The sequence below is a fragment of the Megascapheus bottae genome, chromosome 13, assembly GCF_031878675.1.
Source record: "Megascapheus bottae isolate mThoBot1 chromosome 13, mThoBot2.hap1, whole genome shotgun sequence".
NCBI lineage: Eukaryota > Metazoa > Chordata > Mammalia > Rodentia > Geomyidae > Megascapheus > Megascapheus bottae.
The window spans coordinates 30,703,972-30,776,060 of record NC_143521.1 but is presented as its reverse complement, the minus strand read 5'-3'; positions in this window follow the sequence as shown (position 1 = coordinate 30,776,060).

Sequence of the window (72,089 nt, the reverse complement as noted above, 5' to 3'; positions counted from 1 at the left end):
AAGTTCAAGAAGAAGGACATTAAGACCAATGGAAAAATGGCAACTTATAATGAGAAGCAAGTGGGAAAATGAGTTGTTTGAGAGTAGAATCTCTGGGACTAGAGAAGTTGACTTGTGGAGAGGAGTTTGATATTTATATTGCAAAGGGTATATCATGGGAAGAATAATCAAAACACGAGATCTACTTGGCAATCAATCCACCACAGGATATAATAATGTGTATATACACATAATATATTAAGTCATGTTATGTGTTTGGATTTCTCTGTTATGACAGTATAACACAAATGTTCATAAAACATTCCTGTTCTCGTCACAATTTAGAAGATAATACTTCAGCATCTTTTCTTTTCTCTATTTTGGTCACATTTCATATTCTTTCATTGGAGATAATTATCATCCTAAATTTTATATTTAAGGTATCTTTCTTGTGGATTTTGTGTGTGTGTGTGTGTGTGTGTGTGTGTTTGTGTGTGGTGCCTAAACTGGGGCTTGAACTCAGAGCCTCTCTCTCAGACTTGGCTTTTGTGCTCAAGACTGGTGTTTTACTTCAGTTTCTGGTGTTTTGCTGCTTAATTGGCAATAAGAGTCTCAGGAACTTTTTTGCCCAAGTTATTCAGTTATTATTATGTAAAAATATGTCTCTAAACAATCTTTTCAGTATTGCATGCTTTTCAATTTACATAAGTGAAATTAGACTGAATAAATAGCTCAGTGACTTCTTTTCATTGCAAAGTATGAACATTTTAATTATATGCTCATTTATGTTTCCTGTCTATAAAGTATCTTTTTATAGCGCCTATCTACTTTCTATTGGATTATCATTTTCTTATTAAATTTATGAGTACTATAGCCTGAATACCCGATAACTTGTTGGCTGTGTACTCTCCAAGTATTTTATCCTGGCTTCAAGCTTATCTTGAAGGCTTCTTTGTGGTCCTTTGAAAAACAGACTCTTAATTTGAGCTTAATGAATATCAAGATTTTTCTTTATAATTTGTGCTTATCACATCTTGTTTAATAAATCTTCCATTGCTAATCTAGCTAGAATCTACTTTTGTGTAAGATAAGATTCTAGCTTCATTTTGTTAGTATCATGATCAAATTCCAAAGCTTGAAAATAAGATTTGATGGAAGGAAACATCTTCTAATTAATATTCTTCAGAGAGGTCTTGGCTATTTATTTATCCATTTGTTAGTCTACATAATTTTATAATCAGCATGTTATGGTCTACAACAAAATTCCATTGGCTAGAATAGCATTTCATGTCTTTAATTTGGAAAAAATGTATATTTTGTAGTATCAGTTTTTATTATTCATAAAGATAGTATACTTCTCAATTTATTTTATTAGTTTTGGGAAGAGCTGTTGAGACAATGGCTTATTGTATAGGCCAAGGTGGCTTCAAACTAGAGAATCCTCCTGCCTCTATCTCCTGAGTGCTGGGGTTACAGGCATGAACCACTGTGCCCAACAAAGCTTTGGGCATTTTAATGAGATATATCGGTGGTACATTATAATTCTAAGGCTGTTAACAAAATTTGTATTGTTATTTGTATTACTATCTGCTGTTGATGAATAGAAATGCAATTTTTTGCATATTGTAGTATAAAACCACTGTACACAACCCTCCTAATGATGTAAATCTATTTTGTCTGCAACATGGAAAATGATACAAGTTTGCATTCTTTTCTTGTTCAATTTTACCATTGCCATTGTTTTATTGGATTGAATATGAACTTCAATAAATGTTTACTAGGTATTCTGTTCTTGTACCTGTTTGCTTCATTTCATGCTTTTAAGAGAATGCTTTCAATGTTTTGATTTGAAAGAGGATTTGTGTCAATTTGTGCACATGTGCATGTTTGTGTTAAACCTTTTATCACATTAAGAAGTTCCTTCTAGGGCCCGGGAGTTTGGCCTAGTGGTAGAGTGCTTGCCTAGTATGCACGAAGACCCGGGTTTGATTCCTCGGTACCACATACATAGAAAAAAGTTGGAAGTGGTGCTGAGGCTCAAGTGGTAGAGTGCTAGCCTTGAGAAAGTCCAAGGACAGTGCTCAGACCCTGAGCCCAAGCCCAGGACTGGCAAAAAAAAATATATTAAAAAAGAAGTTCCTTCTATTTCTAGCTTATTAAAGTTATTTTTGTAGCCATAATTCAGTAATAAATTTTATCGAGTGCATTTCTAACTTATACCAGTGTGATACTTATATAATTTCTACTCTAATTGGGTAAATGTTTTCAACCACACTAGTAGATTTTTCTAGTAGTCAACTCAGTTAGAATTATTGAAGCAAGTCTGACTTAGTTGCAATTTTTTTCCATTTCTGGACTTGCTTTGCTAATAGTTTTGCATTTGTAATCTTTAAAAGATTGATCTACATTTTTTCTTTCTGGTTCATCCTTAGCCTGCATGTATATGAAATAGTTAGAAAATCATTCATTATTTTCTATTCCTGGAATAGTGCATGTAGTTTAGAAATACTTGATTCATTGAATGTTTTGAAGAGTACATATATAAAAGCAGATTCTCAGACAAACAAAAGCTAGCTTTCTCCCTCCCTTTCTCCCTTCCTCCCATCTTTCCTCTCCTCTTCTTTTCTGCCTTCATTCTGCTCTTTTTAAGCATGAAACCTTTTTAAAAAAATTATGCCTTCTAGTGGGCTGGGATTGTGGCCTCGTGGTACAGTGCTTGCCTAGCATGCATAAAACCCTGAGTTTGATTCTTTAGTACTACACACACAGAGAAAAGGCTGAAGTGGTGCTGTGGCTCAAGTGGTAGAGCATTAGCCACGAGAAGGCTCAAAGACAGTGAACAAGCCCTGATTTCAAGCCCCGGGATTATCTGGCAAAAAAAAAAAGTTTTCCTTTTTTTGTGCTGGTCCTGTGGCTTGAACTCAGAACCGTGGTGCTCTCCCTGAGCTTTTGTGCTCTTCCACTTGAGTCCCAGCTCCACTTCCAGTGTTTTGTTGGTTAATTGGAGAAAAGGATCTCATGAACTTTTCTGGTTTCAAACTGTGACTCTCAGACCTGTCTTCTGAGTAGCTAAGATGATAGACGTGAACCTCTGGCACCTGGCTCTGTCTTCTTTTATTGACCCGTGAATTATTTAGAAATATGTTGTAAAAGTTGCACATTTTAAATTATATTTTATTATCATATACTAACTTATTTTGTGTTCAGTGATAAATTTTTCTTTAAATTCTATTTTGTGTCATTTTCATATGACCAACTAGATGTTTGAAATTTCTATTTAGGTTGACTATTTACTTCTGGTTTGCCATCATTTGAATGGGCTCTATTCGTAAGTGTGTGTTGAAGACTTAAACACAAATGGAACAGTGCTGGAAGGTAGAGGCAAGTAAGAAGCAATTAGGTCAGGTGGGATGTGCCTGCGTGAATGTAGACACGGTGAGTGTGGATTCATTATAAAAGTCCATTTCACCATCTATTGCTTTCATGCTCTTGCTGTCTCTTGCCTCTTCACCTTGTGCCATATGATGATGCAGCATTAAATGGACACAAAGGTAGGGAACTCTTGCCAGACATTGTTACCAGGCTCTCGGACTTCCCATCCTCCAGAGCTGTTCATCAAGATGTATTCACATTCTATTACAGCAGCAGAAAATAAATTAAGAAGGGGTTATTCTAAAACTTCTTTTCATTTTCTTTACAATAGCTAGAGTAAATCAATATGTTTGTAGGCTTCTTTAAAAGGAAAGAGCTTCGAATGGTTTAATCCACTTTGCCCAGTGACTTCATGTGGTGTATGTGGTAGAATTCTCCAGAGGAACAGAACTGTTAGGATGGATACAGATACAGAGATGAGAGGAGATGTTGTCCAAGGAGTTAGAGCTCAAGATTATGGAGGCTGAGCAATCCCACAATGTGCCATTTGCAAGCTGTGACTTAGAGAAGTCAGCAGCATGACCCAGTCCCAGAGAGTAACTCGGAGGTCCCGTGCTCCTCCAAGAATCTCAGACTCTGATACAGCCCATTACCTTTTGACTTGCTGCTGCATTCTTGGCAATTACTTCACATTTATCTTCCAGTTCACTCTTCCCACTATTAATTATATCTGTTAGGATATATAATTTGTCTCCTAAGCCTTTAATGTTTGTTTAGAATATTTAATATTTATTTAGAATGTCTAATTTTTTGGTAATTTCTATTTGGCTTCTCTTCACACTTTCATAATCATTAAAAATCTTTTTAAGGTAAAAATTTGTTAACATGTTATTAAATAAAAAGAATAGTATAGTAAAGCCTCTGTCTAGACCCAACACTTTAAAAAAAATCATGGCTAAGTTGTTTCCTCTGTCTTCTTTTGGTGGGGGGGCTTGAACTCTGGGCCTGGGCACTGTCCCTGAGCTCTTCAGCTCAAGGCTACCACCCTACCCTTGAACCACAGCCCCACTTCCTGTTTTCTAGTGATTAATTGGAGATAAGAGTCTCACCTCTTTGTAGCACCTTGGCTGGCTTTGAACCTTGATTCTCAGATATCAGCCTCCTGAGTAGCTAGGATTATAGGAATGAGCCACCACATCCGGCTTTTCCTCTGTATCTTTACTCACTTTCCTATCCTATACAAATTAAGTAAATACAAGACACCATCATTTTTATCCATAATAGTTCAGGATATATCTTTTTTTATTATTTTTATTGTAATTATTAGAAGGGTTACAGTTGTATTTGCCAGATAGTAGGTGCATTACTTCACACACACTGATACCCCTTCTCATGTTTTTGTCCCCATTTCCCTCCCCCAACCTCCTTCCTCATCTTGTTTTCCCCCTTCCCTATCCTATTTCAAATAAACAAATAATCGCATATACAATATACCAGATAACAGAGTAAGATACTGTAACAATATGAGAATAACCAAGGGACAACAAAAGAGATATCCTCATTTCTTTAGTACATAGCCCTTGTTTCTGGATGAGTGGGTAAATGCCAAGTGGAATTGCTGGGTCATAGGGGAGCTCTATGTTTAGTCTTTTGAGGAACTGCCATAGTTCAGTATATATGTTTAATAGATAAGAACACTCCTTTAAAACAATAACACTTAAATTTTTTATCCTCTAAAATAAGCACTGTAATTCCTTAATATCAAATCTTTAAATTTTATGTGCAGTTTAGATAGATAAATATACTTAATTTACAATCTATACCTAATTGCTACAAGGTATGTAAGTCCTTGTTGGTCTAATACTTCTATTTGTTATTTCTGCTAGCTCTTGTTCATGCTGGTTTGTATTCCCATGTGTTGATGGCTTTTAAATTGTAAACTCAGGGTCATATTCATGTTGAAACTTCAGCTATAGGGATTATTTGAGATTTAAGTGAATTTTGTTTAGATATTTGTAAGACCTCTCCTAGGTATCTTGAGTTTTGATTAATTGGTAATAATTTAAGCCCCATTCTTGGGTTGGGTTTTTGAAGTTCTCAATTTCAAACCAAGCCAATGTGACAGTCACCTTGTGATTGGTAAATATCCGAAGACTCCTTATTTCCTAAAGCTGGACAAGGCAAGTGTTTTTGTTATCTATCAGTGATATTAATTGATTTTTCCCCTAATTTTCCCTCAAAGAGGCAATTGCCTTTGGTAAGACTGGCTTTGTGAAGACTCACATAATCCTAGCTTGCAAATGTCCCAGGCCTCGCCTCCTGTGTCCTCCATGTGCTCTCACCTTGTTAACACAAACTCTCCACAAACACATATGGGCAGATTTCCTCAAGACAACATTTAGCTTCAATGTTCAGTGATTGTTGGAGTCACGTCTTTCTCCTACTTTTATGATATGAAGGATTTTTTCACTGCCTTCAACTCAGCTAAGCATAAAATAAATTATAAATATTCTAAATATAGAACATTTTAAATGTTCTATACAGAGATCCAGAAAATCTACTGCGCTGTCGTAGTCACAGAGGAAATTTGTCCAGATTATTTTTGCCTAAGCTCTGTTAACTCAGCTCTATCACCAGCTGTGCATGAAAGCTTCCCAAGCAGAAGGCTAAATGATGGAGTCTCAATCTATCAGACTGACAAAATGTCATACATGAGTGGTTTATAAATGCTAGAAATGGATTTCTCAGAAATCTGCAGGCTGAGGAGTCTGGGATCAGGGGCCAGTCCACTCAGTGTCTGCTGAGGGTCTCCTTTGTGGTGTCCTTCCTTGATAGAAGGGACGAGCAGCTCTCTGGGTCTTTCCTGGTAAGAGTTCTGCTTGCCCTTGTGAACGCTCCGTCTTCATGGTCTAATTACCACCTACTGGTGATCGGATCTACTTGTGCACTTGGAGGAGACAGAGATATTCAGATCATGGAAGACTGGTACCTAGGTTCGGATCCTCTATAGTCTGTTCTCACCTCCTCAGCCTATGAGTTTACTATTATTAGTGGGGAAAAACAACAACAACAACTGAGCACTACCATAGTTACTTTTTGGCCTTTGTAAGTGACACTTATTTTCTTTTTACTTCATGTTAAGCACTAGATAGGTCCTTGTCATCAGTTATCTAGAGAATAGAAGGTGTCAGAGCACTATTATGTAGAAGTGAGTTTACAAATACTTTGAAATATCAGACCAAGGACTTCTCTTTGCAGCTCTTCCAGAGTACTGCCAGTGCCAATGGCTAGTTTACTTTCAGCACCCAGGGGGCCAGGCCCTTCTATTTCAATAGATGGACTTTGGGGACGAAGGTCATTGACAGAATAAGCCCCATCTTGTAGACTTTCTGCTTCTAAGACACCACAGCCCATTGGTCTGACATTAGTTCATTTTCTTTTTCTTTTTGGTGGATCTTGGGGCTTGAGCTCTGGGCCTGGGCATTGTCCCTGAGCTTTTCAGCTCAAGGCTACTGCCCTACTCCTGGGCCTAGGTGCTGTCCCTGAGTAGCTTTAGCTGAAGGCTACTGCCCTACCCCTGAACCACAGCCCCACTTCTCATTTTTTAGTGATTAACTGGAGATAAGGGTCTCACTTTTTTTTAGTGCCCAGGCTGGTTTGAACCTTGATCCTCAGATCTCAGCCTCCTGAGTAGCTAGGATTACAGGTATGAGCCACCGTGCCCAGCTAGTTCATTTTCTTGACCTGGGCTTTTTGGTGTCATGTGGCCGATTTCCCAGTCTATTTCCCAAGCCTAATCCATTTGTTCTTCCGACATGCTGTGGATAGCAACCTAGACAACAAATATTTGCCATCTTCCCAGTAAACTCATAATGTTAAAGAGGCCCACAGCAGATTAAAGCTGTGTTTAGAAAAATAACTGTTCTCCAAGGAACAAGTAATCTAGATCTATGGCAGTCTTTAAAAACATCTACTGGATTCACCAGACTAAACAGATCATTAAACATCTCAGTTTAGGTTACTTCAATGCATTAGGCTTTTCCCCGGGAACAATGGAGGGTAATATGCCTTAGATTTGCATAATCAGGAGTCTTAAAGTGGTGATTCTTTCTAAAATAAGAATAATAACAACAACAACAGCAATGAAATTGAAGATCTGTTGCCTGAATAAATGCAAATCTCTACCTGGTCACTCTTTTCTCCATTTACAAGATTAAGAAGCAAAAGTTGAGGATTCTTTCCTCAGCTGCCACATTGTAACTTTACTAATGACAACCTTTTCTTTATCTAGGACCTCCCCTAGTATACCTTTCTGAATATGCCACAAAGCCCAGTCTTCCTCTTGGTGAATTCTTGTTAAATGTATGTTGATGTCACACAGTAGTATAAAGTATTCTTAGTGTGAACACTTTGAGCCATACTTCTCTTCCCATTTTGTAATGAAATGAGAGGGCATAGATGGAGGATGGGGTGTTATCATTAAAATATGTGGCACTGAGACCTTTAAATTTCTACTCTGCCAAATATTGTATAACCTTGAACAACTTAGCTTTCCTAAGCTAAAGACCTTAGGAAAATGATATTAATAAACTTAACTTACTATTGTCACAAGTCAATATCAAGCTAGCAAGAGGCCCCAACCCCTTGGCTCTGAGGACCAGAAAAAAGTGGGACCTAAGACACTCACATCCAGACTACTTTTGCTTTCTAGGAATTATTCCTTTGTGACTTTCTTATTTCAGATGTTCTAATATGCGTGTGCTACTCCCTAGAACAAGATCATGGAAGAATGAAAACCCATAAACTGGTGTTTTTCACATGGTTGATTTTTAACTCAGTGAATACTGATAGTAACTTAGGGGACAACTAAGTTTTGAAGTATCAAACAATTTAACAGAAAGAAATATTCATAGAGCAAGTAAAATTTTTTTTGCAGTTATAAAACAATTTATTAGTAATCCTTTGAGCAATAATAATCAAGCTTTAATAACAGTTCTGGTAAATAAAAGACCAATGAAAGATAATTCTCACTTTCCATATTTTTATAACCTTAAATGTCTTATACAGGCTGGTCTTTAAGAGAAATCTGGCTGAGATTATCCGAGTTCAGAAGGACCCCTCATCACTCAGCATGCTGTATTAGATGTTACTGGGGAATAGCTTTAGTAGGCAGAATAATAACCTTTAAACAAGTTTTGTATGAATCCCCAGAACCAAAGAATTGAGGTTAAAATGGATTCTTGTTGTAATCTGTTGATCTTAACATGAGAGAATTATCCAGCTAAGCTCAGAGTAATCACAAAGTTCCTTACAAAAGAAAAGAAAATAAGTTTTAAAAAAAGGAAATTGGGTGCCTGTGTCTCATGCCTGTCATTCCTTGGGAGGCTGAGATCTGAGGATTGTGGTTCAAAGCCATCACAGGTAGAAAAGGCTGTGAGACTCAATCACTAACAACAACAAAAGGCTACAAGTAGAGCTGTGGCTTAAGTGGAGTGGCAGTATGCCATCCTTGAGCTAAAGGGCTCAAGGTCAATATCCAAGCGAGAGAGAGAGAGAGAGAGAGAGAGAGAGAGAGAGAGAGAGAGAGAGAGAGAGAGAGAGAGAGAGAGAGAAAGTAAATTTTTTAATGAAACTTTTGTATAAATGAGTCACAATGCACATACAGTATAAATTTTTAAAGTTTGAGAAATACTGATTTTTAAAGGGGTTTGAAAAATCAATATCCATTTTAATTCTATAAAAGGAAATTTAACATAAATTTCCAAGCCAACAAAAATAGCATGTCCCATGTAGAAAGCTGACTGCTCTATGGATCCAAATCTTGTCTCTTCTGTATTCACTGCCCACCTTTCTCTTGAAATCTGTGGGACCTCTCAGTGGTCAAATGACCTTTCACTCAGTCATGTGACTTGGCTATCCTCAATGAGATGTTATCAGCAGAGTTGTGAAAAGAGCTGGTGAAATCTGGCTCACTCTTGTCCTTGTGGTTGCCATGGAAACAAGTTGAGATTAGGATACTGGAGGATGTGAATCTCATGGAAAAAGACCAATAGTCCCAGTCTCATAACCAAGTTACTCCTAAACCTGGGTAGACAGCCACCCACCACAACGGAGAAATCTCAAAGATAGGAAGAGTTGCCCAACCTACCTATTCATGAGTTAAATAAAGGTTGATTTTTGTGCGCAATGGAGTGCTTCTAGCTGTTGTTTGTTTTGGTACACTACTGGGACAATAGATAGTGGATGTATCAACTAGGAGATCTGCCTCATGAATAGAATTCATAATTATAATAATTACAATAAAATATGCAGCATTTTCCAAAGACTCATTTCTTAATCTCAAAAATCCCTTCCTATTTTGCATTGCACTGTGTTAGAGAAGGGGCGATGTTACTCAATGAGGTTTTGTTATAAAAAGGACTTGAATTCAGCCACTTACGAATTTCCCATATCAAAACTGTCTTCAGGTTGCTGGTCTCCAAAATGAAAACTCTGCTTCCTGCCCATTCTTCTGGACCTGCCTCCATTTTCATGAAAGTTCCTGTGGGATGTCAGTTTGAATAATTAGAATTGACATTTTGCTTGCAAGCCAAATACAGGCCCTTTCCTCAGGAAACCACATGACACTAATATCCTCGGAGTACACTCCGTCCTCTAAATAACCCGATTTGTTTTCCCTAAATTTGCATTTTCATTTGATCACTGAAGATGAGATTCTCTGTGTAACAGGAAACCTAAGGTTCTCTTGATTCCTTTGGCATGCTGGTTATCACTGCAAGTTCCTGGAGAGATTTATTCACTGGGCATTCAGTGTCCTGGGGCAACCACACATTTAAGGAGAACCTAAGCATGAGTACTGAGCATCAGTAAATGCAAAGGGAATGGCAGAGTGTGGGTTGAGGGAGCTCGGACGTAAGGACAGACTGTGAAAATACTCGCTGTACGCAATGAGGAAAAAAAGGAACACAGGGCAAAGACTTCGAAAGCCTCTGTTGACAGCAGTAAGCCTCCATCCAACACATGATAATTTTCTGAGTCCTCTAGATAATGGTGCTGGTAAATACCAACGTCAAATATGTCTCAGATACATTTCAATGTCTACGTTTATGTCCTGAAAGAAGGAAAATTTCTAGGGCAACTTGAATATGCTGGTCATTATTTTAAGTATTGGAGAGACAGATAATCAACACACAGTTCTTTCCATGAAGGGAGACTTAGCCTGAAATTTTTTGACGTGTTTGTCTCTGTGATTCCAATGAAGGGGTCAATACTTTAACTCTGATTTCATTACCTCATTGGTACTTGTTCCACATCTTAAGATTCCTCTGGTTCCTTGATGGTCTTTCTGATGCTTTTACTTTAGGTTGTTTGGGGATATGCCTTTGATATAGATTGACATTCAATTAAAAATATTCACTAAATGAATGTAGAAACAAGACCATTTAAAAAATACCTTGCAATGAGTGATTCATTGTTTTGACGAAGTTTGCAGAAAAGGTATATAGGTTTATATTGTATATATCAACATACTAACAAGAGTCTGAACTAATGTGTATATTTAAGAATATAAGTACTTTTATTGTTCAGGATATTAGATTGGCTTGGATCAAAATTTGACTTCTATTTCCTCTCAAGCTAAAAGCTTGGCCTGAAGCTTAAATGCTTGGGTTCAAAGTACATCAGGTTAGAATGAAATCCTTTGGATTCCATCAAAATAGTAGATTAAGTATGCTTAGTTTTGAGCCTCATAAAATGGGGCTCAAAAATCTATTTTAATAAATGTCTCACGTAAGTCTTTTCTTGAGAACTGATTAGTAGAAAAGTGTAAGATAATCTGTATAGATAAATGAAACATTCCCAGATGCATTTAAAATAGCACTTTGTTTTGTTTTGGCAGTTGTGGGGCTTGAACCCTGGGTCTGGGCACTGTCCCTGAGCTCTTCAGCTCAAGGCTACCACCCTACCCCTTGAGCCATAGAGCCACTTCAGGTTTTCTGGTGGGTGATTGGAGATAAGAGTCTCATGGACTTTTGTGCCTGGGATGGCTTTGAACTGTAATCCTCAGATCTCAGCCTCCTGAGTAGCTAGGATTATAGGTGAGAGCACTGCGCCCAGCTTTAGCACTTGCTTTATTAACACTATTTAAATGGTTGGAAATAAAATTGTTAAAAAAATACTCTTGTCCTCGGTACATTTAAGCATTTAAAATATGCATGTATATATTACATAAATATATATTAATTGTTATAAATGTCTTCATGTGTTATGAATTTATTTTGAATACCAGAACAATCACTCATGATGAGTTTCTTAGTGACATATCATTACCTTGTCATTGAGATTTGTAATCACTGTAATATACACACATCCTCATCATATTTTTGTTTAGAGTTAGATGCTTTCTGTTCTAAGTGACTGTGATCTATTCTAATAGAATCTATAAGAGATTTATAAAAATCAACATAACATTTTCTAATGATAGATAATTCACTATTTTGTATTCTAAGATTGTTTTCTACTTGCTTTAGACCAATAAATTAGGTAATCATGCAGAATAAAATAATATAGTAAAGCAGAAAAGAACACATTATAATCCAGGCCCTTTATTTTATATAGGGTATAACCTGAGACTCATAAAGGTTGAGTGATCTTTTCATCATTCTGATTTGATACATCAAGACAATTTCAGAAATGGAAATGATGGGTGTAGTGACTTACTGAGAATTGTCTCACTTGAGTCTTTTAGTAATCACCCACATTCTTCCCAGAGCACATTATTAGGGAAGTTGGCCCATAAGAACCAAGGGTAATAGCACAGTTGTTGAATAACTTTGAAGTGTTCTCCATCAATCAGGCAATTCTCATGGCACCAAGAATTTACTTAGACACCAAATAAGCAGGGAAGGAGAGGACCATAAAGGAACAGCAAACAGCTGTCTCTGTCTCTGTCTCTCTGTCTCTGTCTCTCTGTCTCTGTCTCTCTCTCTGTCTCTCTCTCTCTGTCTCTCTCTCTCTCTCTCTCTCTCTCTCTCTCTCTCTCTCTCACACACACACACACACACACACACACACACACACACACACACACAGTCTCCGTATTTGTAAACTCTATGCTTAAAACTACTCCTAAAAATTGTGTCTGTGCCAAACATTTATAGATTTTTTCTTGGCCTTTCCCCCCAAACAAAACAACTATCATATTCATAGCATTTCAGTATATTAGTTATTCGCAAACACTATGCCACTTAGTATCATTAAAATATGATAGATCTGGAAAGAGCCCAACACAATCCAAATCCTTCATTGTACAGAGAACATAACTTGACCCCTAAAAGCTAAAAGATTTGTTTGTCCTTTTAAATATTCGTAGGCCTCCAAGGTTGTGGCATTGTGAAGTGGAGGGCTTGGGGGACTCCTGGAACTAATCCCTTGTGGATTGAGCACACTGACCTGGAAATCAAACTTTTTGCTAGACTGGATAGGTAACCATTTCAGAGACAGAATTTCCAAGTCACATGACACCAGAGACTAGCTGTAGAGAATGATTCTGACAAGTGGAGAGCTTATAGGCATCATTATTAAGATGCAGAGTTAGGATCGTTTGCTCATCACCAGTTACCTTGTCCAAGATACCTTTCACGAGAATGGCAACTAAAACACAAACTTCTCCAAGAAGTAGCCAACATTCCTGAGCCTTGTTGAATCTCTTTCTTGGGTGTGAGAAAACAGCATGCAGGCTGGGGAGTTTGGCCTAGTGATAGAGAGCTTGCCTAGCATGCACCACCCAGGTTCGATTCCTCGGTACCACATACATAGACAAAAGCCAGACGTGGTGCTGTGGCTCAAGTGGTAGAGTTCCAGCCTTGAGAAAGTCCAAGGACAGTGCTCAGGCCCTGAGCTCAAGCCTAGGACTGGCCAAAAAACAAAACAAAACAAAACAAAAAACAAACAAACAAACAGTATGCCAAGCTTAAAAGGGAAACAAACCTAAACTTGAACTTCAGTTCTACTATGTGGTATGTGGTAGCTAAGTGGCTTCATCTATGCAGTAAGGATACTACTACTGCTCTGAAAGCCTGAACTGAGGAATTATGTACAAGTATACATAAATAAGAGGTATAAAATCAGGTGCTCAGTGAGTGGTGATTGCATATCCTCTATTTGAAGGAGAAAAATAATAATACACTGGTTTTTACTTCTGAGCCTTTATTAATACCAGACAAAAAATTAATACACCATCTTTTGAATTCTCCCAACAGCCCTGTACATCAGATATTATTGCATCATTTTTCATTAACAGGAAACGGACTCGGGAAGATTAAGTAACACATCAAGGCCAAGGTCATGTGGAAAGAACACTAAGGCAGGGCTCTAGTGAGCTTGGTGTGACTTTTCCCCCTTTACACACTCTCTCTCCACATCCTCCGGGATCAAGAGGCTGATTCCACTCCATAGATGGTCTTTCTTTTCACATCTGTTTAGATTGAACAGGAAGCTGTGATTAACTAGTAAAGATGATTAAAAATCTCAAAACTAACCTTATAATGTGTGTGTGAAAGGAATAGCTCCAATTTTCTGTGCTTTTTTGTTGAGACCCTCGGGAACCAAGGTGAAACTAGAAGGCAGGGAGACAGATGTTTGACTTTTAGCTTAAACAGTGGAATTTTTAGTGCACTGTGTTTGTTTTAGAACATATTTTATGGCACTGTTGTTAAAATGATGGGAAAACTCTTTTAGTATTTGGAAGCCCAGTTTTTTTTTTTCATTTTCGTTTGAGTCGCAATGTTATAGTTGGCTGCAGAAGATGAAGTTTTTAAGACATTTATGATAACTTCCGATGTTAGCTGATCTCTTTGAGCTCTGCTGTAGTAAAATTCAGGTAAACATAATTTTATTCCATGTCTTCCGTTAACAAGGCCAACAGATTAAAACACACAAGACTGTGGTTCCTTTCAGTCAGGCAAAACATTAGCTGGGATTATTGCTTTGGCGCTCTTTTGCTTTTGAAAGACTTCTGATTTTATGTGTAGGGGGGTGTTAAACTATCCAGCTACTCTTTTTTATCTAGAACTGAGGTGGTGGGTCTGTCCTCTCTGTACCAGGTCCTGCATGGTCTAGGTGTTAAGACTGAAAATGGCAAGCTAGCTGAAATGCTTGTAGACTGATTTCTACAGTTGAATACTAGTTTCTAACATTTCTTATTTGTCTTTTCCTATTATAAGTATATCTGGAAAGACAAATTACAATCAATTAACCCCAATGGGTCTGAGAAACATTTAAAGTGTCTTTACAGCGCTGAGGATCTTGGCCATTATAAGAAAGTAGAGCATTCTGTTCCTGGAGAAGAAAGCTCCTGTCTGATGAGGTTGATAACAATAGTGATGATGTTGATGTTGGTATTGATGATGATGATGATGATGATGTTGATGTTGATGATGAAGATGACAGTAATGACCATGATATTGGTTATAACCACCAGTCGTTGGGCAACGTCCCTGTGTCAGGATTAGGGATATGTTTCTGTTTAATTTTTGTGTATATTTGGTAGTACTGGGGCTTAAACTTAACTCTTGCTTGGCTTTTTTTTTTATTCAAGGCTGGTAATCTACCATTCGAACTATACCTCCATTTCCAGCATTTTGTTAGAGATAAGAGACTCATGGACTCTTCTGTCAAATACGGCTTTGAAGTGTGATCCTTAGATCTCAGCCTCTTGAGTAGCTAGGATTATAAGCATGATCCAGCAGTATCTAGCTTAAACTCATATTCTTCCTAACATGCCACCTACTACCCTTTTAATCGGTACAGTGTCTGCAGTGGGACACATATTCTGTAAGTAGCTTCTTTTAATGTTATTTTTAATGTTCTTTTAATGTTACTCTTCTCTCTTTATCTGGGGATGACCATACCTATGAGAGATGAAAGGGTGGATGTAGGGAAGGTCTATACAATGTACAAAGTACATCAAAGGTACTTTGTAATTAGTAGTATCATTCATTTTATTGGAATAGCACCTAAGAGGTCCCCATGATATGGATGCAAATCTTAAGAAGAATATGACTTACAATGGCAAGTGTCAGAAAAAAAAACAAAAGTTAAAGAGACTAGGACAAGTGGTATTGCTTTGCTAGCATGGAATCCCTGAGAAATAACTCAGGTAGATTTTTAGCCTGGGTACCAGAAACTGCTTGGGGATTCATAGACCTTGTTACTCTGTATACAATGCATTAGACAAGGTCTCTGAGCAGGCACTCATTTATACTAGTTTCACAGGACAGTGTTAAATTGAATTCCTGGGCCTCATTTCTCTGGTCTATGGGTGGCTGCATTTATTCTCTTAGGGCTGTGCTAATTCTGCTGATTCTAGCTACAGCAGTTTCTGCAGAAGGGAGCCTGATCATGATCCTAGAGATATGATCCCCCATTTTAGCCTGGAGACTTGGGAATGGAAGTTACAGTCTGTACCAACAGATTTAACTGGTGAAAATCCTCCCCTCCATCACTTGCTCAGCTGTAATTGTCATTAGCTTAGCTTGTTAACGGCAGATAGAAAGGCAATAAAATGCTGCTCCAGTTTGCAGAGATAATTATTTTGTCAAATCTGAGTACTTGCCTTGGTCATTGTTGGTTTGGGATAAAATTTAAGTCACAGGAACAAAATCTGCTTTCTCCTATTGCAGCTTGTTTCCTGCTCAGTCCTGCCCTGTCCTTAGATACCTCTGAACAAACCATCTTAGTCCACTCTGCTTTAACACATTTCATGTGGCATTTATTTCGTTGTCATAGAGGGGGTTAAAAATAGAAAACGCATCAATTATGGTACATTTTCAAAGGGGATTTTTAGGTGCTGGTGGCTCATGCCTATAATCTTAGCTATACAAGAGGCTGAGATCTAGAGAATTGTAGGATAGCTTGGAAGAAAAGTCTATGAAATCCCACATTCAAAATAATCAACCAGAAGCAGATTTGGAGACATAGCTCAAATGGCATTGTACTATCTGAACAAGGAAGCTAAGAGACAGCTAGAGCATGAAGCCCTGCATTTAAACTCCAGTACCACACACACACACACACACACACACACACACACACACACGGGTTAAAAAGTTTCTTGTTTCATTTCCTTCCTTATATTTTTTCTTATTGTTAGTATTTTTTGTTTTTGTTTTTATTTTTGCTTTTGTTTTTGTTTTGCCAGTCCAAGGTCTTAATCTCTGGAACTGAGTATTGTCCCTGAGCCTCTTTGCTCAAGCCTAGCACTCTACACTTGAGCCACAGTATCACTTCTGGCTTTTTCTGTGTAGTTTATTAGAGACAAGAGTCTCACAGACTTTCTTGCCTAATTGGCTTTGACCATGATGCTCAAATCCCAGCCTCCTGAGTAGCTAGGATTATAGGCATGAGCCACCAGTGCTTATTGTTAGTTTTGAAACAAGATCCTTGTATTTCTATATAACCCAAATTGGCCTTAGCTTCCTGCTTTGGCCTCTCAAATACTCCAACTCCTGAGGCAACAGACATGTGCCACCATTCTTGGCCTTGCTTATCCATCCATCCGTCTGTGCCTATTAATAGCATGATACAATCCAATCTGGGCAGTGATGAGATGGAAAGTGTCATGGTATAAAAAATGAATTCTTTTATTTTAATATTGTAAATTTATTGCTATGAGTATATTGAGTTACACAGCAAGGATTGACACCCTCCCTAAATATGGTCACAGTACAAAAAGAATCACAAAAATTTAATTTGAAGGTCTTAATTGGCTTCCTTTTAATTTCTATGAAACTATTCAATTTATTCCAATAGTCTGAGTAGAGAAAGTTGATCTTATAGACTGAAGAACAACTTGAGGAAGGCAGAAACAAAACTCCAAAAGAGGATGGGTCGTATCAAAGTTATTTTCCTCATCAAGTAGGGGCAGGAAAACAGAGTAACAGGAAAACGACTAGTTAGCTGACATCCCATTACTTCAGGTTTGCCCCTGGTGTAAGGATTAAGGCAGTGGTGACTTCATTGTTATGCCAACTGAAACTGGCCTGTTTGGGAAAGTTGTCTCTTATCACTCTAATTCTGGTTCCTCCAAAGATCACATAAACAGCTTAGTCTCAGCTTGGTGATCCAGAACATTAGCATGAGTGACTTCATCTTGACATTTAGCTTCCACTACTGGGGTCTAGTGCAGGAGTCTAGTCAAAAGGATGGCTTTCTGTGATTTTTAACAAGGAAAGAACAAAGGGGAAAAAGGGAGACTAGGAGGGAGCAAGGGAAGGAGGGAGGGAGGGAGGGAAAATAAAGACAGAGCATTAAAAGGGAAGTGGAACATGGAGCCCAATTCTTGGCCATGCATGACTCCTCTTCCACCATTTCTCAGGTTCGGATGCCCCACTCAGAAGAGGCCCCCTTAGGGAGCCTGTGGTGAAATACACCAGGAAAGTCACACTATGCCTCCATGGATGCCTTCAGGAAAACCTCCTCCTGTGACTGGCACATCAGGAAAAACTTCGTGTCTTCTATTCCAGCTTCCCCAAATAGTCTCAAAAAATATTTAAAGGAAAACATAAAGTCTACATGGTTATCAGCAGTTTGAAGAAAATGGCTTACATTTTCCTACCAATTCTGACATTCATTACTTCATAAAACCAAAAGACTGCTTACACCCTTAGGCATTGCATTTAAATGTTTATTTTCATTAACAAATAAAAAGCAGAAAAAAATGAATAAAGACTCCATAAGTTCAAGAAAAGCCTGGGGAGTGATTCCATGTGTTTGGGATGCTCTCAGTTTCACTAGTAAACCTGACTTGTTCAGGCTCTACCTTTACACCCTGAAAGACTTATTGTTATTGTTGTTATCATTACTTTTTTGGCAGTCCTGGGGCTTGAACTAAGGGACTCAGGGACTGAGCACTGTCCTTGGGCTTCCTCAAGGCTAGAACTCTACCACTTGAGCCATAGCATCACTTCTGGCTTTTTCTGTGTATGTGGTACCGAAGAATCGAACCCGGGTCTTCATGCATGCTAGGCAAGCACTCTATCACTAGGCCAAACTCCCGGCCCCTCATTATTTTTATTTTTAATCATTACTATTTCTCAGTGTGCTGGGGACTAACCCCAGGCCTTTACGCTTACTAGATAAGGGTTGTACCACTGAGCTATCCCTTTAATTCCATGTTATTACTTTTCATTTATCTGCTGAATCGTATTTGGATCAACATGGCACTGGACATGTATTTAAGACCCTTTCCATGGTAAGAGGAATCATTTCCCAGTTAAAATGTGACACACAGAGGGGCTGGGAATCTGGCTTAGTGGTAGAATGCTTGCCTAGCATGCATGAAGCCCCAAGTTCAATTCCTCAGTACCACATACACAAAAAAGGCCACTGGAAATGGCACTGTGGCTCAAATGGTAGAACACAAGCCTCGAGCAAAAGAAGTTAGGGGTCAGTGCCCAGGCCCCGAGTTCAGGCCCCAGGACTGGCAAAAAAAAAGAAAAATGGTTCACATGGTTGCAAACAATTCATTATGCTCCTGTTACTTAGCCCCATAATCTTTGTTCTGCCTGATTTCTTCTCCAGCAGAATTTACAAACCTCCACATAAGGAGTGGATTTAATCTTAGGCTAGTGAAAACCAGGGTTTCACCAATATTCACTAGTTCATTATTTACTAATACGACAACCATTTCCTTTTCAACAACCTTTCCACAATGATAAACAAGTAGTGTTGTATTTGTCAATTCAGCTTCCCCTAACCTTCTGCTCTCTCCATCACCTGCTTCTTGTTTTCCTATATAATTTCTAAATTTACTTGAAATGATATACCTCTCAGTTTATACATAGTGAATGGACTGTCTTGGGAGGATCTTTCTGTCCAGCAATATGTCATTTCTGGCAGGTTTGTTTCTTTTAAGAATTGATTCTAAGTTTCTTGACGCTAGATTCTCACATATTTGCAGCCCCTAAAGTACCATGTCTAAATGTTGCCTAAGCTAGTGGGTAGAAAGATGGATGGCTAGAGGGATGAGAAAAATGCCATGAAATTTGAACTTGACATACAAAATAACAGGTTTAAAAAGTAGGAAGGTCAAAGAAGCAGAACAAACCCCAGAGGTAACCACCAAAAATTATTAAAGCAGCAACTGAGAGATAATCTAAGTAATATTCTTCGGAAAATGAAGATCATTAAGAATCATTCAAAGTTTTCAATATTTCCTTTTAAAAATTAAGACTAAATACCAGAAGTAATTTTCCCTGAAAACTTCAGGGAAAGTTAGTCCTGCCTTCCAAGCATGGTTGGAATAAATGAGTTATCCATGTGCCTCTTTTGTTACTTATTGAAAAAGGGTTATGCTCAGGGTCATTAAAAAAGTAATTCTTTCTTGATTTTAGAAGAAAATTTCAGGTGTGAACTGCACAATTGATATTGGAGAATTTAGGCTGCCTGCCAGAGCTGAATTGGATTTTGGTTGTATATTTTAAATGGAGTTGTTATTCCCCCGCCCCCGCTTTTTTTTCTTTTTCAAGGACACATTCAAATACCTTCTTTCCGTTTGGCTATGACAGTTACACTGATTGGAAGACTCCACTTGAATAGAAATATTTTGAGGTGATGAGAATTGTAATCAACAAATACTTTTTAAGATTCTACTTGTGAGATAAAAGATCCAATTCAACACTAAAACCTTGTACTTGGGGTTAGGGGTTGCATCCCCAATTACTGCTCCAGAATGCCAAGGTGGAGCTGAGATCACAGATCATATGCTATCAAGTAATTTAGTACAGAGTCCAATTCTTGACTAGAACTTAATTCCTTGAATCTTGGCATTATTAAAACACCAGATGGCATGATCCAATGGCACCAACTGTCTAGCATGTACCAAACTGCCTCTATTAATGTCACCTGAATGACACTTTGTTCTGAAGTAATGAAATTAACTTCAACATTGAAAATACTCATGATGAGCCTTGCGTATTGAAGTGATTCAGAGGTAAAAGACAGAAATTATTATGGATGATATGTTATTACTTAAATTTGGATTTTGACCAAACACTGACCTTATGTGGGATAACAGGACAATATTAACACAATGTCGTTAACTCAAGTACAACTGTTAAAGCAAGGAGATAAAGCTTTGAATTAGTTCCCAAAGAAAATACATTCACCTGGAAACAAGAACATGATGAAATCTCAACTTCAGTTCTTTCCCTCTGGAATGTTTGGTGTTATGCAAAGAAAATGACAACAGGTTAGAGTCTTAAGAAAGAATGACAAGCCAGAGTGATGGCTCATGCCTGTAATCCTAGCTACTCAGGAGACTGAGATCTGAGGATCAAGTTTCAAAGCCAGCTCAGGCACAAAAGGATCTGAGACACTTATCTCCATTTAACCTCTAGAAAACAGGAAGTGGGGCTTGGCACAAAGGAAGGGTGGTAGTCTCGAGCTGAAGAGCTTAGGGACAATGTCCAGGCCTAGAGGTAGGGCAGTCGTCTTGAGCTGAAGAGCTCAGGGACGGTGCCCAGGCTGAGTTCAAGCCCTATGACCCACAAAAAAAAAAAAAAAAAGATGACAGCCAGGTACCAGAGGCTCATGCCTATAATCCTAGCTACTAAGGAGGCTGAGATCTGAGGATCACGGTTCAAAGTCAGTCTGTGAGTCTCTTATCTCCAAATAACCACCCCAAAACAAATGGCACTATGACTCAAAGTGGTAGAGTGTTAGCTTTGAACTGAAGAGCTCTGGGACATTGCCCAGGATCAGAGATCAAGTCCTACAAGAAGAAAGAAAGAGAGAGAGAGAGACAGAGAGAGACAGAGAGAGAGAGAGAGAGAGAGAGAGAGAGAGAGAGAGAGAGAGAGAGAGAGAGAGAGAGAGAGAGAGAGAGAGAGAGAGAGAGACAGAGACAGAGAGAGACAGAGAGAGAGAGAGAGAGAGAGAGAGGAAGAAAGGAAAGAAAGAAAGAGAGAGAGGGAGAGAAGAGAGAGAGAGAGGGAGGGAGAAAGGGAGGGAGGGAGGAAGGAAGGAAGGAAGGAAGGAAGGAAAGAAAGAAAGAAAGAAAGAAAGAAAGAAAGAAAGAAAGAAAGGAAGAAAGGAAGGAAGACAGAAAGGAAGACAGACAGAAAGGAAGGAAGAAAGTCACATCGGGAAAACTGGTAGGGAACTAGCAGAAAAAGAAGTTGCTGTATTGGGCTGGTTTGGAGTTCAGATGAGGTTTTTTTCCTCTCCGTTTTATGAATCGTTGTAATAAAAAGAAAATAGCTCAATTGTGGTTTTGGTCTACAGTTTGATTGATTGGGTTGGGAGTGCTCTGGGCATTTATTTTTCCCCCTTTCAAATGGTCTGCTATTTGCAGAAGCTGTTTTGAGTTTTTATTAAGACCTGGAGGAAAAGAAGAGATATAAGAGCAAGCCTGTGCAGTTATTTCTTATAAAGCTGCCCTCTTTGCTGCACGAAAGGGGGTATTTTCTTGGTACACATTGTCATTCTCTCCTTAGCCCACTTTCTAGTCAACACCCTGGAAAAAAAATCTCAAGTCAATAAAGATTCTCTGGTTACAAGTAAATATCTTTTCCTGTTTAATGACATTGCCTCTACACTCATAAAAACAATGTCATCTGTAGAAATACACGTTTGCTTACTACACCCTTCAGCAAACTTTCTAATGCATATTAGTAGGTTAAGGTAATTTTTCAAGTCATTTGCAAAATTCAATAAAAACACAGTACTTAGCATTTGTGCCAACAGTCTTCTACAAATAGGCACTCTAGGATTATAAATGATGGCTTTATGTTTAATAATAATATTGGGAGATAATGGCATTGAGTGGTATATGAATCAGGGAACGTGTGGGTAACTCTGATTTTGTTCCTCATAGTCTCTCGGCAAGTCTCAGCTTCCAAATTCCTTTTTAAGCAAGTGCTTACATTTGGTTTTCATCGGTCCCAGATTGACATGAAAATGGCTTTTAAAGACGAGTTGGGTTTGATAGTTTTGCACAGGTCATGAATTGGGTTTTATTGTCCTTAATTTTGCAAACCACAAAGCAAACCTTCAGCTCTCCTCTCTGAGAGCAGGCCCTCCTCACAGAGCCGGGCCCTGTTTCTAGTTAAGAAAGGAAAGCTTTCACACTCTCTGGTCTGATGTCTTCCACAGACACGCTTCTACAAGCAATCAGAGAACCTTAAGAGAACCCAGCTAGGTATTCTCAGTGATTCAGGATGCTCGTTGAAGACAGATGTGCCATCCCATGCTGCTGTGTCAGGCACAAAGTCTTTCCAACAAGAGCTCCTCACTGGTATTGGGCACAACTGCTCTTTTACTATCATATTCCACCCACCAAGCATCTCAGGAGCATCTTTTAGTTTCATGTCATTGCAAGAAGCAGGGACGCCTGCATGAAGTATTCTAAATTCTTAATACTTTTGACAGGATCCTGAAATAAGTCATAAAGGGCAAAAAATAGCAGAACATGAACCCCGGGGCTGACAGAAAAAGGTGAACTTGTCATTGTCTTGACATCAAGCTTCTTTATGGTCTGTCTTTCTAATTTACCAAGATTTCCCCATAAGCATTTTGATTGCATTGTACGTGATAGAAGTTTAAGAATTTCAGGGTGGGCCTCTTCCCTTTGAGCATGTAGCTTCAGACAGGTAAAATCATAGTGACCCCTGAAACAGTGAGGAGGTAGAAGACAGGCTCTTGGTGAAGATGGTGATGAATGAGGGAAGCGGGATATCAGAGAGCTGTGGAGTCTGGCTGGTTAGGACAACTTCAGGAAAGCCTGCTGGCATGGGCCAAGGAGGAACTGTTTAGAAATGAAACAAAGAGAAGCCAAATAGTTGACTGGATATTTGGTTGAGAGCTGAGACTGAGTTTCTAGCTTGGGTAGAATTTAATCCACGATAGTATCTGTTTGGCTCGGGGAGAGGAACTAACATTCTGTATTATCTCCAGCAAATGTGGGCAAACATATCTACTGAAGCATATGATAGCAATCATACAAGGAGTAGTTGATCATAATTAGAAAATATGAGGAGTGCCATACATAGCAGAATAAATACCTATGTCTTTTCTACTGAGGGGCCAATGAGAGAATTCTGATGAACATGGTGGTGCATGCCTGTAACCCCAGCGCTCGGAGGTGGAAGCAGGAAGATTGCTATTTCAAGGCCATCTTGGGCTATGTAGTGATATTCTGTCCCCAAAATAAGAAAGATTCCCTCCACCCCTTAAAGCAGAGACATTTGGACTGAGACCTGAGGTTTGGGAGAAGGCCAAACCTTTCTGAAGTCTCTAGAAAGCTAGAGTCCCGAGGATGTGACTAGAAGAAACTCCTGTGGCTGAGAAAATAATGGGAAGGATTCTGTAGGGGATGATGGGTTCCTGGGGGAGAGGACAGAGCATAGCACAGCAGGAGGCTGGGTGACGGTCTCCTGCATCACCCCTGGTCACTGCCCCTCAGCAAGGACCTGTTTTGTCATCTAGTCTCTGCATTTGCTTTGTGTTCAGCGTTCATCAGTGTGGTTTTTTTGTCAGGAAAGTTGGAAATGCTCAAAAGCAGCTATAGATGCCCAGAGAGTTTCTAGGGAACAAACATTAGAAATAGGAAGGACACCGGTAGCTGAGTCCTATACTCTTGGCTATTCAGGAGGCTGAGATCTAAGGATTGTGGTTCAAAGGCAGCCCTCGCAGGAAAGTCCATGAGATACTAATCTGCAATTAACCCCCAGAAAACTAGAAACGGGACTGTGGCGCAAAGTGGTAGAGTGCTATCCTTGAGCCAAAGAGCTCTGTGCCTAGAAGATTTAATATAAAACATTAAAAGATATTTGAATAATTCAAAATATTGGTTACAGGGGCCATGTTATCTCGGTAATATTGAAATTAATTCCTCCCCTCCTCTCTCCCCCCCCCCTCTCTCCCTTTTCTTTTAATGGGGTTACTATGAAATCTTATTTGTGCCTCCCAATGTGTTTCTACTGGGCAGAGTTGGCTTAATCAGATGATCCCCTTCTGTAAGGAGTCGTACCCCAGAAACGCAGCTCAGAATATCAGTCAGGAAGGAAAGCAGACCCAACTCCTCTGTGTTTCACATGCAGCCTTTTCCTCCTTTCAACAATCTAAGAGAGAGAGAGAGAAAAGGACATTCTGTGGCCTGTGCAAATCTTCGAGTCTGTGGCAGCTTCCTTGAAGTTCCTGTTGACAAAAGGATTTGCTGCTCTGCTCTTGGCTTCCCTGAACTCTTCATCAGCTTGGCTTCCCAGGCTCTTGTGCATTGAGAATTGTTCCTGCCAACTCTGCTTTTCCCAGATGTAGCTTGGGGAAAAGACCTGCGACCGTTCTCAGGGCACCAGGGAAAATGGCAGCATAAAGCCAGGACTTTTTTTCTCTCTCTTGTGTGCGCGCTCTTCCAAATAGAGTACTTGCAAAGACAGCTGCAAAGCCCCCCTTTCCCCAAGTACAGTGCCACACACATGCCATCTCTGTTCTCCGTGGAACTGGCAGAGAGCTCTCCAGGGGAATCTGCATTTCTAGATAGATTTCTTCAAAGCCTCCAATGCCTGCAGTCTGCGAAAATATAGACCATGAATGAGGTCATTTCCAACCTGAAAGCAGGCAGCGTGGACAATGTTACTCCTATGCCCCTCTTCTTGCCAAGGCAGCCCCAGGAAATGGCTAGAGTGCAGCTCAAAGGGAGCTGGTTGAGGTACATTAGAGCTGAATTCTAAAGACATAAGGGGGCTCGGGCTGAGGAAGAAGAGAGGTGAAAGGAGGCATTAAAGAAGTTTCAGATAACGTGAGTTAATGAAACCCTTCTTAGCCTTCTCTTACACCTTCACTGACTCACCTTCCCTGACAGTTCTATGAGTTATGGTGGTTGTTTCCTCTACTTACAGCAATGGAAACTGAGGCAAGGGATTATGACATCAGGTTCTCAAAGCGAGAAGCTATGAAACAAAAAGCGCTGACATAAGGGGCTATGAATGCCAATTCTGTAAGCTTCCAGGTTTTGCTGGCTTCCTGGGCAAGGGTTGAAAAAATAATGAGCATGCTTGACTTCCTGGGTGTGTTCAAATCAGCAAATTTAATCTTCCCTCATAAGTTCCAGAAGTTTATGAGCCTGTAGACATTTTTGTAGCCTCTGAAATATTCATGATCTTACCTACACTTAACGCAGGGCTTTGCAGCGCCTTGTCTGCCCTCAGTGTTGATAGTGTATTAGGTAGCTGGTAATTTCCTGTGGGTGGTGGCACATTCAAATGTAGCCTTTTGAGAGAGAAGTGTTTTTTATTTGTCCCGTGATAGTGTCTAGTAGGTAGCTGGTGGTTATTAACCATGACTGCTTCGTTCTCCCAGTCACGCATAAGTAGAATGAATTAAAAACACAGACTGGAAAAGTTGCATTAGTCCTTTCTCAAAGACAAGGGGGACAGCTACTCACTAAAAGATAATATTATTTATTACCTATTATATAATCTTTTAATTCTTTTCACTCTGAAATTTTAATTACCAATGGGCAAATGCTTTTCCAATTATTTGGACATAATTCTATGTCACAGTCAAATAATTGGACTTGTGAATTTTTAACAAAAATAACTACAAGCAAGTAAACAAACTAAATAAAGCAAACATTCCTATTTAACAGGCCTTCTTGGATTAAAAGGAAATATTTTTGGTAACTGATAATTACAGAGAACTTACATTCTATTCCTTGCATTTTTCCCCTCCTCAAAAAACTATAAAACAAATGTTCATCTTTTATGAGTCAAAATTGCAGCATGTATAAATAATTGGTTTTCAGTGATGCATGCAAATAATATCAGAATTCACTTTAAATGTAAAAGCGACCATGGATTTAATTACAGGATATGCAATTCAATTCCCTCTTGCCCATTAATACATAAAGGTCCCAGTAATAGATACTCATGGTTCCTTTGGAATCAAATCTGGCAGGTCAGAGACAAAAGATATTGCTTCTACAGGTTGTGGAATAGATAATAGCTTCCAAATCAACTTCAGTATTTAACATAGCAAAGGCCACTCTGAACTCAACCCTCATCTTCTCTACTTCCAGAAGAAATATTAATTATAGAGATAAAAGTATTGTACACAAAGCTCATCTCTTCTTTTTTTCATATATTTTTATTATAATTAATAGAAGGGTTACATGATATTTGCCAGATAGAAGGTGCAATAATTCACATACATTGATTCCCTTCCACCTGTCTTGGTCCCCATTTCCCTCCCCTCACCCCCACCCCTCATCTTGTTTTCCCCCCTTCCCTATCCAATTTCAAATAACCAAATACAAATATATCTGATATATCAGGTAACAAAGTGAGATATTGTAACAATATGAGATAACCAAGGGAGAACAAAAGAGATGAGAGCTAACATAGTACCTTAAGGACAACAATCACTCATTATATGGCTTTTGTTTCTATATCCTAGAGATCCTTTCATTTAGCTTCATACTATATGGCCTTTTGTATCAAGGTTTTGCTCTATTGCAAATCTCTGCTAGTAGAGCCCAAGGTTTCTACTGATTATGACAAATGAGGGGAAACCATTGAGCCTAAGTTCCTTTGAGTCTGGCTTACTTCACTTAATATGATTTTTTCTAAGTCTTTCCATTTCCTAACAAATGGGACGATGTCGTTCTTTCTGACAGCAGCATAGAATTCCATTGTGTACAAATACCACATCTTGTTGATCCACTCATCAACTGAGGGACATCTAGGTTGGTTCCATATCTTTGCTATGGTGAATAATGCTGCAGTGAACATTGTTGTGCTAGTGGATTTAGTATGCCCTAGTTTCTGGATGGTTGGGTAAATGCCAAGTAGTGGAATTGCTGGGTCATAGGGGAGCTCTATGTTTAGCCTTTTGAGGCACTGCCATACTGTTTTCCATAGTGGTTGAATGAGTTTGCACTCCCACCAACAGTGTAGTAGTGATCCCTCCTGGCCACATCCCCTCCAGCATCTGTTGTTATTCGTTTTCTTGATCCTGGCCATTCTAACTGGAGTGAGGTGGAATCTTAGAGTTGTTTTGATTTGCATTTCTTTTATGACCAGAGATGTGGAGCATTTCTTCATGTGTCTATAGGCCATTTTTGTTTCTTCTTCAGAGAAGACTCTCTTTAAGTCTTTGACCCATCTTTTAATGGGATGGTTGTTTCTTTGGAGATTAATTTTGAAGTGATTCAATTTTTGGAGCTGTTGATATATTTTAGATATGAGGCCTTTGTCTGTTGTATGGTTGGTGAAGATCTTCTCCCACTCTGTAGGCTTCCTAATTAGTTTACTAGCTATGTCCTTTGCCATACAAAAGCTCTGCAGTTTAATGCAGTCCCACTTATCCAGCCTTTCTCTGATTTGTTATGATTCTTGGTCCTTATTAAGAAAGTTTTGACCTTTACCAAGGAGACTTAGTGTTATCTCCTATTCCTTCTTGTAAAGTTTTCAGTGGGACCTTCCTTCCACTTGCTGTTTTCACCAACAGTTGGAGAAAGGAGAGGCCCTTGGGTTTTAGTGGTTGGGGATGGCGAGAAAATTGGCTACTTGTATTGATAGAACTTGTGCATGTTTGTGGAGTCACACAACCATTCCTGGCATCGTTACAAAATTCACAGTGAGTTCTCATTTTTGCAAATTTTGCCAACTTTGGCTTACATTTGTAATTCTACGTTGCAATTAAAATTTTATGGCTTAGTGCCATTTCCTCTACCTCATTCTTTTTTGGGTGATCTGCTAGCTGGCCTTCCTCCACAAAGTCAGTTTTGCAGCTGAGCATACATAGGTTGAAAAGCCCTTGGCACCACCTGGAATCTGTGCTGTACACCTACTGCTGTGGTGTCTAGACCCCACTCCTAAGCTAATGGTGACACTAGAACAGTCAGCATTGCTAGGAGGATACAGCAGAGTGGTCCATGCCATACAAAGACATCTTCAACTCACTGTCCGGCCTAGTCAAAACAAAGCAAAATAAAACAAAAACTACTGTGTGATTCCTACTCAGAACTGCTAAGTATAGGGACACAGAATGTACTATGTGATATCTACCTCTATTCTTTTTATCCTCCCTCCTATTTCAGGAGGTAAAAGAGATGTGAAGGTTTTATTTAAAGTTTATTCTGAAAGGTTATTTGTTAAAAGAATGTCAGAGATGACCCAAGCACCTCCGTGTACCGCTGTAATCCCCACATCTTGGAGGCAGAGGCAGTGAGATCCAAAATTTGTACTCAATTCTGATCTATTCAGCAAGGTCCAGGTCTCTACAGAGTGAGAACCTGTCTCAAAACCAAAACCCAAAAAAAGTTTTAAGGAAAAAACAAAACCATCCTAAATGGGGAATACTGGAGAAAAACAGAGGAGGAGTGGATAGGTAGATATGTTTATTGACCTGGCGTAGGTATGAGTTCAGGATGGATTCCTTCACCTCTAGAACAAGTAACTCGAAAGTTCATGGTACTATTGGGCACAATAGCTATATTATTACAAAATTTAATAGATAAGACATGACACATATATAATATAATCTATATTTCTTCTTCTTTTATTATTAGAGAGAAAATGTGGCAGGGAAATGGAAAATTTTCAATAGACTTCGTGGTTCATTGAGACTGTCCTGTCACAAATAACTTCAATGTGCACAACAAAATGAGGAAAACACTATCACAAGTCTGTAAATGATGTCTAGCTAATTCCCTGAGAGTCAGATTTAATTATTAAGTAGGGCTAGAAATTAGGTGCTTTTGATTCTGATTGTAGTAACAAAATTCATATAAATGACATCTACCTTCTTGACATGCTAAATTTATAGTACCATATTGTTAACAATTTTGCACATTGTTTTACTTGCAGAAAATATTATTTTTTTGTCAGTCATGGGGCTTGAACTCAGGACCTGGGCACTGTCTTTGGACACATTTTGCTCAAGGCTAGCTCTCTGCCACTTGAGCCACAGCCTTTTCTATGTAGGTGGAACTGAAGAATCGAACCCAAAGCTTTGTGCATGCGAGGCAAGCACTGTACCACTAATTCTACCCTCCCGGCCCCAGAAATTATTTTTAAAATTTTAATTTTATTGTAAAGATGAATCCAGTTACATAATTAAGGTAATGAGTACATTTTCTCCCATTCCACCTGCATCCTCTAAGATGTAAAGTTCATTTCCAATAGAGATTAGTGAGTATTATTGTTTCATTGGTTCCTTTTTTGTCCCATCATTTCTATGATTCTTTTTCCTTCCCCAAATCAAATAAAGTTATATAGAAACTAAAGGGCACAGAAATCAAAAACAGTGACAGAAGGGAATAAAATGGGAGAAAAAGAAAAGAAAAAAGAAATGCTTGCAGAGAGCACACTAAAAAAAATCTCCTCTTGTTTCAATTTCTTGGAGTTAATTTCAATAACCACCATTTTATATAGCCATCAGCAAATAACTATTGAACTATTGTGATCCTAGCTATAAAAATCCTAGACATATTCTAGTTATTACTAATGAAGGAAAACCATGCCACCTATGTTTCTTTGGGTCTGGCTTGCTTCACTTAATATATATATATATATATATTTTTTCCCAAGTCTTTCCATTTCCTTGTGAATGTGGTAATGTCATTCTTTCTAATGGAAGTGTAAATTCCACTGTGCCTATATGCCATGTATTTTTTGATCCATTAATTTACTGAGGAGGATCTGGGTTGATTCCAAATCTTAGCTATCATAACTAAGGCTGCAGTGAACATTGTTGTGTTGGCAGCTCTAGTGTGACCTTGTTTGTGGTCTTTATTTTATTTTACATGACTAGAGCTCTATACCCACTAGCTTGCAGCTCCTCATTTTCCCTTCCACTTGCCTATGGCAGCCCACATTCTATTTCATGCATCTATGAACTTGAGTACTGCACAAACCCCATGTATGTAGAATCATGTATATATGTAGACTCAGGTGTTTGGCTGTGACTGACCTGTTTCCTTACCATCGTGTCTTTAAGGTTCATCCACATTGCAACAAATGTCATGAGTTCCTTTATTTATTTTTTTAAACTCTATTCATTCATTTGTGAGCATTTTGGTTGGTTTTGTCTCTTAGTTATTGTGAATAATGCTGCAAGAAATATGGGGTTGCAAATGAAAATAAATACCCAGTATTCACAGGGTAGCTTATTTTTAAGTTTTTTGAGGAATCTGTAAGTTGCTTTCATTACATATTTCTTCTCCATGTTTTGCTCTCCCCATTATGTACAAGATTTCTGCATTCTCCGCATTCTCATCAACACTTTGTTATATTCTATATTGTTTTGATAAAGTTTGTCCTTAGAGGTGTGAGGTCCTATCTAATTGTGGCTTTGATTTGCATTTCCCTAATGATCCTTGATGCTGGTGCCTTCTCGTTATACCTGTTGGTTATTTGTATGTATGCTTTGGAGAAATGTGTATTTAAGTCCACTTTTCAAATTGAGTTATCTTGAATTTCTGTGCCATTAAATTGTATGAGATTTTATGTATTTTTAACTTAACTCCTTGTCAGATACAGGATTTGCAAACATTCTTGCCATTTCATAAGTTGTATTTTTAATTAAAAATATGTTATTATTTTTAAGTAGTTACACAAAGAAGTTGCCCTTCAACAAAGCAGTTTCTAAGTACAATGTGTTGTGATCAATATTACCCCTTTCAACATTCTCATTCATTCCTCCCAACACAACCATTCTTTCATTGTTTGCAATTTCTTTAAATATGTATTGATTTTTTGCCATTTAACAAAGCAGTTTGTGTATGCAAGGAATATTCATCTGTGTCCTCCTTCAACATTTTCATCTACATTCAAATCACTGTTCCCTTATTTTTCTTAATTTTCTACTCTACAGTAAAGCCACCAGCACAACCATGTTCATTGCAGCACTATTTCATCCTAACCAAGATATAGAATCAGCCCAGATGTTCCTCAGGATAAATGGATCAATAAAATGTGGCATATATATGCACAATGGAATTCTACTGATCCATCAGAAAGAATCATAGTGTATTATTGTGAGGAAATGGAAAGACTTCTAAAAAAAATTAAGTGAAGTAAGCTAGACCCAGAGAAAAAAAGATTGCATGATTGCTTTCACTTATGGTCACAAGAATGTGCCTATAAATCTATAAGTAAACACACTAGGAGATATACAAGCAATTACAAATGAATTAACTTTAGTATAATAGATTCTTATGGAGCACTCAAATACTATAATTCTTTCAAAAGATTAAGTCAAAGTCCAACAAAATAACTACTAGGAAATGGATTCTTAGAAGAGGGTGAAGAGGGCCAAAGAGAGTGGAAGACAAATTAAGAGGGCAGAAGGAGGGAGAATACAGTTAAGAATTCATTGTAGATACACAAGACTGTGTGTTTTCTTCCATTGTTCCCTTTACTGGGAGGAAGCTTTTTGGTTACATGTATTTCTAGTCATCGGTTTTTGGGTTTTGGTGTCTTCCATAAGAAATTACAGGCAAGGTGTGGTTATAAAGTTTTCCAATGACTCTAAGCCAGACCTGAGTGCTCCTGATTAAATGACAGTTTGCTATAACATAAAGCCAGAGGTTCTGTTTGCACAAGAAGATTTTCTTGTCTTCTTGTTAATCACATTTATTATCAATTTGGCATGATGATTCCTAGCACACGCGTGTGTGTGTGTGTGTGTGTGTGTGTGTGTGTGTGTGTGTGTGTGTGTAGAGGGGGATGTATTGTGATTTCTGGGTGGGTTAGGGTCAAGAGGGGAGAACAGTTTGAAAGGCATTATTTTTGTTATATAACCTTATTCTTGAATAATGTTTTTTTATAATTTAAATGATCAAAAATAAAAAAGAACAAAACCTTGCCTCATGAGGAAATCAATGAGCATAAATTAAGAGAGCCTGCCCAAAGTGTGTGTTCATATGCACATGTTCAAATATCAGGAAACAGTATCTACAATTTGTTCTTATCAAATGGGCTACAGAGTTGAGGAAATCAAATTGAGGGAGGTGGTCCCTGATTGAATAGATACAGTCATTTATTCCTGAAATATTTATGAGTGCCTCCTCTGTGTTGATGCTTTTTCTGGGCACTCAAGCTATCTCACTTCCAAGTTCCTAGCTTGGCCTTGTCTCCTAGATTAAAGTACACTGAATACAGGTGCGGTGGGTCACAGAGTTCAGAAGTATCCAGAATGTCAGCTTTGTGACAGCAGGACCCTTCCTCTGCTCCGACTGTCCCAGGACACTGTCCCAGCACCCATTGTTAGTTCCCAAAATATAGCTATGGATGGGATAGAGCTAAAGACAGTTCTGTCCAGCATGTCTGGAGCTGCTGTTTTCCCCATAGCTAAAAGACTCTCGGTTCTTCTTCCTTGTCCTTTCAGTCTGGTCTTGCTCTTCATTCGGAGGAAATGGTGTCCTGCGGGCAGCTTTGCACAGTGGAATCTGCTTTCTGGAGACTGTCAGGGCTGCCCTCAACTGGTCCCAAGGGCATTGTGTCTGTGGTGAGGCTCATTCATCCAGGAAATGCCCATTCACAGTAAAAGCTCTGCAAGAGGAGATGAGCACAATCGCCACACTGTCCACAGGCCAAGGAGCTGATCATAAGTTAAACCCAGAAGTACTTAACAAAGTAGTATGGCACAGCGCTGACCTCAGTCATCATAAGTGTTGACGTAAAAATACAGTCTGTGCTAACATCATCTTTCAACTTAAGTTATCTTTGCTTGCATTTGAACAATCTGTCCTGTGTTTGATGACACAGTTTCTAAAATATACTGGATGAAAGCAACAGCAACAACATTGATGTGTTTTTACCATTTGAATGGGAATGGGGGGTGGGGTGGGGAGGAAGAAGAGAAGAAATGGACTCTTACTGCTTTTCATAATTTTAATTTTTATCATTTCAGAGCACTCAGATGAGGGTTTGGGAAATCTTCATGTCACTCTTTAATGAAGCCACAGCAAGCACTTAATGCTGCTTCCACTTCCCCCACACAAACTTTCTAATTATAAAAGGACCTTTTCAGACTTATTCAGGGCATATAATCTTATTTGCAGCTCCTAATTGGAGGGCTGTGTTTGTTGAAAAGAACAGAAGTCTTCAGTCGTTTAGAATAAAGCTGGCTCATCAACCCCTGTGGGAAGAAAAGAACTATTTATTTTATCCGTTAATCCCAAATACAAACACAGTAAAGCTGTCTTTTCTAATAGTGACCTATTTCATGTTAAATTGTGAAAAAAGCCCGCTTTGCTCAATAAGACCATTGTGGTCATCAGAAAAAAAGTCAATCTTATTAGGATTCCCAATGAGTAACTTCCAATAACTTATCTTCTTAAGCACTGAACACAAACCCCAGCTGAATTCTCTTGTGTTGTCTAAGACAAAATGCAAATCTGGAAGGAAAGGAACCTCAACTCGAGAGCCCCATCTAGTGACAGGGAAGTAAATTGCTGGTCAAAACCTATTCTATAATCAACCCATAGCCCCTTCCTTAATTTCATGTAAAGCATTCTTCTGTTTATATTCAAACCCCTATGAATTAATTTGTCTCTGATTTTGTCTCTAATTTTCAAAAATAAATAGCTTTTTACACAACACAAATATCCTTGGATAATTTAAATCCAAGTTTTTTAAAGAGTGCTTGAAAATGAGCGCTAGTTCCTCATTTACAATTGAATTAAAAATTTATGTTACCCTCAAGCAGCGATACAAAGGGGTTTCAATCCAACAGAATAGCTTATAAGTGTATTACATCTTTTAAAGTTATTATGAAGGTGTTGTAAAAAGGGGTTATCATTTTCCAGCCAAAGTCTTGATCAGTATCACCCCTTTTATCATCCTCACCCATCTTTCCCAACTCCACCCATGCCCTAAATTATATAACTGAATTTTAAACTGTGAGTCACTATATACCTTGAGTAGCATCACCTAACACTTGTAGATTAAATGTGGTTGATGTATAGAATATTGAGATTTACAGGAGTAAGACTGGGTCATAGAAAAACCCAATGACAAGCCTAAGGCCATTAAGGAAATCAAAATTGGCACTTTGAGGCCACGTCTCCTTTTGCTGATTATGCTGGTTGGGTGATAGGATTCTTTTACGTGAAGTTAAGTATGGCAGGCATGTTTTCTGAGCTCCTGTCGTTTTTGACTTTTGCTTTTCCAGTAACAAACATTTTCAAAAACTGCATAAGGCAACATCAGGGATTGACTCTAGTCCACTATGGGAAATGCTTTTGTTCATAAACTTTCATTGTTCCCACAAACGAAACCAACTTGAAAACAATCATCTAATCATTTTTTAAAAGTAGGGTTTTCCCCTCCATTTATGCATGTTTGAATTACTTTCAAAATAGCTTTCCCATTGACCTATGTTTCAAATCCCCAAAGCAGAAGGCTATGCAGTGGTATCTGGGTTATGCAGGAAAGAACAAAAAGCTTAAGTTCAAACTCCAAAGCTGCCCTGTTCTGGCTGCCTGGCTTTGGGAAGTCAGCTCTCCTTACAAGGGACCTTGAACTTAGACGACCAAGGAGATAGTCCCTGCTTTTCCAACTCCCAGCTGTTAGACTCGAGACAAATCACTTTTCTCAACCTGACTTCTTCAGTGTGTATCATGGTAGTTTATGTGTAGAGTTCTAATGAAGTTTGATTGAATAAATTATGTGTACTGCTTAGCTCAGGGTCTGGCATGTATAAGTTACCTCAATATATACTATTATCACTTGCAAAATGAAAGGCCTCTCAAGATCCTTGAGAAGACTGATAGGATGGCATATGGGAAAATGTTGGCATTGTCAGTGCTATGGCTTACAGGACTGTTAATGAGGACCTGAAAGGGAAGGCTGTAGAAATCAGAAGACATGGGGTGTAGGTTAGCCTAAGCTTTATCCTTTGAACAGACTTATTTTTTTTTTTGATAGGTCTGACTTGTACTGTTAGCTCGCACTTGAATTGGGATTGTAAATTTCTGGGAAGATGAGAATGATAGAGCTGGAAGGGAGACTGCATAATTTGGTGTTTATATTATGTGGAAAAAAATATCCTCTCTTTTCTACTTCAGAACATTTTGTACAATTAGGATTAGTTGATAATTTGAAATTATTTGTTCAATATCTGCCTTTTTCTTCTGGACCATAAGTCCAATGAAGACTGTGTGACGATATGGCATGCACAGATGTAGCTCAGGGAGCAGACATACTTGGTAGAGTGTGTAGCACATTGCCTATACAGGTAATTGCTGTCAAATTAAAAAAAATGCTTCATGGCTAAGTAGATGAAAACGTGAACCCTGCAGGAAAGACAGGTAGGGTTCAAATCACCCATTTTATTTCCTGAATGAGTTTGAGTAAATTCTTTAGTATCCCTGAGCTTCAGCATCCCAATCTGTATAAAAGAAGATGAATAAGGACAGAATCTATTTTACAGAGATGCTGTGAAGATTAATGAGCTCATTCATGAAGAGCATCTAGAAGAGTGTAATTCCATAAATTTACCTAAATGACCACACTAACAAATGTTCTGGACTAGAACTCTGTGTAAGTTTCTGCTCTTGATTGTTTTCCTCCATGTTCCTCAGCCTTAAATCTAGTCTGGTAAAAAATAGCAACACAAAATACATAGAGAGTGATTCATTTGGTAGTGATTCAATTCTTCAAACTCTAGCAGCGAGTTCCAGGAGCTCATTGTGATAGTGGTGAGAATCTTATTATTGCTAATAACCTCCTCATGTCTAAAGCCCAGTGCTGAACAGAGTATTTCATAGCTTGCTCTAGCAGCTGATCTTTAAGGGTTTTACTATGAGATGCAGGCACAATGGATTAAAAAATAGCATATGTAAAAATATCTCTGCAGCTCACTCCTGGGTGACTTTTAGCAGTTGAACTGCTAGCCTTTTAGAAAACTAGATGTCAGAATAATTAGCTCCTTGCCACTTGGACTCTATTTTTCAAATCTCATTTTTTGTATTCCCTGTATCTCTTCGTTGACACAATTCATTATGATTATATGCCCACATTCTTCAATTTCATTTCAACATCCTCATAAACTGTCTCCTTTTTATGGCTTATCACACCTAACACTCAACTGGTGCTATTAACTTTGATGTTTTATTTTACAACTCACTTTGTTTCCAAATATCAGAGGAAACAGAGAGCTAGTTAGACAGGTAAACCAGATATGAGTGTATTTAAGTGTGTTTATCTATAATAGCCTCCCCTCCTCTCTTTCTTCTACGCCACAGGGGTAACAAAATGCACAGTCTCCATCTCATTCCATGACCTCAGGTATATGAATTTCTCCTTTCGTTGTCTAACTTGTCTGTGAGCTTTCCCATCTCATTATTCTGCTTGGCTTTGTACAACTGAGGAAGAACTTTTTTCTGTTCTACCATAAATGGAAGGAGTGAAAAGCTAGACTAGAAAGAGTAAGATAGAATGAGAAATTAACCAAAGGAGCTACAGGGTTAAAGGAATTTCTTTCTGGAAGACTTTTGAATGGCTGTCTGTCCATTGCCCTGCACTCTGGCTTTACCTGGGACCAACTCAATATGTATCAGTGGCTCCCTTTTCAAAGGTAAACACAAGATAACTTTGCTCTTCGTGAAGAAAGTTCTGCATTAATTCAGCCTGCTACATGTCTCCACTTTAGCTCTGACTCCATTCTTTTCACAGAAGTGATGAGTTAGTTCCATGTCACCTGGAAATGTACATGTCTGACAGGCAGAAGGGTGAGATGCCAACCTCTCTGGCCTTCTTTCCTGCCTGTGACCCACAGTGTGTGGTTTGCAGCTCCTCTGAGTATTGCTACTGCTTGATTAATTGTGTGATTAATCGATGAATTCATTCCAGGATTTCCTTTAGATAGTCTTGTATGGAGCTAGAAAAGAGGATGAGGAGTGCATTCTTGTGCTTCCTCTTTCCCAGCATCACTTTCTCAGGAACGCTCCATCTCACCTTCTTCACAGCTCATCAAACATGGGACAGAATGAAAGGCATCGAACTTCCATTGACTTTGTACTGGGCTCCAGGCCAGATCCTGCTCTTTTCAAACTTTGAGGAAGTGCTGAGGTCTTAAGAGCCAGGAGTTTTCTCTTACTTGGATCTAGGAATTGATACCTAGAGATCTACAAATGGTAGGGCATTCCCTCTATCTCATTCCCACCAACAATCTCTCAAGTTTCAAAAACTTCATCAGCTTTTCAATGCTAAGCATAACCTGACAGTGACTTGATATGCTAATTTTCTATGCATACCTGTCTTAGTGTCTGTATCCCTGTGAGCAAGTTATTGAAGTCCATGTGAGCGGAGTCAAGCTGGCCCTGGTCTGATGCTCCATTCTTTCACTTACTATTCAACACATAAAATGATCTTTCTTTTCCTTTTTGTCAGTCCTGGGAGTTGAACTCAAGGCCTGGGCTTTCTCAAGGCTAGCACTCTATCACTCAAGCCACAGAGCCACTTCCAGCTTTTTCTGTGTATGTGTACTGAGGAATTGAATCCAGAGCTTTGTGCCTGCTGGGCAAGCACTCTACCACTAGGCCACCACACTACCAGCCCCACATTAAATGACCTTTGTCAAAGTTGTTTAACATGTACTCTTCAGGCCCTTCCTTGTCCCTTCCTCCCTTCCCTTCCTTCCTTCCTTCCTTCCTTCCTTCCTTCCTTCCTTCCTTCCTTCCTTCCTTCCTTCCCTCCCTCCCTCCCTCCCTCCCTCCTTCCTTCCTTCCTTCCTTCCTTCCTTCCTTCCTTCTTTCCTTCCTTCCTTCTTTCCTCCCCTCCCCCCACATTCTGTCTCAATGTCTTTCTTTCCATACTGTGGCTTGAAATCAGGGTATGGACATTGTCTCTTAGCTTTTCTTGCTCAATACTTGTGCTCTACTACTTAAACCACAACTCCACTTCCAGTTTTTGCTGGTTAATTGGATATGAGTCTTTTAGATTTGTCTTCCATGGCTGGCTTTGAACAACACTCAGCCTCAGTCTCCTGAGTAGGTCAAATTATCGACATGAGCCACTGGAATCTGGTAAGTTTTCAGATTCTTCATATGTTAAATGGAGCTCCTATAGACTTTAAGGTCTATAAGAGGAAGAAAAGGAGACTTGACTTCCATGACACACCCAGCTCAGGGCCTCGCATACCCTGATTGCTTTTGGCACAGTTATGTTGCTCCCCATGGGTGGGAAGGCAAGAGTTCAGCATGTTGATTATCCATTGACTTTGTTGATTATACCAAACTGTCTCTGTAGCAGCTCCCTGGAAGAGTTAATAACAGAAATTACTGTACAGAGTTCTTTGTGGTGTGATGCTGTGTGCCAACATGGTGGCAGGTACTGGGACAGTTGGCACAGAGTCCCTGTGCTCCTGGGGTTTAGAACACAGATGCCACAATACCAGCTATGCATATGGGGGTCCTCTCATGAGTATCTAAGCCCAGTTTCAAATCTCAGTTACATTAAGATTTTTAAGGACCTCAGCACTAAGACGATTATGGCGCTTTATCTTCCCATATAATTAAAATTAAAAACAGCACTAAGCCATAATTAAGTGTACAGGCAGAACAATGTTCCCACGTTTTTCCCACTGTGATGACAGTCTCAGTATTTCATTGGATTTTTTTTCCAAACATTTTTGGGGTGTCCTCATTTTGTAAGTAGCCAGTCTAGTTCTAGAGTCATCCATCCCAAGCCTTTAGACAAACACATTCAGTCAATTAATCTGAAGCTAGATCAAGAATTAAGAAGGCCAAGTCTTGACAATCCAGAAAGGACTTGCCAAGTTCCATGAAGAATCGAAAAGTAGTTGTGTACTTTGAGGCAAGACTACATCCCCTTTACAAAATTGAAATGGGTGCTAAAGACTCACAACTGTAACTGTAGCTACTCAGGAGCTGAGATCTGAGAAATACAATTCAAAGCTGGCCCAGTATGGCAGTCTGTGTGACTCTTATCTCCACTTAACCACCAAAAAAATGGACATGGAGTTGTGACTTAAGTGGTAGAATCCTAGTTTTGAGCAAAAAAGAAAAAAAAAACTCAGGGACAGCTGCAAGGCTCTAAGTTCAAACCTTAGGACCAGCATGTGTATGCGTTCACACGCGCATGCACACACACACACATACATACACATACACACACACACACACACACACACACACATACACACACAGATTATTAGGAATTATCTGGGTTTTTTGGTTTTTGTTTTTTAGCTAAAGAGAAGCCATAGTTAGATGAGCGAATTGTAGTAGAAGCCCAGCTATACTTGAATTCACAATCCTTCTGATTCAGCCAGCCTCCTGAGTGCTGGGCTTGTAGCTATTGGTCCACATCTGGCCTGTAGGACTGCACTGTTGTTTAGTTGTACATCGAGGCTCCGTCCTTGCACAAAGACAGATTGCCAAGAGCAGCAGTGGCAAGAGATACTCACCAGAATGCAAAGGCACTTTTTATCTCTTGAGTCTTCCCTTTCCTTTAGTGGAGAATGTTCTCTTTGACGGACTCTATCCAGCTCCAACGCAAGGTGAGCAGGGCCTGGAGAAGCGTATTGGGGAATCTACTGACAACTGCTCACATTTGTAGTCAGTCACTCCTAAACTGCAAATCAAAAAGATAAGCACTGGAAAAGACCAGAAACCCTGACAGGGAACTTTCTCAAGCAGAGATGAAAACAATTTACACAGCCACTGTAAATAGTTAATAAAATCCATTTTACAGTCCATCTACTTAGATTTCCATTACATCCTGTTCTCTTTCAAACATGCATTTTTCTTGGAGGATTGTGAGGCAATAAAGAATCCAGCCATTTATCAAGCAGTGTCCTCGTATTCTTTTAAAATGTTTTTACCATTTTCAGGAAACACTGTGGCTTCTATAATTAATCTCCCAGTAGAAGATGTTTTAGAAAGACTGCAGCATAGTAGAGAGAAAAGTCTTTTCTTCATGGGTGTTTTCTGGTTCTCATGAGTAGAGACGTCGTTCAAAAGCAGATGCTAGTGGTATTATCACATCTTGCAAACTGTTCATTTCAGATAACGAGGGGAAAACAATGCAGTGCAAAACTGTCCAGTGACAAAGCTGTTGTTAAAGGAGGCCTCCCAGCAGTGCGATTTTGTGCTATAATTAGGGTAACTTCCATTGAGGCTGTGTTTCCACAGTTCTCAAATGCTGGATAAAAACAAAAATATCCGACTAAAGTCACACAAACAGGCCCCACTCCCAAACTCTGGCCCTTCCCTGACATCAGAAGTACTAGTTACCCTTACTACTCGTCAAGCATTCAACTAGCAGGCATTCCTGCATATGTTCTACATGTTCAACTCATTTAATTTTCACTGCAAGTCTGAGGAAAGTATTCGTTTCCCCCTAATCTTTACAGATTAGGAAGCTGATACAGAATGTTACTGAAGGACTCACCAAGGTCCAAATTGGAAATAAAACCCAGGCAGCTTAGCTACTCAATGCAGCTTCCTCAGTGCTTTGCTCTGAGACCCTGCATGACACAGGATGCTCAGTTCTTATGTCCTCATGTGTGGTGGCGTGTGGCCAGGTAATTCAGGCGTCTCTTTGATTCGGAGAGATAACAATGGCAGAGAGATGCTGCATGGTTTGCAAAAACATGCAAAATGGTTAGGAGGTTGAGTCAGTAGATGTTTAGGCTGGCTTTCCATAACTTAGAGAATTCTGTTCTTATTTGCATAGATACACAATATTATTTACATACATTGTTTCTTGGATTTGCCCTTCTGGCCCCAGAGGAAGGCAGAAGGCTTGGTGGCCTCTCATCTTGAGCAGACTGAGCATTGCCAGTTGGGCTTGGTTTTGACCTGGCTTTGCTTCTTGAAGGCCAATAGTGATGTAACTGGCCTCCTGCCCAAATGGATTGGTTTTGAAATGGTTTGATTTGGTCCTCAAACACATTAAAAACTACCAAGAAGTGTTCACATCTTTAAGGTGTATGTATGCATGAACTTAAGAAGAGAATTGGAAAACACAAAACAAAACAGAATTTGGAGCATCTCCAAAAGAATGTCGTTCTTGTTTCCACAAGGGAATCTTGAGAAGATGATGTTTACCTCTTCAAATCAGGGTTACTACACTTTCATGCCTTCCTTCCTTCCTCTCCTTTCTTATGCTACAATATTGGTGATCAAATCCTGGATCTTCAGCAAGGGCTCTACCACTGAGCTACACTGCTAGCCTCCTTATTGTTTTTTTAACAGGATTGTCTTCAGGCAGCGGCGTTGTGGGTAATCTGGTTCCCAGAGTAAAGCCGTTCCGAATGAAGCCAGTGAGGGCCCCTTTCATCGGCACCACAACCTGCTGCACACTCGTCTGAAGATTTCCTTCCCAAATAAGGGGAAGGTGGCTGTGATAAAAAGCCCGGGTGATGAGGTGTGCAGGTAGGACTTAATCTTTCACAATGTCACTTGATTAAGCAGGCAATCATTTTCACTGCAGTGCCTTCGGGAAAGACTGAAGTCATGCGGATGCCCATTTATATGCATCAGAGTGCAAAAAGCAGGAACTGATGGTACGTGCAAAATGAGAATGTAGGAGGATTTAGTAAGGGGACCAATTAAAGAGCTAGAGGGAGGGCTCAGGGACACATACACAGGTGACGGTAGAGTAATCCAGGACTGGTCACAGCAGGAAGCTAGCGCTTGAAGACTTACAGAGAAAGGTTATGGGAATTGAAAAGGCAGCTGTATGGAGATGGAGACCTGGCTTTCTAGAGGGCCAAAGACCCCCACAGTGAACCAGATAAATCCAGGGAAGAGATCAAGGCAAGGCAGCCTATGCACATCAGCCACTAGTGCAGAGGGAAGACCTTCAGCACACTGCGGTAGAATCACATCAGCATCCCCTCCTGCTGGGACAGGAGTAGTTTAATAAAGAAGTAATTAGTGTGTGGGGGGGAAGGAGATCAACATAGAATTAGGCAGCTAATTTTATGCTTGTGGCAGAAATCAGAGCTGTGAATCCCTCCTTGTGTTTTATGAGTCAGAACTGGATACACTCCAAGGATGTCAGGAACACCCCAGCCTCAAATGGGCCTTCCAATAATGGAGAAATCAACACGAACTGCTCCTACTAGACAATAGGCACAGATACAATCAAGAACAGGGAGGATCACAGGTGTCAGCATGACATCTGTGGAAAAAATCCTTGCATTGAATGGTTCTAGCGGTTATACAGAGTGCAGACTTACAGTATTTTTTTTTTGGCTTTGTTTAGTATTTTAGGCAAAAGACCAATCAGGAAGAGAGAGGTGGAGGAATCTGAAGAGGTAGCTTGTAGACAATTTAGACATGGCAAGAATGCAGGTAGAGCTAGACGTAAAGAGATCATGGTATGGAGAAGGATTAGAACTTAGTGGTACAACACTTGCTAAGCACGTGGAAGAGTCTGAATTTTCCAATGCTGGGGAAAAAATGAGGAAAGAGAAGCAAATCACAGCAGGCTGAATGATAGTGAATAAAGTCTTTTAAAAAGGCATTTGGGCCTGGCCCGGGTGACTCATGCCTATAATCCTAGCTACCCAGGAGGCTGAGATCTGAGGATTGTGGTTCAAAGCCAGCCGAGGCATGCAAGTCCATAAGACTCTAATCTCCAATTAGCCTTGAGCTGAAGAGCTCAGGGACAATGCCCAGACACAGAATGAGTTCAAGCCCTACTACAACTGATCAAAAAACAAACCAAAAAGCATTTGGTATTTGAGTAAGAGTGTGGAGTGTGGCATGATGTCCAAAACAAAAGGTTTACCTAGAGGGGCTGGGGATTGTTGGGAGAGATTGGGGGTGTGGGAGAATGATGGAAGAGATGACATTGATCAAGATACAGCACACTCACAAAATGACGTGTTGAATTGAAATCCCTTTGTACAAGTACTTAAGGAAAAAATTTTAAAAGACAAATAAACAACAAAATGTAAAAGATTTGGAGTCACAGATCTACTACCTATTGCCTAGGTCATCTTGAGCAAGTTAGACAATCTTTATAAATACCACTGCCCTGCTTAATAAAATGGGGATATCTCAAAACCTGTCCTCAGATTGGCTTCTGGGTTAAATGTAGTCACTCACATGTTTACATATGGCATAACATAACATGTGCACAACACATAGTAGATGCTCAGTAAATGGCATATGTACATTTACAAGCTTGTATATATAGATAAATATATGTGTGCAAATATTTATATCAGAAATATCTGTCTTTAGTGAAGAAGCAAGTGTCTCATTTTGAACAATTGGGTCACAAGGATGCGATATGATAAGTCTTCTTTTTCTCTATTTTTTTTTCCTGTATACTTAAGCTAGTTATCTCTATCTAGCTGTGCACCCCTCCCCCACTCCATCAAGATTTTTGAACTCATACACACACATACACACCTATGGATACATATAAGGATTTCATTTACTTTAAAAATCTGATAGAACAATTAATATATGCTTGCTAATGTAATTTGTAATATTTCTGAACTTAGATCATCATAACAAAGTCTCAGAAGCTCTGTTTTTTCTTTCCCATCATCCTGTTATCTTGCAAATTGCTTTATTGTGAAAGTGACAGGTTTTTTTCTCACCAAAGTTCTGACATGATTTGCAAGGACAGAGGTCAGAAATTTGCACTTAGTTTTATTGATCACACTTTAATGTGGCCAGAATAGAGCTAACGATTTCAACTTAGCTATTATATATTTTTTTCACTTATTACCAACTTGAGTATGAACCTTAATCTATTCATGGGACTGTTGGTTTAAAAGATGTTATGACTTATTTTAATGTGTTTAAGGGGTTCAAAAATGCGTTAGCTTGAGATGATTAAGAAAATGCAGAAAGGTCTAATAATTCTGCCAGCTTCTAAGAAATTTCAATCCTGGGCCCATAGCCTTGAAAAGTATTGACCCCTATAAACGACTAATGCTGTACAAGATGACAGGGCAATTTGACCTCCTAATTGTACTCTGTGAATCATGCATTTGACCTTTTGAAGACAACTTGATGAGTTTCTGCCATATTAATTACTTCACACTATTTTTGTAGTGATCCTTCAACAATTCAAACCTCGTGAATGCATGCATGAACCTTTCAGGGTTCTAAGGCAGAACCGGAAATGGCAATTTCAAAGCATCCAACTGAATTTTCCACTTCTACACTGATTTTCTCTCCCTAAAATGATGCACTGATGCATCTGCAGTGATCCTATGTTTTTTGTTGCCCTCCTTCAAGGGTTTGGTTTTGCTGTTTTTGTTTCTTTTTTAATTTCACTTTAAGATACAGTCTTGGTTCCCACCTGGGTATGTGTCTGAGCATTGATCTTCCTGTCAGTGCTGGAGTTTATTGAATTGTGCCAACATATTTTGCTTTCATCTATGGAAATGGAATCTCATGGACTTTTCTACCTATTATGACCTGGAATTGTCTAGCCGTGGCCTAGCAAAATAGGATATATATGCCTCTGCACCCCAATATGGATCGAGAAGAGGTCTCAACAATCCTTTTGTCTAGACTGGCCTCCAGTCATGACCCTCCCATTCTCAGCCTTCCAAATAGCTAAGATTACAGCAATGATCCATGGGCACCCAGCTACAGGTATTAAATTATTTAGGATCTACTCTGAGACACCCTCCTTTTACTTCAGTTACTATATATTATATAATAATCAATATGTGAGTTACTAGACAATATTATTTTTGGTGCCTGAGTCTCTTTAATTTTGTCTAGAATCATTAAAGTGATCGAATGTGAATGGTTCATTTAATTTTCCAGATATTCTTTGTCTGGGTTTGAGCTTTGTCTTTTTAATGAACTAGACAACAGCCATTACTGTTGACAGATCTGACTCCTTCTCAGTTTGTTAGGCTAGTTAATGTAGCTTAATTTTTCCCTCCCCTTCCTCTTGGTGTGTAGCAAGAAGTCACCTTGGGTCCTTTCCATCCCTCTCCATTAAGGCTTTCTAGTGAAATATTTTCACAAATATTTCAACTTAACTGCTCAGCTACTCTCATGCACCCTCTGAAAATATGAAACACGAAGTCCCACGTGACAAAGTAATATTCCGGAATCCATGTTTTCCCTATTCCCAGTTTCTTCCTTCACTATTCAGGTCTTTTGTTTCAGCATTGGTCTCCATTGTGGTGTTTTCTTCAATGGTAATCATGATTAGAGAGATAATACAGATGTAGTGTCTACTATCCCATTTTTATTCCCATCTCTCTATTTGTGCATGTGGTTGTATTGAGTATGTGCTTTGTGCCAGCTGCTTTGGAAAGTAATTTATACATAATCCATAGTAGTCCTGCAGATAAGAAATGACTCTGAGAGTTGAAATGCTTCATTCAACCAGGTGTGAACAACTTAGCTGAGTTAGTGGAGGCTGTTTAAAAGCAACAGTAATTAAAAACAACAACAAAACCAGCTCAATAAATATTAGCAAGTATTGTCAGAATGTTCTTGTTTTCCAACACAAGGAATTGATGAGAGCTCTAATGTCTACTCTAAGTAATGACATCAGGATGCTAGTTGAGTCATCTGTGATTGGTGGAAAACTGGCTCCTGTTCTTCATTCTCTACCACTCATTTTTGGGTAAGTGGTTAAGATGAAGAGAAGAAATGGAGAAACTTGGCTTTTATCAACCTGTGATATAATGGACTCGTTATCAAGTGTGATTAACATATCCAAACCTCAAGCTCATTATTACTTTTAGGAAGAAAATATCATATCTAAGCAATGTAATTTCAGAGAGATTAGGAAACAAATGTAAACACTTAAAAGGATAGGCATAGTTCTTCGTTGGTAAATGGGCTCACCCCTACACCAAAGGACCTCTGGAATAAATAGGGCCAAAGCTGGGTAGCTAGTTACTTAGGAAGAAGTACACTGACACCCAGCACCCTGTAGTGTGGTTACAAAGGGCAGGGAGTTGCCACTGACATCTTCAGGAAGATACCTAAGAAACAAAGCCCTGCCTTGAAAGGGGAGGCAATTTACTTAGACAACAAAAATATTAAAAAATAGATAACTCATAATGGAGGACTTTAGTTGATAAATGGGAAATCTCACGGAAGCCTGAGAACCATTGGTCTGATAATATGCCCCTCTCCTGGCGACTTTAAAGATCATCTTGAGAGTGCATGGGTTTTTAGTACTTATCTTGTTGGGCCTGGGAGGTTCTTAAAGTCTCATGTCCTTTCCATTTGTGGAAATCCAGAGCCATCAGTACATTGGATGCTGAATCTTCCTTTGTGGTCTTTTTCTGGAAATTCTTTAGAGGCTAGCAATGAAGTCTTCACAGACCTCACTGTATGTTTATCTTTAAAAAAACAACAACAACAACAACAACAAAAAAAAACCAAGGGTGGAAGCTCCCTGGTAAGGCTGTTAACAGGGTGCCAGAGAGAACCAAAGCCTGGGGTCCACTCTCAAACCTCAGGGGGACCTCTACAGCCTGCCAAGAGTCCCCAGCCTCTTCTATCCTTTCTGCAGTGGTCCACAAGGACTAATTGACAGTATCTGTCATCCCTAATGAGATCCAAGGCAGACAGGGAGAGCACATGACAACATGTGCTTCCTAACCTTATCTCACAGTCACTCCAATTTATAAAAAGGGAGGAAAGAACTTCTATAGGAGATTTTCTTAAATGACACAGAATTCAGAAGTGGTGGTCAAGAACAGAAAGCTACTAGACCTTAGAGAGGAAGGGCAAGAGGCCCTAAACCAGATCCGGTTGATATCTGGCCCCAGCAGATCTTCAGCTCCTTAAGACACAATACACTCACAAAATGACATCTTGAATTGAAACCCCTTTGTACAAGTACTTAAGGATAATTAAAAAAAAAATCCAGAGACTAAATGAAAGGATCTCTAGGATATGGAAACAAGAGCTTTATCTTGTGTGATTGTTGTTCTTAAGGTACTGTTATTTCTCTTCTCTTTTTTTTTTTGCCCTTTGGTTAATCTCATATTGTTACTGTATCTGACTTTGTTACCCACTATATTGTATATATATTTGTTTATTTGAAATAGCAAAAGGAAGGGGGGGAACAAGATGATTGGGAGGGGTGGGGGAGGGAAATGGGGACAAAACCATGAGAAGAGGTATCAATGTGTGAGAAATAATATAACTGTAACCCCTCTATACATTACCATGACAATAAAAAATAAAAATAAATTGAAAAACCCATCCAATAAACAACAAAAAGTAAAAGATTTGGAGTCACAGAGCTACTTTCTATCGGCTAGGTCATCTTGACCCTGTCTCCAGGTCCCAAGAAACCCTATGGTAGCATCTTAAGTCATTTCTCTTACCTATAACTCCAATAAGTAGTGCAATGATACTTCGAATAAAGATACAAAAATAATCTTTTAGATCAATTCAATACTGCATAAGTGAAATAAAATATTTCCTCTTATTCTTTCTGTGGCATGCATCCTTTCTTTGGAATCTGCACTTTTGGGCTATGTAGTGTGTTTAACATATCTTGCCGAGCACTTCTACAAACAACATCCTTTCCATTTTTGTTTGCCTGAGAAAGTCTTTCTCTGGCTTTCACTTTTGAAGGATAATTTCATTGGACAGAAAATTCCAGGTGGGTGGGGATTTTTCCTTCAGCCTTTTAAGCATAGTTATATATCCGTTGGGCTACAGTCTAAGAATGTGTTGCTAGGCAACTTTATGATGTGACCAATCATCGTGTGCTCGTACAATGTAGACAGCACAGCTTACTACACACCTGAGCTACAGCAGTAGAGGTAAGGGTCATGGATGTGCTGTGTCATTGCCTGCAATGTGGTGACATGGTGTCTGAATGGTCTTCACACTATTCTAAAAAAACTATGCTAGTGTGACTGTTATATTAGTTCACTAGGGCTGCCGAACAAAGAAGAAAAAAACACCACAGACTGGTATTTATTTATGTACTTAATTTTATGTATCTGTCCTGGGGCTTGAACTCAGAGCCTGGGTATTTGTCCTTGGGCATTTTTCACTCAAGACAGGTACTCTACCACCTGAGCCACAGCTCTACTCCTGTTTTTTTTTTCTGGTTAATTGAAAGACTCTCACAGATGTTTGTGCCTTAGCTGACTTTGAACTGTAATTGACAGATCTCAACCTCCTGATTAGATAGAGTTACAGGCATGAGCCTCCAGCACCTGCCCAGATTAGGTGTGTTGAATTTATTTCTCACAATTCTAGAGGCTGGCAAGTCCAAGGTCAATGTGTCAGCAGAGCTGATGTTTCTGAAGCCTCTCTCTTTGGTTTGCAAATGTCTCCTTGCCTGGCCTTTCTGTGGGGGAATCCCTGATGAATCCTTGTCTTTCTGTAAAGACATCAGTCCTGTGAATGGTCCCACCTATGTATATCTCCATGAACACTCACCTGCAAACTCAGCCATATTGGGGGTTCACCTTCTCGATTCTGAAGGACACAATAGTTCATATAACAGCTCTGGAAATGATGACAGCTGCACTTCAAATCTTGTTCTTCTCCAAGTAGTTTGTCTCTGCTGTGGTTTAATCCAGATTTTTAAAAATTTGTTTGATTTTCTTCCATTTGAATATACTATGCCCAAGTGCAGATGGTGGAGTAGTTTTCCCATTCGATACTCCCTGCGTTTCTCAGATCAGTGGTTTAGTGCCATTATGTTTATTTTTTCATGTATGTTTATTGTAATTAATAGAAGGGCTACATTACATTTGCCAGATAGAAGGTGCATTAACTCACATACATTGATACCCCTTCTCATGTCTTGGTCCCCATTTCCCTCCCCCCTACCCCCACCCCTCATCTTGTCTTCCCCACTTCCCTATCCAATTTCAAATAACCAAATACAAATCTATCCAATATATCAGGTAACAAAGTGAGATACTGTAACAATATGAGATAACCAAAGGATAACAAAAGAGATAAGAGATAACAGTACATTAAGGACAACAATCACTCATTATATGGCTTTTGTCTCTACATCCTAGAGTTCCTTTCATTTAGCTTCATACCATATGGCCTTATGTATCAAGGTTTTGCTCTATTGCAAATCTCTGCTAGGAGAGCCCAAGGTTTCTACTGATTATGACAAATGAGAGAAACCATTGAGCCTATGTTCCTTTGAGTCTGGCTTACTTCACTTAATATGATTTTTTCTAAGTCTTTCCATTTCCTTACAAATGGGGTGATATCATTCTTTCTGACAGCAGCATAGAATTCCATTGTGTACAAATACCACATCTTCTTGATCCATTCATCAACTGAGGGACATCCGGGTTGGTTCCATATCTTTGCTAGTGCTGCAATAGTGCTGCAATGAACATGTTTGTGCTACTGGATTTAGTATGTCCTTGTTTCTGGACAATTGGGTAAATGCCTAGTAGTGGAATTGCTGGGTAATAGGGAAGCTCTATGTTTACTCTTTTGAGGAACTGCCACACTGCTTTCCATAGTGGTTGAACGAGTTTGCACTCCCACCAGCAGTGTAGTAGTGATCCCTCCTGGCTACATCCCCTCCAGCATCTGTTGTTATTAGTTTTCTTGATCCTGGCCATTCTAACTGGAGTGAGCTGGAATCTTAGAGTTGTTTTGATTTGCATTTTTGTTTGTTTGTTTTTTTTGCCAGTCCTGGGCTTGAGCTCAGGGCCTGAGCACTGTCCTTGGGTTTTCTCAAGGCTAGAGCTCTACCACTTGAGCCTCAGCACCACTTCCGGCTTTTTTCTATGTATGTGGTACCGAGGTATCGAACCCAGGTCTTCATGCATGCTAGGCAAGTACTTTAACCACTAGGCCAAACTCCCGGCCCTGCATTTCTTTTATGACCAGAGATGTTGAGCATTTCTTCATGTGTCTATAGGCCATTCTTATTTCTTCTTCAGAGAAGACTCTCTTTAAGTCTTTGACCCATCTTTTAATGGGATGGTTGTTTCTTTGGAGATTAATTTTGGAGTGATTTAATTTTTTGAGCTGTTGATATATTTTTGATATGAGGCCTTTGTCCGTTGTATGGTTAGTGAAGATCTTCTCCCACTCTGTAGGCTTCCTAATTAATTTACTAGCTATGTCCTTTGCCATACAGAAGCTCTGCAGTTTAATGCAGTCCCACTTATCCAGCCTTTCTCTGATTTGTTGTGTTTCTTGGTCCTTATTAAGAAAGTTTTGACCTGAGCCAAGGAGGCCTAGTCTATCTCCTGTTACTTATTGTAAAGTTTTCAGTGTGTCAGCTTTTACCTCGGGGTCTTTGATCCAAAATTTGGAGTTAATCCTAGTGCAGGTTGGCAAAGAAGGATCCAACTTTAGTTTTCTGCATGTGCTTAACCAGTTCTGCCAGCACAACTTGTTGAAGAGGCTGTCTTTCTTCCATTCTATTTTTTTGGCTCCCTTGTCAAAGATTAGGTGGCCATAGGTCTGTGGTTTAATATCTGGGTCCTCAGCTCTATTTCATTGGTCTTCAGGCCTGTTCTTGTGCCAGTACCAAGCTGTTTTGATAATTATAGTTCTGTAATAGAGTCTAAAGTTTGGTATTGAAATTCCTCCTGCGCTGTTCTTTCTGCTAACAAGTGTTTTTGCTATACGGGGTCTTTTATTATTCCATATGAAATTTTGGATTGCCTCTTCTATGTCTTTAAAGAATGACATTGGGATATTGATGGGTATTGCATTGAATTTGTACGTAGCCCTTGGCAAGATTGTCATTTTCACGATGTTAATTCTTCCAATCCAGGAGCATGGGAGGTTTTTCCATTTCCTTAGTTCTGCTTTAATTTCCTTTTTTAGGGTTTTAAAGTTTTCATCAAAAAGGTCCTTTATATTCTTAGTTAAGATAATTCCTAGGTACTTTATTTTCTTTGAGGCTGTTGCAAAAGGAGTTGCTTTCCTGATTGTTGCCTCATTCCTCTCACTGTTGGTGTAGAAGAAGGCAGTTGATTTTTGAGGGTTAATTTTATACCCTGCTACCCTTCCAAAGTTTTGAATCAGCTCAAGCAGCTTGGGAGTGGAGACTATAGGATTCTTTAAATGCAGAATCATGTCATCTTTCCCTATTTGGATCCCCTTTATGCTTGCTTTTTGCCTTATTGCACTGGCTAGGAATTCTAATACTATGTTAAAGAGGAGTAGAGAGAATGGGCATCCTTGTCTTCTTCCTGATTTTAGAGGGAATGGCTTTAGCTTTTCACCATTAAGTATAATACTAGCTGTGGGTTTGTCATACAGAGCCTTTATTATACTGAGGAATGTTCCATGGATTCCTAGTTTCTCCAGAGCTTTTGGCATAAAAGGGTGTTGGATTCTGTAAAATGCTTTTTCTGCATCTATTGAGACAATCATGTGATTTTTGTCCTTGTTCCTGTTGATGTGTTGAATTATATTAATTGATTTGCGTATGTTGAACCAGCTTTGCCTCCCTGTGATGAATCCAGTTTGATCATAGTGTATAATTTTTTTGATGAGTTGTTGTAGACGGTTGGCCAGTATTTTGTTGAGAAGTTTTGCATCGATGTTCATCAAAGAAATAGGTCTATAGTTCTCTTTCTCTGATGAATCTCTGCCTGGTTTGGGGATGAGGGTTATATTGGCTTCATACAATGAGTTTGGTAAAGAGCCTTCATTTTCAATTTCGTTGAAGAGCTTGAGGCGTATTGGTGTGAGCTCTGCTTTGAAGACCTTATAGAATTCAGCTGTGAATCCATCTGGCCCTGGGCTTTTCTTAGGTGGAAATTCTCTTATTGCCATTTCTATTTCAGTGCTTGAAATAGGCCTGTTGGGTTAGTTCTTCTTGGTTCAGTGTGGGTATGTTAATATTGGCTAGGAATTCATCCGTTTCTTCTAGATTCTCAAATTTGTTGGCGTAAAGGTTTGAGAAGTATCCCCTCTGTGATACTCTGGATCTGTCGTGATATTACCATTTTCGTCTGTGATTTTGTTTATTTCAGTATGTTCCCTTCTTTTTTTGGTAAGATTTGCTAAGGGTCTGTTGTTTGTTAATTTTTTCAAAGAACCAACTCCTTGTTTTGTTGATTCTTTCTATAGTTTTTTGGATTCCAAATCATTTAATTCTGCTTTGATTTCAATAATTTGCTTCCTTCTACTGGGATTACGGTTGGTTGGTGCTCTTTTTCCAGGAGCTTAAGGTGACACATTAAATTGTTGGTTTGCGATTTTTCCAATTTGTTATTGTAGGCACTCAGAGCTATAAATTTTCCTCTGAGTACTGCCTTTGCCGTGTCCCAAAGGAGCTGGTAGTTTGTGTGCTCCTTTTTGTTAAATTTCATAAACTGTTGGATTTCTGTTCTGATCTCTTTGATGACCCATTGGTGATTCAATAATGGGTTGTTTAATCTCCATGAGTTACAGGGTTTTCTTTGGTGGAGATGGGTGTTCAGTTCCAATTTGATGCCCTTGTGGTCTGAGAGAGTGCAGGGAATAATTTCAGTGTTTCTGAATCTGTCCAAGTTTGTTTTATGGCCTAAGATGTGGTCTGTTTTGGAAAATGTTCCATGTGCTGCTGAAAAAAACATATATTGTGTTGTTGCTGGATGGAATAATCTGCAGATGTCTGTTAGATCTAGTTGGTCTATACAGTTGTTCAATTCTAAGGTTTCTCTGTTGAGTTTTTGCCTGGTTGATCTGTCCATAGGTGAGAATGGTGCATTAAAGTCACCAACAATCACTGTGTTTCGATCTATGTATGGTTTCAGTGAAAGTAAAGTTTGCTTGATGAAGTTCAGAGCTCTGGGGTTAGGTGTGCAGATATTTAGGATGGTTATGTCCTCCTGGAGGAAAGATCCCTTTAGTAGTATGTAGTAACCTTCTTTGTCTTCTCTCCCTAACTTTAGTTTGAAGTCTATTTTATCTGATATGAGGATGGCAACTCCAGCCTGTTTATGGGGGCCGTTAGCTTGATACAGTTTATTCCAACCTCTCACTTTCAAAAAATGTTTGTTTTTTTGGGGTAAGATGTGTCTCTTGAAGACAGCAGAACAATGGATCTTGCTTTTTGATCCAACTAGATAGTCTATGTCGTTTAATTGGAGAGTTAAGTCCATTGATACTGAGAGTCAGGATTGAGAAGTATTTATTAGTTCCTGCCATTTTTACAAGCTTTCATTATGGCCTGTGTCTTGATAGTTCTTGTGGTACTTAGATGTTATGAGTTTTAGGTGCCATTTCTTTCTCTGTATTACATTTGTGTTGGTTTTCTATGTGTAGAACATCTTTGAGAATTTTCTGTAATGTTGGTTTGGTTGCTACATAATGTTGCAGTTTTTCCCTGGAATGGAATGTTTTTATTGTTCCCTCAGTTATGAATGAGAGATTATCTGGGTTCAGTATTATTGGTTGGTAGTTATTTGACTTCAGGTCATGACATATATCCTTCCAATCTCTTCTTGCCTGCATGGTCTCTGCTGAGAAATCTGGGGTTATTCTGATTGGTTTCCCTTTATAGTTGATTGTTCTCTTCTCCCTGGCTGCTTTTAGGATCCTATCTTTGGTCTCTATTGGTCCAGTTCAGATTATAATGTGGTGGTGGGATGTCCTTTTCTGGTCAGGTCTGTTTGGGGTTCTAAAAGCTTCTTGTATCTGGATGGGCCTGCCCTTCTGGATATTTGGGAAATTCTCTAAGATGATTCCCTGAAGTATATTTCCAATACCATTGACTTCTTTCTCCAGATCCTCCTCAATACCAATTAGCCTTAAATTAGGCTTCCTAATTGTATCTTGGACCTCCTGTAGCATTTTCTCATATTTCCTAGATTTGAATTGACTCATTTTCTGTTCTTTCTCTATAACAACTGAAATTCTGGAAACCCTGGAAATTCTCTCTTCTGCATTGTCTAACCTGCTATCAGAGCTTTCTACTTTATTCTTCATCTCCCTTGCTTCTAATTGCTCATTTTTGATGTCTTGCATCTCTTGTTTTAGATCATGTATGGATTTCTTTAGCTCCTTGATTTCCATTTGAGTGGTTAGCTCAGCAGCTTTATTTTCTTTGGACATTTGCTGGAGTTCGGTCACCTTTTTATTTGTGGATTCTATGAATTCATCTTTCTTTGAAAGACCTTTATTATGGCCTCCTTTATGGCTTCCCCTTTTTCACATATCACCTTGTTTATGGTTTCCTCTTGTTTAGCTATGGCTTCATCCCTTATCTCTTTCTTTATGTTTTCATACTTTTTATTAATGATGTTTATCAATTGCATTTGTATAGCACTTGGAAGACTCTCCTCTAGATTTGCCACTGACTGCTCCATTGCCTGTTTATGTTAGGTGGGAGATGGTATTCCTTGATTTGACATTTTTCTTGAGTTTCTTCTTGTGCCCATTTGAAAATGGGAGCAAGATTAATACTAAACAAGATTATAATTTTTCAGATATAATCAACCTAAACCTTTTTAGTTGGCTGACAATAGATGTTTGCTCTTTTAGATTGGTAATATCACTCTCTCTTTTCTTTTTTGTTTTGTCATGCTGATTTTTTTATTGTAATTAATAAAAGGGTTACATGATATTTGCCAGATAGAAGGTGCATTAATTCACATACATTGATACCCTTTCACATGTCTTGGTACCCATTACCCTCCCCCCACCCGTCACTCTCTCTTTTTGTGCACTTACATACAAATCTAATACAACCACAGATTACCGATTTATGACCAAAACAATAAGCCCCTCAATCCAGTCTCTATTGTATTTAAGTCCCTCTGGACCTAGAGTATAATTGAACACCTAGATACACAGCATTGCTCAACAACCATCAAATGTCGATCCATGCATTATAAGAGTTGAAGGATGAACAGAAGACCAGAGATAGAAAAATAATATGAAAGATGACAAGGGAGGTAGGAAAAGAATAATGCAGGAGTGTAAGATTATTATAGTAATTAAAAAAAGGCTTAGTGTAAGGATAACTGACCTAAGGTGATAGACAGCTAGAATATTTGAGTAGAAAGTTTAGATGAACTTAGATAAAACTTATCAAAATAAGAAGAGTAATAAGAATATATAGAGAAAAGAGGGAGGTAGATATAGGAGATTTCAATGATTCAAATTTTAAAAAGAAAAAAACAACAAAAGAAAAAACAGAACACACACACACAAAAGAAAGAAAAGGTAGGGGGAGATTCCTCACTATTGTGAGTTCTTACCCAAGGGATATTAGGGTTGAGAACCAGGAGTTTAAAAAGCAGGTGCTGTATCAATATGGATATCATTTTTATTCAGACTGTACCCAGAGCTGTCACTGTGTTTCTAGGAACGACCACAGTAACAGAAGGAATGCGGGAAAAGAGAGGAGAAAAAAAAAGGAATGAATCATAACATTAGAAAAAAAAGGTGTAGGTAAAATGGCAAAGAGAAAAATAAGAACACCTAAAAATGCAAATGAAAAAGGGTAGAAGAACAAAAAAAAAAAGAAAAAAGAAAAAGGGTATTCTTGAGTTTTTTTTGCGGGGGGACGGGGAGGAGGCAGGATAGGAAAATTGTGTCTCCACTAAATTCAGGATCCAAACACTTCACAAAGTCTTTTTCTCTTGTGATTTGGCTTTGCGGTTTTTCGGATCAGATTGCTTGTTTGGTAAAACAAAGCTGAAAGATCCGCGGGGGCTTTGTTTACCAGGTCTGGGGTGGCACAGGGGGATGGACTTCAGCAGCTCTGGGGCCGGATTTCCGGCTAAGCGATTTCTGGGAAATCCTTTGCCAGTTAGAAAGATGGCGCTGCCAGCAACACCTCTCAGGCTCCAATTGCTTTGGCCTGGGTTGTTGCCAGCAGTCAAGATGGCGCTGCTCTCAGCTGGAGGGGGAGGGGCCCCTCCCAATGCCGTTCTGCGAGCGGAAGTGGAAACTTCTCTTGGAGGTACTCACAAATTGCTGGATTGTCCAGTTCTGTGAAGCTGGCAGGTCTGTGCATGGCCGGGTGTGGGCTCTGTGCTCGCGCAGGCTCTGTGTGGCTCTGTCTGCAGCCAGCGGGTCTGCGCTGCCGTGAAGTGCTGTCTGCTCCGCGGCTGGCGGGGCTCCACGCTGTCTTCTCGCGCCGGTATTCTGCCATTTTCCTCTCTGACTGAGATCTCTGTGGTGCTAAAGCTTACTTCGGATTAATTTTTGGTAAAGAACTGTCCCCTACACTGCCAGAACTTGAATCATTGGGAGCTCAGAACGACTCACACTGAACCGCCGCCATCTTCCGCCGATCTCCTCGTGCCATTATGTTTATAAAGGTCTTGTCTATTACTAAATCAAATATTCTTTCCCCTATATTACCACTCACTTTGGCATTCCAGTTATGTTCATATTCAGCCTTTTGAAAGGGTCTCACTTCATCTCTGTTTTCTTGTTTTTTTTCTTCCAATTTCAGATTGGAAAATTTCGAGCAACTTTCCCTTAAGATCCCTGATTCTTTCTTTGACCTTGTTAAATATAGTGGTGAGCCCATCAAAGGCAGTCTTCATTTCTGTCACAGTGCTTTGGCTTTTTGGCCCCTGCTCTGGGTTCTTAGTTTTTAATCTCTGTTTATAGATCACTTATACATTCTTGTATGTCTTCTACTTTTTCATTAGTGCCTTTAACATTTTAGTTGTGTTTTTTTGTTAAACACCATCTGAGCATTGCAATGTCTGTGACATAACTATGCCTAGATCAGATGATGATTTTTCTTTGGGGTGTGTTTTTACTTGCCCTTAGTACACCTCATAGTTTTGTTGTTGCTGTTGAAAGATGAACACTGCACCATGTAATAGACTAAGACAAATAAGCCTGATGTATGACCTTGAATTAATCTGGCAAAGTACTGTTTTCTATAGCTACTGATGCCAGAAGTTTAAAACTATTCCAGGATGTTCGTTTTTGTCTTCCCTCTTAATGTGTTTCCCCAAACACTTCTCAGAAAGAATTTACATTTTTCAGTTCCTTTGGCATGATCCACGTGATTTTTATATTGTTAGGAGAAGTTCTAGAATCTTAGGATTAAATCACAGTCTCTCAGTAGGCCTGTTATTGCTGGGATGGGATCTGCAAAGGTGTTTCTCAGGTCTGCTCTCTAGTTGCAGCACGAAGTTGAAAAGGGCTAAATTAGGCAAGCTGTGGAAAGCAGGCCTTGGCTGTGGAAAAGACCTGTATATTTCTGTATTGTGGTTGTGGGACTTGAACCCACGGCCTGAGCACTGTTCATGAGCTCTTCAGATCAATGCTACAGCCCTATCCCTTGAGCAATAGCACCACTTCTGGTTTTCTGATAGTTAATTGAAGATAAGAGTCTCATGGACTTTAGAGCCCGGGACTGGCTTTGAACCATGATCCTCAGATCCCAGCCTTCTGAGTAGGTAGGATTATAGGCATGAGCCACAGTGCCCTGCTTTGATATATTTCATAAGGGTTACTCTTTCCCTGTTCTCTAGGCATCTTTCTCAAATCATGACCTGGAGAACCTGCTGCTGTTCCAGGACATAAAACTCATAAAAGTAGAAGCAATTCCTGAGGCTGGGCCACCCAATTTCTCATGAATTCTCTTTTTAGTCCAGACTTGGTCCCCCAAATTTTCTTAAAATTAACCTTTGAAGTTCTCGGAGTGGTGGCATGCACCTGTAATCCCAGCCACTGGGGAATCAGGGCAGAGGATGGCAAGTTTGATGGCATTGGGCTATGAGAATCTGCCTCGAAAACAAAATGTAAAGAAAAAAGCCAGCAGAGTGGCTCAAATAATAGAGCACTTGCCTAGCATTTGCAAAGTTTCAGGTTCAATCCCTAGCACTACATATATAGATACATACATAGATAGATAGCACACACACACACACACACACACACACACACTCATAATTTAACTGTTCCTAGTAGGTGCTGTACCCAGTATCTTCCACTGCACAACTGTCAGATCCTGGTTCTTACTAGTCTGTCTAGTTCTCTGACAGATGGAAGAGGAGTTGATTTTCTGTTTGTTTAGTGCTTTATTATTATAGACCGAGAGTTGTGACTTCCAAGCTCCAGATGAAAGAAGACTGTTGTTTGGTGAATTTCTAATTGATTTTTAAAAAATCCATGCTTTCTTCTGAAGTAGGGAAACTGAGGCTAAGGAACTTCTTGTAGCCATCCTGACACCCCTTACTAGGTAGAAGGAATTCTCCACCCATTGCTGAAAAGCCTAGAGGTGAGAGAGACCATTCAATGAATGTCATACCTAGCTCGAGGTGAGCTAAGAGACCTCTGCTTCAGAGAAGTGCAGAGGTCATGGCCTTAGGAAAGCTTTGCATATAGAGAGTAATCTGATTCTGCCTTAATTAACTCCTTAAATGACTTGAATCACCAGCCTTTGCATAGTCTCTAAGTATATGGAAAGTTGAGACCTATCTTCCCTAGATGGAAAGATTCTGCTGGTACCTGAGTATGTCCATTTAAGGTCTGGCATCTTGTCTTCATGGCGGGGGAAGGTGAAGCCCCCTCTCCTCAGGTGATAGGCACATCTGAATCTCTGAATCCCTGGAGACAGAGACAGGCATTTAGCTGATAGGTTATTCAATCTGTCCGTCTAATACCTGGGACTGAGAATTTCCTGTAACGTGCCCCCCTGAGCTAACAATTTAGGCCCAGACCAGCTCAGATATGAATATGCCATGCGATGTATCTCTTTGTTCCTGTCCTGTCTCCTTTTTCCTGGCTGTTAACCGGTCACCACGGCCTCCCACTTCACCTCTACGCTGGAACTCAATTGGCTTGCTGGTATTGTTTTTGTTTTTTCTTTCCTCTCTGGCTTGTTTGCTAACTGTGTTAAGTGTATTTTCTGGCTGCTGATCTTTGAGACAGGCTTATGCCATGCAGTCATTGGCTTTTTAATAAAGGCTCCAAGATTTGACCTCTCAAAATGTGGCTTCTCTATTTCCTTACCTGTCTCTCCTCTTTCTCTTCTTCCTCCTCTTCCTGCTCCTCCTCCTCCTCCTCCTCCTCCTTTTTCTTCTTTGCCGGTCCCGGGGCTTGAACTCAAGGCCTGGCTACTGCTCTTGGGCTTTATCAAAGCTAGAGTTCTACCACTTGAACCACAGTACCACTTCTGGCTTTTTCTGAGTATGTGGTATGGAGGAATCGAACCCAGGGCTTCATAAATGCTAGGCAACCACTCTACCATTAGGTCATGCTCCCGCCCCCCCTCCCTCTTTTTGTTTTCATTTTTTTGCAAGTACTGGGGCCTTGTATTTTCACTTGGTTGATGGTCTATGCTCTTGTTAGGTAAGTGCTCTACCAGTTGAGTCATATCTGCAGTTCTCTTTATTTCCTAGTGTTTCTTAAACATATTTACAGTCTCTTTCAGCTAGGTCTATTTAAATAACAAGTCCCTGTGAAATATAGTAATTGTAACTATTACTATAGTAGTTAACATGAATTATTGTAAATTAATAGCTTTTTCTTAAGACTGAATAGATGTGAATTTTATATTATTGGCTAACTTCCCCAGCTTTAATTTTTTCTTTTGTGTTTTAGAAGAATTTTGATTCATAGTCTCATCTTGAGCACAAGTAATTTGTTTCATCTTGTTACGTTCTCCCTCTGATTCCATTCCCCCAAAGTCTTGAGCTATGTGAGTATCTCAGTTAGACTCAATGGGCTCAAAGTCCATCATCCCTCCCTTTAGAAAGTCAGGGCACCTATCTAATGGTGTGCTGAATACATCTTGGGGTCTCCTTCTTTGTCTAGTGCACAGCTACCTTCCTCTTCTCTGGGGATGCCTTTGTATTACATAACATATCTTTTTCAGGTATACTATTCATACCTCTTATAGTACTGATCTGTATAGTGCTTTATCTTAAAGTGAGGAGGCTAACTTTCAGTAACTTCTTATAGCCATCCTGGTGCCTGGTGCTGGCTCTGCAGGGAGTTTTCCACCCAGTGCTGAAAAGCCTAGAGGTGAGAGGTCATTCACTGAATGCAGATGTCATAGGCTTAGGAAAGCTTTGCATTGAGAATGCTGGGGGTTAGGCCTTGATTGTCTCCTTAAATGGATTGAATCACCCCCCCCCCAGTAGCCTCCAAGATTTCCCCTACATGGAAGGGTGAGGGTATCTTCCTAATGGGGGAAAAGTTCTACTGGTATAGGAGCTTGTACCTGAGTATGTCCTAAACTGTTTTTTCTTAGCCCCCACACCAAGCATGCAATCTTTGTCTTCAAAGCCTTTGTGTAAACTCTGTTGGGACTGCAGATCTTTGAGACAGGAGTCTATCTGCAGTCACTCCAAATTCAACCTCTAAAAATATGGCTACTCTATTTTCCCCTGTCTGGATTTGTCTGATTTCCCACACAACAATCTGTGAGGGTTGTGTCTGTATTTCTTTTCTCTTTTACAGTTTGACTTAGCGTCTACTTGAAGTAGATTAGGGCCTACCAACATGAATTTATAATGTCCCCTTTTCTAGAAACCATCTTTCATTTATGCTATCGGCATCACTGAAAGACACACCAAGTCAGGCCTTAGGTAACCAATTTTTTTAAAAGCAAAGAGGGTTGACATGGTTTAGATAAGAAGAGGTCGTAGGGCCTAGTGGAAGGAATTTAGGTAATAGGGGATGTGCCCTTGAAAGGATTATTTGAGCACTGTCATGTGCTCTCACCATGATGTGCTATCCACCACAAGCCCAAAATGTACTGGAGCCATAGATCATCGGTTGACACCTCTAAAACAGTGATCAAAACAAACTTTCCTCCTTTCAGGTGGATGCTTTCAGGTGTTTTGTCACAGTAGTGGAAAGCTGATCTTCACAGTGGGTACCAAATCATCAGAGCAAGGCAGCAGTGGACAGGTTCTCTGGTTCTGTGAGTTATTCATAGCTTAGTCCTCACTAGCATGTTTTGTTTGGAATATTTGGGAAGCAGACAGAAAGCCTTACAGTGTGGTCAGTCAAGTATTCCATTTATGACATTGTCAAAGAATTTCTTAAGAACTTGCAAACAGTAGTTTCCACTCATAGATGTCTGAGCCACTGGCTGAACTTTATAATTTATTCTTTCACTGCGTTGCTTCTGGTAGGTATTTTGTGCAGGAAAGCTTATGGGAACTTCATTTCTTTCTCCTCAGCCTTCAATCACACACAGATGATTTCTAGTGAATTCAGATCCCCTCATCCAATTCAACTACCTTTAACCAAGACTCTCCCTCTTCCTTCTCATCTTTTTCAGATTTCATTACCAAGAGATTGGACCCCCTGTACATTGTCAGGGCTTAGTGGTGGTGTTTCTGTTTATCTCTTTCTTAAGTTTTATGGCCTTCATTAACCAAAGCTGTGTGAAATGGAGGGGAACACAGTAGTCCTGAGCCCTGGAACCATCTGTTCAACCTGCACAAGACATTGGTGGTTGACTGTTTACTAAACAGACTTGCCTGAATGGCAGCCCAAAGGCTGAGGCTAGAGTGTCTGTTAATCATTAGACATTTAACAAACAGTTGGGGCCCTGACTGGCTTTGCTATCATTGTTTTCAGAAGCAATGTTCTGTCCCCTGCTTGGGGTGGTGTGTTTACTGTGAGGATTTCCAGCAGGCTGGGGTTACCACACCCAAGTAGCACAGGGCCTGCCATCCTGTAGGAGATGTGACTTGTATACTTTGGTTGTTGACTTTATCTTTGCCAGCACACGTGGGTGTCTAACGTTGGCCGGGAAGCTGGGCTGTAGGGTGGGGTAGAAGTTTAATTTTGTTGACAATTTAATGCTTGGAGAGACATATGCTTTGGGGAGCTTTCTCTCTTAAGACTTTTGCCCTTTCCCTAATCCTTTGTGTAAATACTGCTTTGAAAATTGCTTATGAAGTTTCTGCATAGGCATGTGAAACTATTGGTAAGTAGTTGTGAATAATATTTACCCGTGGTTAGATCCTAGAGCCTGTGTTTCTTTTTCTTTTCTTGTTTTCCTTTGTTTTCTTAGGATGGGGTTTACTTTCTGATGAAAATCTTGGTGAAGTTGCAAATACAAGTGAACCCTCTTTGCCCGATTCTTGTGGAAGATTAAGAGTACATGATAGAAATGGAAATTTAGCCTTGGGAATGGAAATTAACCTTCTCCCTCATATCTCTGTGTCCTAAATAGCAATCTCTTCTCACTGAAGGTATTTAACAATAGAAAAATAACCGAAATCACAGAAAGCTGAGCAGAGACACGAACAACACCTATTTGCAGTTAAAGACAGAGAATAAAAATGTGGAGGCAAACGTCCATCCGATCTAGTGGGGTAGAAAAAGTGACTGGATTGCTGGCAAAAGTAAGCTTATGTGGATCTCTTCATTGTTCTGTTTTGGGGATATCAAGTAGGTGTTTTCAAATTGACTATAGTCGCGTATTTACATCATAGAAATTGGCAAGAGTTACTAATCAGAGCTTTCCCCTTAGAAAATGTTCAGTATTAACTCATGCACCATTCTATGTGCATTAATTTTGTTTCTAAGGAATGAGGTAGGTTATATCATTTCAGAAATAAAGGCTTAGCAGCGTTAAGGACAAATTCTCAGAAAAGTAATAAGAACTTCATTCCATGATCTATGTGAGTCAAGAAATAGCTCCTCAATTTAAATTGAGCTCTTCTGTCTGGGCAAAAACACATTATATGTGAGACAAAACTATCTCTGAGAACTGTGGGGAAAACATGTACTGTAAGCATTTTTCAGATCGCAGCCATAGTGTTCTGCTTTGGTTTTACTAGTTTGGTACATTTTGTTTTCTCATTTATTTATTCACTGTACAATTTGTTGAATAGTTCCTGTGTGCTAGCTCTCAGATGAAAAAGACATATGTATTGTCTTCATGGCACTTAAGTGTGGTAGGAAAGATGGACAGTAAAATAATCATAAGTAACTGTATAATTACAAACACAATAAGACCTTTTTGTCAGGCTTGAAGTCTGGGCCTGGGGGCTGTCCCTGAATTATTCAGCTCAAGGCTACCACCCTACCCCTTGAACCATAGTGCCAATTTCAGTTTTCCTACGGTTAATTGGTGATAAGAGTCTCATGGACTTCAGCGCCTGAGCTGGCTTTGAACCATGATCCTCAGATCTCAGCCTCCTGAGTAGCTAGGATTACAGGCATGAGTCACTGCTCCGGGCTTTGTAGTAAGTTTTGTAAAGGGAAATTACAGAAAATTAAGAAAACTAATAACTTGATAACCTGGCTTACTGTGAACGGGGGAGATTTCTGTGGAGAACCAGCACTGATCCCTTCTTGGTAGGTAGAGTCTGCACTGGTCCTTTCATCTGGCGAAAGAGAAATTTAGTCAAGACCCAAAGCATACTGACAGTGATAGGAAAGTTTATTAGGAAAGAAATTTGGCAGAGAACAGAGATTATTACAGGTACTTGAGTTTATTTTTAGCCATCTTGAGGGTATGTGAAAGAAGGTTAGTATTACTGGGTGAGAATCTCATGGAGGGGGTTCCTTACTTCCAGGTTTCTTAGTCCCAGAGAACTGAGCTGGCCACAGACAGCAGTGAAGCCTGGGAAAGGGAAGGTGCACCCCACAGAAGAATGCAGACTGAATGAAACTGCTACAGTCCCAAACATAACATCCCCTCCTTCTTTTATGGGAATATTAAGAAAGGTAGTTGAGTCATTGGGTGGAGCTGGGGTCGTCCTTTGTTTGGTTCAGTCTCTGATGGGCAGGTTGATAAGTGGAGTTTATTGAAGAAATGAGCATTTCTGTATGCCTGGATTTGTTGGGACTCATGGAGATGAATGTGCAAATGTTCTTCATAGAGAATGGGCAGTCTCCAACCAGGATCCTAGACGACTGGAGGCTGAAAACATTGTAAGTCATCATCCTTGTCTTCTGCGGACATACACTAGATGAGGGTTCTGAACAAATGCTTTAGTTTTCAGGATATGGTAAAAGTGTTATGACAACAGACACTGTATCAAAGCCTTTTGGTCTTGAGGTGGTCATTTGGAGAAATCTTAGAGCATTCTTTAGGCAGGGATACCTGTGTAGGTAGATTCCTAGATCAGCCTTATGAGTAGCTCTGAAAATTGTCACATTTTTCTCTTCCTGTCTCAATTCCCCTTCCTAAGATTAAGCAACAGAGCTGGGATGGAAGCCATGAGTTTGGTTTGGGGATATGTTTCAACATCTACAAGTAAGGTATCGAAGAATTGCTTTTATTTATTTATTTGTATTTTCATAGCCCCAGGCTAGCCTCAAGCTTGCAATACTCCTCCCTCAGCATCCTGAGTGGAATGGAAGTAGGATGACAAGTGTGTACTCCTACCCTTAACTAAGAGAGATTTTAGATGTACAGATTTGGAGCTCATGGAGAACTACCTGTTTCCAGGTTCTAAAGGGAACAGTCTTCATATGACAAAGAGAAGAAGGGAAGACCATGGAGTGAAAGAGGAGAGGATCCATGCAGAATCTCGAGAACTTGAAATACTGGCTCAGAAAGGGCGAATGAGCCATAAAGGAATGAAAAGTAGCCAAGGAAGTAGAAGGAAACCAGGAAGCCTGGGGCTACGGTGGGCAAGGGCTTCACTGCAAATAAGCTTGAGGGCTCTTATTGGCAGGATAAAATTTTTCTAAAATGGATTTATGATAGTGGTTATATCACTTTGTAAAGTCAATATAAACCACTGGATTAGGCACTTGAAAGAGGTAAATGTTTATGTTATATAAAATATACCTCAATAATGCTATGAAGCAAAATCCCCCAGGAAGATATGAATGAAAGTATAGAAATTGTTCAAGAAGAAAGAAACGATTACAGTGTCTTAAATGTTGAAAGCAGGATAAAGTCTAAGTAGATAGAGAAAGACAAACTGAGGACTTTAAACTGATGTTTAATTACAAATTAGTGGCCACAGTATTGGCCAATGTAAACTCTATAAAAATACTGACCTTTATTTAAAAATAATATTTTCAGCCAGGTGTGTTGGCTCACACCTATAATCCTAGCTACTCAGGAGGCTGAGATCTGAGGATCAAGGTTCAAAGCCAGCCTGGGCACAAAAAGGTTATCTCCAATTAACCTCTAGAAAATGGGAAGTGAGGTTTGGCTCAAGGGTAGGGGGTAGCCTTGAGCTAAAGAGCTCTGGAACAACATCACCCAGGCTGCGTTCAAGCCTCACGATGCACCAAAAATATATATATATTTTTTTCATAGCTATAAGAAGACAGTTTCCTCTAGAAATAAACTCTGAGGCACTCAGAGAATATTGCAAAATTATTTATTTCTCTTTAAATGATGTAGTGGTCACAAAGGAATTATGTGTAAATAATTATCTTCATAAACATGTCTGCATGTCCTCCAGCAATGGCTCATGGTAAGTGTTCAATAAATTTGTGGATGATGACACAATACAAGTTAGAAAAAGGTGGGTGTCCATTGATCATGATTCAGGTCTTCAATGCAAATTACTACCATAGCAAAGATCAGAAGAGCACCACATTGTATCAAACAGAAAGCGCTAATCTATACCGGTAATTTAAAACCTTTGTTCTTTTACAAAGAGTCCATTAATTCTTAATTAGTTCCTACTCATTTTTCACTTGATTACCCAAGTCAATTCAAAATAGCCAGCCACAAATGTCATGTAAACAAATCATTCTTATGGCTTAATCATACTTTGGAATTCATTTTTTTCTGGAAATTTTTACTCATCATCTTTTATTTGAATTTAGTCTGAAAATTATTTCTTTTTTCTTCATTCTCTGTGCTAATTACAGATATTCTGACTTCTAGACTAGGCCATCACATTCAAGAAAACATGCATGAAGGGCTGTTTTTCTCCCTACCAGGCCTTTTTCTTTAAAAAAAAAATTATATTGTAGGGATAATGTATAGAGGGGTTACAGTTACATTTATCAGGTAGTAGGTACATTACTTTTCCCACATTGATACCCCTTCTCATGTTTTTCTCCCCATTTCACTCTCCCTACCCCCTCCCAATCATCTTGTTCCCACCAGGCCTTTTAATTTAGGTAGCTATAGAAAGTTATTGACATGTGACTTCCAACTCAATTTTTCAATTAAACATTTCAACTAAATTTAAGTGACTTTTCTAAATTGGTTTTTAGAAAATGTGTAACTCAGGTGTCTGATGTTAATGAACTTCCTGTACTTATCTTGTACATATAATAGAATCCCAGTGCTGTTTTCTGAAAACAAGAAATTAGAGGCCTAGTACAGAGCTAAAAATGTTGGAAATGTTTCTGAAAGAGGAAATTTATTAGGACACAACATGGCCTAGAAATGACTAGTCCTGGACAGAATTAGAGAAGGCTCTGTTTGTATGGCATGTTATGGGGATCTGTAAGACTGGACTTCACTATGTTAATACTGATATTTCTTTATTCCCTAGCTGGAAATTAATTCATAATATTTTGATTAATTGTTCTGGGCTATACATTATTGGAATAGTATCCTGGGCTATAAAACAATCATACAAAATCAGAACATTTGCTTTATTAACCAAGACATTCCACATCTATAAAATATCCTGTCTGAGGTTCACAGCACATGGAACATTGAGATGGTTGGTGGCTCTTCCAGGAATTCATACATTTCTGCCCCCATAATGCACTTCATGTGATTACCAAGAGTCTACCCCTCCTGTCATACAAATAGTTATTATGCATATAATTTACATGCTAAATTTTATGTAGGTATATACAAAATCATAGAGAAGGTAGTATTCTCTGTTTTAGCCATAGGAGAATATTTATTGGCATGGGAAAATGCTAACAATATACTTTTATATAAAATATGTAGAATACAAAATATTATATACAGCTTAATATTTTTGTGGGGAAAATAGCCATGTCTATAAAATCACACATAAAAAAATGTCCTTACCAAATGTTTATAATGGTCTAGTGGAAATTAAAGATAATTACACAATTTCTCAATAAAGTTTATCTGCTCTACAAACAGTATCTGCTTTATCTGTTCTTTTCTGGTTGTAGTTAGTCAGTTACAATTCTCTACAACTGGGCTGACTCATGATGCATTCTTCCAGAGTCTATATCTGCTGTTTCTTGTTGCCATTTCCCTTTAAAAGTATACGCTGTCTTCATACGTGAAGCGTGGAAGTATTTTTACTGGCAGAATATAATATAAAATACAGTATAGCATAGATTTGCTTATGGAAAATGATTATTTCTAGGACTTTGAAAATCCTACATGTAAAAGAAATTTTAATAAACTAACAAATGATATATAGTTCTCATTAATAGTAGTATGTAAAATAACTCAGAGATTGGAGTTAGAGGATTTGGAATCTCTCTTTTTACCAGCTGGCTTGTTTTTAGTAAACTAGATTAGGGTTTTAGTCAGCAAGATACAGTTAATAATCTTGTCAGAGAAGCAAAAATTAAGATTTTTTTTTTAAAAAGGGAAATAAGAGGGGCTGTGAGTGTGGCCTAGTGGTAGAGTGCTTGCCTAGCACGCCTGAATACCCATATTCAATTCCACAGTACCACTTACATAGAAAAAGCTGGAAGTGGTGCTCTGGCTCAAGTAGTAGAGCTCTAGCCTTGAGAAAGCTCAAGGACAGTGCTCAGGCCCTGAGTTCAATACCCAAGACTGGCAAAAAAAAAAAAAAGTGTGTGTGGCGGGGAGTAAGATCATAGTATAAAATAGTGTCTTAGTGTCTTCTGCAGTGACTCAAGTAAATGTTAGAAAGAGACTCAACCTGTGGGCTCAGTGGCTCACACCTATAATCTTAGCTATTTAACAAGCTGAACTCTGAAGATCAAGGACTGAAGTCAGCCTGGGCACACAAACTGAAGGGACTCTTGTCTCCAACTAACCAGCAAAAGTCCAGAAGCAGAAGTATAGCTCAAGTGGTAGAGCACTAGCCTTGAGCCAAAGAGCTAACTGAGAGTAAAGGTCCAGTGCTGGCACCAAAGACAAAGGGAAAAAAGAAGAAGAAGAAGAAGAAGAAATATAAATTTGATATGGCAGGAAAAAAACCTTATTTTCTGTAGCATTAAATTCTTGCTGTTTACATGAGAGAAGATAATATTCTTTACGAAAAAGAGGCCAAATGCAGAGGCTTTTGAAAGATTCAGGAAGACAAATTACCCCCAAATGTTTAGGAGTGGGCAAAGTCACTCTAAAGACAAAGTAGAAGAATTAGACAAAAATATAGTTTGTGTTTCAGGTTGCTTTGTGTTTTTAGCATCTCACTGCTTTAAAAAAATTCCAAACTGGAATGAGTGTATAAAGCAAAATGTATTTGTTAACGTGAGAAATTTAACATAGGGAGCTAATCAGAAGGTCCCACTCCAAGAAAAGATGGGGAGCCTTAAATGCAAAGGAGGAGAGCTTATTTTCCCTTGTTCATCATAATTCTTTTTGTAATTTAGAAAACAGAAGGCATGAAGACAATAAGAGGATTTGGAAAAAAAAAAACCAGTGGCCTTCTATCTAGCCAGAGTTCATATGACACAGGAGGCTGCCAATAGGCAACTCCAGGTGGAGGCTTCCATGGGATGCAGAATCATCTGGGAGGTGTTGAACTTATCCTGAGAGTCACAGTTCTCCAAGGCTAACCCTGGATACAGATACCACCACATGGGATTCTTTTCGAACTTCAACATTCAGTCTCAGGGTGAATATCTTTCCTGAGAAATCCCTTGATAGATCTGTTAAATTCCATTTAGAGTCCAACAGAGTTGCAATTGGCTGAAAAATGATAAACAAGATATCACACTAAAAAGCAATTCCACGGGGTGAGGGCTGGGGGGGAGGGGGCAGGTGGTGGTGCTGGGTCTTCTTTCATTTACTCTCTTTATTCCTGACCTGGAAGTGGTGTAAACAGTTTGCTAATGAAGCAGCTGCCAGGCCTACTGAGGGAACCACTGAGGCTGTAAAGAGGAGCACGCAAACCAAGCTAACATAACAAGATTAGGACACTGGGCAGAAAAATCAAAGTGATGAGATTCAGCAGGGAAGGAATATTGTAATAATCACAGGTACAGCATTCTGAAGGCAGAGAGAAGAGAAAACATGAAACGCAATACATGCCTGGAAAGAATCTAAAGATGTAAGGCAATCAACAATGGCAGTTCAGGAGTGATGCTATTTCAGAACTACGACTCCTGACCTTTTCTGACTTTGCCTAGGATAAATGTCACTGGGATTTGACAGGTCCAGGGGTGTCCCCAAAGCTCTGGGACTACTTTGCTCCCTGCTGGGCCTTGCATGGGTCCCATAGCTCTTCAGTGCTGTGGCTTCCAATTCAAGATTGGCCCAGCCCCAGCTAGCTGTGGCTTCCATGAGATCCATGCAGCTTGGGTAGTAGGGTGCTATGACTACACTAGTAATTTTCTTTGTGCTGTTAAAGCTACATAGGTAGGGGTATAGCTCAGTAACATAATTTCTGCTCATCATGCACAAAGCCTTGTGTTTTACCTTTCAGCTACCGTCTCCTCGCCAAAATATTACTTTCTTCTATTATTCAATTCACCTGAGAGCTCTTAGATCTATCAAAGATGATGACATTGACTTATTGTCTGTCTGCCCCACAGAATATGAGGTCCCATGAAGACATGAGCCTCCTCTGTCACATTCACCTTTATGACATCTCTGTTAAAAACAGCACCTGCCTTGTAGTAATTAGGATATAAATACTTTCTAGAACAATTGAAAAAAAAACCTGAACCCTGTCCTAGGAGCTCATTTGACAGAACACAGAGTCACAAAAAAAGCTTAATGACTTGCCTACATTTGCACAGGTGGGTAGAGGCCGAACCTGGCTGTTATCCAGTCTCTTTTGGCCTTTAAGTCTTTCATCCAAAATCCCCTTCTCAGGGAGACTCTCCCTAGTCAATGGTAGAAAGCACACCAGCCATTACCTCAATTCTCTTCCTGGCTTTGTGTCCTTTGTAAACATTTATTCTGGCTGGTTTATCCCTACTCATTCTTTGTTCTTCTCCATGTAAGCTGTATGCAGAGGATTCATTTTGTCCACTGATCTCACTTCTGTATCCCCAGCAGCAACAAGAATGAGAGAAGGAGAAATGGGAAGCATACTGGGGATCTGCTGTCTTCTTCCCATCTTTCAGAGCCTAGACACTTGACTAGGGTAGAGGTTGAACTGCTTGCTACTCTACTGTCAGATACTGTTGTCATGACCACATTTATTGCGTATTCGCTATATGCCAAGCATACATGGAGTATCTCATTTAAAATTCCTAGCAATCCTATAATGTATGTTTGGTTGTGCTCTCTGACAGCATAGAAATAAAGTCAGGAACAACAAGGATAGTTATAGTAACAAAGCATTTAGTTAACAAAGCAAAAGTAAACAACTCGGGATAGAGAACCATGGGACCTAGGAAATCTGTCGTCTTCTATGTGATCTAGGACTACTGCTTTGTATTACCTCTCCCCATTTTCCTCAGGCACTTAGGCGATTTGTCAGAGCATGATTGCTTTGTTTAAAACAGGCAAGGCCCTCTACTGGGCAGCAGCTGTAGCCATAGGGTGGTGGGCTGGCCCGCTATCTGAGTCTTTATATCCCCCTCTCCTTCAAAGTAGCTATTGTTTTTTTTTTTTTAATATTTAATTTTAGGGCCAGGAGTGTGGCCTAGTGGTATAGTGCTTACCTAACATGCATGAAGCTCTGGGTTTGATTCCTCCGTACCACATACACAGAAAAAGCCAAAAGTGGCACTGTGGCTCCAGTGGCAGAGCATTAGCCTTGGGCAAAAAGTGTCCAAGGACATAAGAATCACGTGATTGCCTCAATAGATGCAGAAAAGGCATTTGACAAAATCCAACATCCCTTTATGCTAAAAGCTCTGGAGAAACTAAGAATCCATGGAACATTCCTCAGTATAATAAAGGCTGTGTATGATAAACCCACAGCTAGCATTATACTTAATGGAGAAAAGCTAAAGTCATTTCCTCTAAAATCAGGAACGAGACGAGGATGCCCACTCTCTCCACACCTCTTTAACATAGTACTAGAATTCCTAGTCAGTGCAATAAGGCAAGAAGCAAGCATAAAGGGGATCCAAATAGGGAAAGAGGAAGGGAAACTATCCCTCTTTGCAGATGACATGATTCTGTATTTAAAGAACCCTATAGACTCCACTCCCAAGCTGCTTGAACTGATCCAAAACTTTGGCAAGGTAGCAGGGTATAAAATTAGCCCTCAAAAATCAACTGCCTTCCTCTATGCCAACAGTGAGAGGAACGAGGCAACAATCAGGAAAGCAACTCCTTTTGCAGCAGCCTCAAAGAAAATAAAGTACCTAGGAATTATCTTAACTAAGAATGTAAAGGACCTTTTTGATGAAAACTTTAAAACCCTGAAAAAGGAAATTAAAGCAGAACTGAGGAAATGGAAAAACTTCCCATGCTCTTGGATTGGAAGAATTAACATTGTGAAAATGGCAATCTTGCCAAAGGGCTATCTACAAATTCAATGCAATACCCATCAATATCCCAATGGTATTCTTTAAAGAAATAGAAAGGGTAATCCAAAATTTCATATGGAATAATAAAAGACCCCGTACAGCAAAAACACTTCTTAGCAGAAAGAACAGCACATGAGGAATTTCAATACCAAACTTTAGACTCTATTACAGAGCTATAATTATCAAAACAGCTTGGTACTGGCACAATAACAGGCCTGAAGACCAATGGAATAGAACTGAGGACCCAGATATCAACCCACAGACCTATGGCTTTCTAATCTTTGATAAAGGAGCCAAAAAAATAGAATGGAAGAAAGACAGCCTCTTCAACAAATGGTGCTGGCAGAACTGGTTAAGCATCTGC